The 72,089-nt window shown below is 41.7% G+C and overlaps 2 protein-coding genes across 5 annotated transcripts; both read right to left on the bottom strand.

Moving 5' to 3' along the window:
• Positions 1-21,326: 21,326 nt before the first annotated feature.
• Positions 21,327-35,243, bottom strand: LOC114677385 (uncharacterized). Its single transcript, XM_078001033.1, has 4 exons — positions 34,976-35,243; positions 24,038-24,226; positions 22,650-22,741; positions 21,327-21,590 (listed from the first exon to the last, which is right to left on the bottom strand). Exons 1-4 carry the CDS (start codon positions 35,241-35,243, stop codon positions 21,498-21,500), a joined length of 642 nt encoding a protein of 213 aa, XP_077857159.1. The 3' UTR covers positions 21,327-21,497.
• Positions 35,244-37,606: 2,363 nt separating this feature from the next.
• Positions 37,607-71,693, bottom strand: IYD (iodotyrosine deiodinase). Of its 4 annotated transcripts, none has more exons than XM_015137128.3 (6): positions 71,375-71,693; positions 52,436-52,627; positions 49,477-49,636; positions 47,713-47,869; positions 46,468-46,528; positions 37,607-44,156 (listed from the first exon to the last, which is right to left on the bottom strand). In XM_015137128.3, exons 1-5 carry the CDS (start codon positions 71,550-71,552, stop codon positions 46,472-46,474), a joined length of 744 nt encoding a protein of 247 aa, XP_014992614.2. In that variant the 5' UTR covers positions 71,553-71,693; the 3' UTR covers positions 37,607-44,156; positions 46,468-46,471. The 4 variants fall into 4 exon arrangements, with proteins under 4 accessions (XP_014992614.2, XP_001099028.2, XP_077855661.1 ...); XM_077999535.1 differs by lacking the exon at positions 46,468-46,528 and adding an exon at positions 46,383-46,467 and having other exon boundaries at positions 43,700-44,156; XM_001099028.5 differs by lacking the exon at positions 46,468-46,528.
• Positions 71,694-72,089: the final 396 nt, after the last annotated feature.

Raw genomic sequence — 72,089 nt, 5'->3', positions numbered from 1 at the left:
GAAGTCCCAGGCTTCACATTCTATGGGCAAGGCGGTAAGAAGGGAAAGTGGCTCTCGTCCCACCCTCTCCTCTTTTTACTGGGAAGCAAATTTCCTCATTATGCACATGGACCAGAACATGCTGTATTAATTTCCAGGGCTGCCTTAGCAAAGTACCAGAGACTGGATGGCTTAAACCACAGACATTGATGGTCTCACAGTTCTGGAGGCTGGAAGTTTGATATCAAGGTGTCAACAGGATCAGCTCCTTCTGAGGGCTCCGAGGGAAAGGTGTATTCCAGACTCTTTCCTGGGCTTGGAGATGGCATCTTCTCCCTGTGTCTTGTTACATGGTCTTCCCTTTAGATAGGTCTCTGTGTCAAAATTTCTCCTTTTATAAGGATACCGGTAATATTGGATTAGAATCCGCCTGAATGACCTCATTTTAACTCAATTGTCTCTGTAAAGACCCTATTTTTAATTAGGTCACATCCTAAGCTACTAGGGGTTAGGATTCCAACATTTTTTTTTTTTGAGGCTAGATGGGGGACACCATTCGACCCATAACACATGGCATAGGGAATTACTATGATTGGCTACCAATCACTAGCATAGGGAATTACTATGATTGGCTCAGATCAATCAGATTCATCCCCCGAGGCTGAAAGTGGGGGGGCAACTTTCCTGAGCAGTGACCGCCTGAACAAAACTGGTTTTCCATAGATGAAGGGGAAGGAGTATGGTTAGTGGGTGCCAGTTTAATCTAAATGGAGGCCCAGAGAGATGAAGTGACACATTTAAAGTCACATAACCAGCCCACGCTCCGTCTTGGACACCATGCTGAGACACATTGTGTCAGTATAGCAATTACCAGTGCTTGCTTTTCCTGGAAAATAAAATCTATCTTCTTTATCCTTTTCTCCTGACTTCTGTACCCAGGGAGTGGGGGAGAAAAAGATCCCAATTACGCCTTAACCAATTTTTCTCTTAACTCCTGGCCCAAAGTTTTTTTGCTTCACTTTATCCAGTTACCCCTGAGATGAGACTTCCCTAAAATCCTAAGTTTTGAGCAAGGAAAACCAGTATAACCTTAGAGTTTCTACCTGAAACATAAAGCTTGAAATGGTCATGTCCTTGATGTCTCATAACTGAGATGAGGTAATACACAAGAGATTAACAAGGACAAGTATTGACCAGACTGTAGTATCCTGTGGCTGGAATATCTTGTGGTGAGAATCACTAAAATAAGGTCATGCAATAGAGTTTTGCAAGGTGTTCTCAAAACCAAAATCTCATCATGGTGCTGGACACATGAACCAAAAAAAAAAAAAGAAAAAGAAAAAAAAAGAGTTTAAGCCTGAGAAAAACAAAAACCATTTCTCCAGGAACCATATCTTGAAACCCAAATTCCAGATGAATTTGAAGATTTCAAGGTTGGTCCTTAATACACTTCCCAATACTGTCTACTAGTTTTCCTCCTCAATTTCCCCTCCTTTGAATGCTGCTTTTTCACTCAGTACAGGAAGCACATACATATACAGTTCCCCAGGCTCAAGATGGATTCTCAGGAAAACCAAACAAGATAGAATCAGAGGGCTGGCACGATGGCTTATCCCTGTAATCCCAGCACTTTGAGAGGCTGAGGCAGGCAGATCACTTGAGATTGGGAGTTCGAGACTGGCCAACATGGTGAAACCCTGTCTCTACTAAAAGTACAAAAATTAGCTGGCTATGGTGGCACACACCTGTAATCCCAGATACTTGGGAGGCTAAGGCAGGAGAATCGCTTGAACTTGGGAGTGGGAGGTTCCAGTGAGCCAAGATTGTGCCACTGCACTCCAGCCTGTGCAACAGAGTGAGACTGTGTCTCAAAGAAAAAGAAAGAAAGAAAAAAAAAAGAAATGAGCAGAGAAATCATACACAATGTATTTATCTTTACAAGTAAAGTATAAGTACTTCACTAATGCAAGGACTTAAGGGTTTATTGAATTACCTCCTGCATGTGTGCACCTCCTAAAATAAATGGCATTTGGGTCCTAGACTATCCTTAAAAACCTTGTTTCATCTGTAATATTTCTGAAGTATAAAACTACATGTTGTGTACATATACAGTTGACAGTTGAACAATGGAGGGTTAGGGGCATCAACACCCCATGCAGGTCAGAAATTTGGGTCTAACTTTGACTCCCCCAAAACTTAACTACTGTTAATAGCCTATTGTTCACCAGGAGCCTTCCTGATAATATGGACAGTCCACTAACACATATTCTATATGTCATATGTATTATATGTTGCATCCATACAATTAAATATACTAGAGAAAATAACATGTTTTGAGAAAGTCATAAGAAAGAGAAAATATATTTACTGCTTATTAAGTGGAAATGGATTATCATAAAGGTCTTCACCCTTGTCTTCATGTTGAGTAGGCTAAGGAGGAGAAGGACGAGGAGGGGCTGGTCTTGCTGTCTCAGGGAGGCAGAGGTGGAAGCAGGAAGGGCAGGAGAGGCAGGCACTCAGTGTAACTTTATAGAAATACATCATAATTTCTGTCTGACTTTATTGCTTTTTTGTTTCCCTAAAAGTGTTTCTATGCTACAGTGCCAATTCTTCAACCGTTTGCTTCAGTTTCAGTGCCAGTATCGTGGAAGAGTCCATGTCATAAAACAAGTCAAACCAGTCTTGAATAATCAGAAGACGTCTCCCAGATTGTCTAATGTTTTCTGGCACTACTTCATCTGTCTTTCTCCTCATAGTCTGGCACTGGTTTGGAAGCACTCTTCTCCATCAAGTCATCTTCTGTTAATTCCTCTGGTGTGGTGTCTTTTAGTTCTTTAATTTCTCCAGGAACCATATCTTGAAACCCTTCACCCCCATCTTGTTTTCCATAATCTCTTTCATTATTTGCTTGATTGGCTTTGTTGTAAATCCTGCAAGGTTATGTACAATGTGTGGACACAGTTTTCTCCAACAGTAATTTCTTGTTTTGGGCTTGATGGCTTTCATGGTTTTGTTTTGTTTTGTTTTGTTTTTTTCTGTAACAATAATGGCATCTTCAATGGTGTAAACCTTTCAGACTTTCATAATGTTCTCTCTAATCAGGGATCTCTTCCATAGCGTTGACAACCCTTCCCATAGAGTACCATGTGTAATGAATTTTAAAGATCCTTATGACCACCTGATATTGAGGCTGAATGAGAGACTTTGTGCTTGGGGGAGGTAGACCACTTCAACGACTTCACCTTTAAATTTCTGGGGTTCTCGGTGGCCGGGGGCATGGTCTAATATCAAAAAAACTTTAAAAGAGTCCCTTACTGGCAAGGTACTTCCTGACTTCACGGACAAACCATCAATGAAACCAATCCAGAAAAAAGGGTTCTTTTTGTCCAGGCCTTCTTGTTGTACAACCAAAAGACTAGCAGCTGGTGTTTATCCTTTCCCTTCAAGGCTCAGAGGTTAACAGCTTTACAGATAAGGGCAGTCCTGTTCACGAACACAACTAAATTTGCACAGAACAGTACAGTTAGCTACCCCTGACTTAAATCCTGGTGCTTGCTTCTCTTTCTTACTAATAAATATCATTTGTGGCAATTTTCCCCCAGAATAGGCCACTTTCATCTGCATTGAAAAGTTATTCAGGCAAGTCCTTATTACTTCTTAATGGTGCCTGGGAACTCATCTGGTGCCTTTCATCAGTAGAAGCTGCTTCTCATGTTATCTTGACATTTTAAAAAGTCAACCCTCTTTCTAAAATTATCAAACCATCCTTTGCTGGCATTAAATTCTCCAACTTTACATTCTTCACCTTCCTTTGCTTTAAGGTGTCATATAGTGACTTAGCTTTTTCTCTAATCATATTAGAGTCTGTAGGTATCATTTCTTATAGCAATCCTGCAACCACATACACACAAGTTGCATTTTCAATACAAGATTTAAATAACTGTATTTCACAAAAAGTACAAGGTTTTTGTGCCTGCTGACAGCTGCAGTGATGGTTTCACAAATTTCCTTTTCTTTCTTTCTTTTTTTTTTTTTACAGTGGTCCTTACACCAGATTAATTTATCTTGAAATGGCAGGCAATTGCAGTGGCAGACATCAACCTATGGTATACATCAAGCAATTAAGCTTTTTTTTTTTTTTTTTTTTTTTTTTTTTTTTTTTTTGTAATGTCATGACTTTGCTTCTTGGGAGCACTTACAGCATCACTAGTGACACTTTCTACGAGTCCCATGACGTTATTCAAGGTTTATGGTATTGCATAAACACGATGAAAAATGCAAGAGAACTGTGAGAGATCACTTTTTACTGGTGTACACAACCTACTGGAGAGATGAACTGATCACACAGAGATAATTAGCATAATATGGTGTTTAAATGGATACTCACAACACTTGGGCTCACCTCAACAACAGGAAGTGGCTACACAATTATTGCAGTAGTGCTGTATGTACTATAGCTAATTGTATGCTCTACATTTTTTTTAATATAACTATTCTTTTCTTTAAAATGTTTATTTCAATAGTTTTGGGGGAACAGGTGGTTTCTGGTTACATGGAAAATTTCTTTAAAGGTGATTTCTGAGATTTTGGTGCACCCATTACCCCAGCAGTGTGCACTGAACCTAATGTATAGTATTTTATTTCTCACCCACCTCCCACCCTTCTCCCTGGCTCCCTAAAGTCCATTACATCATTCTTATGCTTTTGCATCCTCGTAGTTTAGCTCCCACTTATACATGAGAACATAGGATACTTATTCTTTCATTCCTGAGTTACTTCATTTAGAATAGTGGTCTCCAGCTCCATCCAACTCTCTGCAATGCCATTATTTTGTTCCTTTTTATAGCTGAGCAGTATTCCATGGTGTATGCATTTTCTTTATCTAGTCATTGGTTGATGGGCATTTAGGTTGGTTTCATATTTTTGCAGTTGTAAATTGTGCTGCTATAAACATTCATGTGCAAGTGTCTTTTTATGTAATGGCTTCTTTTCCTTTGGATAGATATCCAGTAGTGGGATTGCTGGATCAAATGGTAGTTCTACTTTAGTTCTTTAAGGAATTTCTATACTGTTTTCCATAGTGGTTGTACTAGTTTACATTCCCACTAGCAGTGTAAAAGTGTTCCTTTTCACCACATCTATGCCAACATCTGTTGTTTTTTGATTTTTCAAATTATGGCCATTATTGCAGGAGTAAGGTGGTAGGTACCTCACTGGTTTTAATTTGTACTTCTCTTACAGTGATGTTGGACGTTTTTTCATAGGTTTGTTGGCCATTTGTATATCTCATTTTGAGAATTCTCTATTCATGTCCTTTGCCCACTTTTTGATGGAGATATTTGGTTTTTTTCTTGTTCTTTCATTTGAGTTCCTTGTAGATTCTGGATGTTGGTTCTTTGTCTGATGCAGTTTGTGAATATTTTCTCCTGCTCTGTGGGTCGTCTGTTTACTCTGCTGCTGCTGCTGATTATTATTATTATTATTATTTGCTGTGCAGAAGCTTTTTAGTTTAATTAGGTCCCTTATTTATTTTTGGTTTTGTTCATTTGCTTTTGGTTTCTTGGTCATGGATTCTTTGCCTACGCCAATGTCTAGCAGGGTTTTTCTGACGTCTTCTAGAATTTTTATGGTTTCAGGTCTTAGATTTAAGTCTGACCCATCTTGAATTTATTTTCATATAAGGTGAGAGATGAAGATCCAGTTTTATTCTTCTACATGTGACTTGCCAATTGTCCCAGTACCATTTGTTGAATAGGGTGTCCTTTCCCCAACTTGATGTTTTTGTTTGCTTTGTCAAAGATCAGTTGACTGTAAGTATTTGGCTTTATTTCTAGGTTCTCTCCTCTGTTCCATTGGTCTACTTGCCTATTTTTATACCAGTACCATGCTGTTTTGGTAACTATAGCCTTGTAGTATAGCTTGAAATTGGGTAATGAGATACCTCCATTATTACAGTAGTGCTATATGTACTATAGTTAATTCTATGGTATATGTTTTTTTTTTACTATAATTATTCTTTTCTTTAAAATATTTATTTCAATAGTTTTGGGGAAAACTATTGAAATAAACATTTTAAAGAAATGTGGGGTTTTTTTGTTTGTTTTGTGTTTTTTGCTTAGTATTGCTTTGGCTATGTGGGCTGTTTTTTGGTTCCATATGAATTTTAGGATTGTTTTTTCTAGTTCTGTGAAGAATGATCATGGTATTTTGATGGGAATTGTGTTGACTCTGTAGATTGCTTTTGGCAGTATGGTCATCTTCATGATATTGATTTTACTCATTCATGAGCATGGGTTGTGTTTTCCTTTGTTTGTGTCATCTATGATTTCTTTTTTGCAGCTGTTGCAAAAGGGATTGGGGTCTTTTGATTCTCAGTTGGGTCGCTGTTGGTGTATAGCAGTGGTACTGATTTGTTTACATGGATTTTGTATCTTAAAACTTCACTGAATTCATTTATCAGATCTAGGAGTTTTTGGATGAGTCTTTAGGGTTTTCCAGGTATACAACCATATCATTGGCGATCAATGACAGTTTGACTTCCTCTTTTCCACTTTAGATGTCCTTTATTTCTTTCTTTTGTCTAATTGCTCTAGCTAGGACTATGCCATATGATTTAATACAGTATCTTTATGTTTGCTTACATTTTTTTGAATGTGAATGGTGCTGTAAGTGTGATCTGTGTGTGTGTACGTTCTGATAAATTTTAGCTTTCATAATAGATTTGTGTGTATTTTGCAGTAGTAAATAAAAAATTAGACTAGTATTTACGTATGTTTTGTACATTCGTGACATAACCTCACTTAACCTTTTTCTTGTTTTTTTTGTTGTTTGTTTTTTTGTTTGTTTTTTATATTTCTAGGCTCTGGGGTTTGTCTTTGAGTTCTTTCAAATTGTTTCAAACCTCCAAAATTTTTTCCAATATATTTATTGAAAAAAAGTCTGTGTATGAGTGGACCCACACAGTTCAAACCCACTTGTTCAGGGGACAACTGTACATGTGTGTGCATAGATATATTCAGTATGTGAGTATAGAAATATGTAAGAAGCAATGCACTATTTTCAATGACTTCTCTATGGAGAAATAAATATCAACCTAGACTGTCAGGAAGCTATGCTCCTTTCTTCCCTGCTCCCTTGCTTCCCCCATCACATCCTCCCAGCCACCAGCCTTGACAGTGACTGTACAGTTTGATTCTGTACTTCACCTCATCCTGTTAGGTGGTGGAAGGAGGGCTTCCCTCCCACCAAGCCCCTACTGTGGTCCCATGGAGAGCAGGTGCTCAGCAGCCCTGACAGAGTGAGTTGGGCCAGGCACCAGGTCCTGAGGAACTAGAGAGGGGCCAGGGAGAGGACAGATGGGCACTGTTCCTGGTTCCCTTCCCACTGCCTGCCATACCAGCCATGGTGTGTGGGCACCCAGACAAGTATCTCAGCAGCAGCAGCAGCAAAAAAACAGGGTTTCCACTCCCTCCCTGCCTCCTTCCTTCTCCTCCTCAGAGCAGAGACTTCCTGTGGTGCAGAAAGGGGGCCGTGGGGGAGGCCTCTCCTCCATTTCTCCCTCTTCATATGACCTCAAGAAGTAAGGATTGAGACTGCTGCTCCAAAAGAGGGAGGAGAGGAAGAATTTGGAGAGGGGAACAGAGAGGAATTATAGCCATAAAAAGGAAGAAAAAGAGGAAGGGAAGGAAAAGTCCCAGGGAAATGGAAGGCACCAAGGCCGGCTCCCATGGCCACAGCAGAGATAGCTGCCTGTGTGAGGCCCTGTCAGGCCACCTCCTCTTGTTCTTTGTCCTTCATCACATCCGGTCCTGCCCTCACCTCAGTGAGTAACAGGTGAAGGGGCAGCTGACTTTCCTATCCATGTGTTGTCATAGAGCCTGACTCACAAAACCTCAGAAGAAAGCCTGTAGCTCTCTTGGCCAGGGGCAGCGGCTCACGTCTGTAATTTCAGCACTTTGGGAGGCCAAGGTGGACGGATCACTTGAGGTCTGGAGTTTGAGACCAGACTGGCTAACATGGTGAAACTCCGTCTCTCCTAAAAATACAAAAATTAGTCAGGCATGGTGGCAAGCGCCTGTAATCTCAGCTGTGCAACTCCAGCCTGGGCTACAGAGCGAGACTCCATCTCAAAAAATCACACACACACACAAAAAAAAGAAAGTCAGCCTGTAGCTGTCTAGCACGTGCTGAGAGTTTTTATTTAGATGCAGACAAATGATGTTACACCTAATGACATCACACTTCCCCTCCATCATTGGTTTCATTGCCCCATTTTTCATTCCATCATCACCGGTATTTTTAATATGAAGATCTGTTTGAAGTTGCTTAAAAGGAGGATTGTCCTCAAAAGGGAGATGATATCATGAGTGCAAGTAACTGAAAATTTTTAAAGCAAAAAGAGAATATCTGTATTACATTGATATTGTCCACTTTCTTTTTTTTTCTTTTTCTTTTTCTTTTCTTTTCTTTCTTTCTGTTTTTTTTTTTTTTTTTTTTTTTTTTTTTTGAAACAGGGTCTCACTCTGTCACCCAGGCTGGAATGCAGTGGTGCGACTGTGGCTCACTGCAACCTCTGCCTCCCAGGTTCAAGCAATTCTCCTGCCTCAGCCTCCCAAGTAGTTGGGACTACAAGCACGCACCACCATGTTTGGCTAATTTTTATATTTTTACTAGAGATGGGGTTTCACCATATTGGCCAGGCTGGTCTCAAACTCCTGACCTTGTGATCTGCCCAACTCAGCCCCCCAAAGAGCTGGGATTACAGTTGTCCACTTTATTTCTTAAGCATATCTAGAGATGACATAAATTGATCTTTCAGCCTATGACCTCTCTTCTTTCATGCGATTTTATGAGGAAGGGAAAGCTAACAATCCTGCTCTTCTCTAAACATTTGGCAGAGGCAACACTTGCACCTTATGTTTGAACCACCTGAAAAGCCACAGAAACAAGTGGTCAATTTTAAGTGTTTTGAATTAGTGTAGAGTAGACCGGTGTATGCTGGAAACCTAGTGTATTTTACCTAGAATTTTTAATTTAAGCTGCTATTTCAATATCAGAGTTGTATAGCTTAATAGTTCATGCATGCTCACGGCTAGAAGTTCGGGCAGAGAAGTGCCCACAGATAACAGCTGAGAACTCTAGCCAGTCAGAGAGAGAGAGGTTCTTAAGTCTCTGAAACAGTGGTCCCCTAACCTTTTCAGCACCAGGGACCGGTTTCACGGAAGACAATATTTCCATGGATGAAGGCGGGGCGGGCAGGGGGATGGTTTGGGGATGAAACTGTTCCTCCTTACATCAATTAGATTCTCATCAGGAGCATGCAACCTAGATCCCTTGCATGTGCAGTTCACAATAGTATTCGTGCTCCTAGGAGAATCTAATGCTGCTGCCGATCTGACAGGAGGCGGAGCTCAGGTGGTAATGCTTGCCCCGGCCACTTACATCCTGCTGTGCGGCCTGGTTCCTAACAGGCCATGGACTGGTACCAGTCTGCAGCGGGGTGTCAGGGATGCCTGCTCTAAAAAACGGACGTGTTGGTAAATGAGGATAATGCCTTAGATAAATGAGGCCCTAAAGACCTAGGGTGGTTATTTAAGTCCCCTATCTCCTCCGACTCATTCATTCATTCGTTCGTTCATTCCATGCATACTACTCGAGTATCTATGTTTTAGGAGTTCTTAAAATTAGGCATGGGCTTTACCTGGGCCAGAACATATTTTGGTTCTTTTTTTTTTTAGACGGAGTCTCGCACTGTTGCCCAGGCTGGAGTGCAGTGGCACCATCTCGGCTCACTGTAATCTCTACCTCCCAGGTTCAAGCAATTCTCCTGCCTCAGGCTCCCGAGCAGCTGGGATTACAGGTTCCTGCTACAATGCCCAGCTAGTTTTTTGTATCTTTAGTAGCGACAGGGTTTCACCATGTTGGCCAGGCTGGTGTCGAACTCCTGACCTAGTGATCTGCCCACCTCGGCCTCCCAAAGTGCTGGGATTACAGGCGTGAGGCACCATGCCTGGCCCCCATATTTTGGTTCTTTTACTAGTAATAAGATGGAAATTTTAGGACAATGACACCCAAAGATTGTTTGTTTTTTTTTTTTTTTGAGACGGAGTCTCACTCTCTCGCCCAGGCTGGAGTACAGTGGCGCGATCCCGGCTCACTACAAGTTCTGCCTCCCGGGTTCATGCCATTCTGTCTCAGCCTCCCGAGTAGCTGAGACTACAAGTGCCCACCACCACGCCTGGCTAATTTTTTTGTATTTTTAGTAGAGAAACACGGGGTTTCACCGTGTTAGCCAGGATGGTCTCGATCTCCTGACCTCATGATCTGCCCACCTCGGCCTCCCAAAGTGCTGGGATTACAGGCATAAGCCACCGCACCTGGCCAACACACAAAGATTGAAAAACGGTTTTCATATTCTGTTTAAATCCCTTTCAAGGGCAATTAATGCCTGTACGACTTGGTGGTGTGGAGAAGACAGGGGTATGGTGAGGATGAGGGAGGGAATCAGGGGTTCTGGTTTTCCATATTCAATCTGAGATGCCTGTTAGACATCTGAGAGGTGATATCAAGCTGGCAGTTATCCAAGATCAAGGGAGAGGTCAGGACAGAAGTCGTAAGTGTGGAAACCATCAATGTACAAATAACATGGAACCCATGACAATGGCTGAAATTGCCTCGGGAAGGCTGAGGACTGAGTCCTGGAGCACAACAAAGAAGATTACAAAGGAGAGCCCAGTGAGATCAAAGGAAATTAATGCAAGTGTGGGGACCTGGAAGTCAAGTGTTTTAAGGAGAAGTGATCAACTGGTTAAATGCTACTAAGAGGGCAAGTAAGATGTGACTGAGAATTGTCCATGGGATATGGATGAAAATGGTCCAGGACATTGTCAAGGGTTGTGTCTATGGAGAGGTGTGGGTACAAACCTGACTGGGACAGGTTGAAGAACAAATGAGAGTAGAAGAACTGGAAACATCAAGTATGAAAAGTAGGGTGGATGCTGCCTCCAGGAGATGCTTCTCTTATGGGGAATTATCCTTTAATTTTCTCGTCTAAATCTGAGTGACTCTTTTCTCTGAAGAGCTTCCTCCTGTTCTGTCTGTACTGCAGCATAGATTAAGGCACTCTGAAATTCCTCTCTTTTTTGGTGGTTATCTTTGAGGTTGGATCCAAACCAAACAATAAATTCCTCCCTAGACAGAAATCTGGACACTGTGACACTCCCTGAACAAGGCTATTTGTTCATTCCCCTGCCTGGCTGCAGAGCTTGACGCTGGAGCCATTTCATCCTTCTTGTCACAGGGCCGAAGGCAAAATGGGGCTGGATTTCACACATATATATGTAGTGTTATAAACTTCCAGATTGTATTTTATGTGAATTTAAATATTTTCCTAAATTCCGTTGGAGGTAGACAGTTGAGTTAATTGCAATGCCTAAACAGAAAGTCAGTCTATAGATTTTATCTTCTAGAAATAGGGAACAAATCTGGTTGTGCATTCTACTTCAGAAGAGGACAATAGAGTCCTAAGGAGCCTGTGAATGCTGAGGGTGAGTAAGGGGTTTTTGAAGTGCTGTCTCTCCTGTGGATAAGGCAACAATCCCAAGTGAGATCCTCAGGTTTTGAGTGACAAGTCTCCCGGCCTCTGGCAGGAACCCCTGCAGAAGACAGACCACCTGGAGCTATCTCTGCCCCACACCTTCCTTTTCTTCTCCTTTCTTAAAAGAGACAGGGTCTCACTCTGTCACTCAGGCTGGAGTGCAGTGGCAAAATCATAGCTCACTGTAGTCTTCACTCCTGGGCTCAAGCAATCCTCCTGCCTCAGCCTCCTGAGTAGCTAGAACTACAGGTGCACACCACCATGTCCAGCTAATTTTAAATTTTTGTTCTTGTTGTTAAGACAGGGGTATCCCTGTATTGTCTAGGCTGGTCTCAAGCTCCTGGCCTCAAGTAATCCTACCATCTTGGCCTCCCAAAGTGCTGGGATTACAAGTGTGAGCCACTGTGCCCAGATGGTGCTTGTCCCCCACACTTTCTCTACAAACACAATTGTTAAAGATGCATAAATAAGATACTCTTCTGACTTTAGTGCTTTTGACCCTGTTAGTGTTACTGAGCAATGGGCTCACTGTCTAACACACACAGAAACCAATACCATGCAGCAGCTTATGAGAAAGAAAAAGCTTTATTGTGAATCAACTGGCAAGGACATAGGAGGCGATGCTCAAATCGTCTCCCCAGTGCAGGTGTGGGTCAAGCTTCTGTGGCCTTTCTAACTGGTCCCAGGTGATGTCAATGCAGCCCATCTGCCAGGCTGGTGGTGGTAACAATAAGAAGGTTACCACTTTTCCCATTGCACATGCCAGCGCAATTTTGGCTCTGCATTACCTGTAACAACTTAAGCAATGGCTAATCAGTCTCAGCTGGTCCCACAGTTACACTAGTATAAACCCAAGTACTATTTAGGAGTAAAATGAAAACTCAGCCAAAAGTAAATAAAGGCGTAAATAAACAAATAGTGCCAAAAAGGAAGGTGAGAGTCTCAAATCAAAGAAGACTAGTAGTTGGGGTTGGGGGGAATTGCCGTCAGAAATCATCCAGCCAAACTCCCTTATTCTGCAGGAGAGAAACTGAGGGCCAGGGCAGGAAGCCCTGAGCTCAGCCCTCCTTTGCCCCATGATCTGTCTTCCCCAGAAGGTAGCATCTAGCAGGGAAAAATGAGAAACCGGCCCAGAGAGATCTTGTGTAACCCCCTGACTGTCGTCTTTCCTTCTTTAATTTTTTTTTCAGTTGTGAAAGATATATTTTCTGAAGAACATATATAGCAGGTACGAGTAGTTTCCTCCTGCTTCTTGTTCTACATTTTTACTGTGAAAACAAAATCCTCAGCCTGGTGCAGCAGCTCACCCCTGTAAGTCCAGCACTTTGGAAGGCCAAGGCGGACGAATCACCTGAGGTCAGGAGTTCCAGACCAATCCGGCCAACATGGCGAAACCCCGTCACCAATAAAAGTACAAAAAATTAGCCAGGTGTAGTGGCATGTGCCTATAATCCCAGGCACTTAGGAGGCTGAGACAGGAGAATCTCTTGAACCTGGGGGGTAGAGGTTGCAGTGAGCTGAAATCACGCCACTTCACTCCAGCCTGGGAAAAAATAGCAAGACATTGTGGGGGGGGGGAAAAAATCCTCCAGGCTGCAAAGAATGAGGCTTTTGAATTTCTAGGCTAGGAAGTGCGTGCTGGTAAAATGAGATGAAGCAGCATGACATCATGCAAATATTAATGCCGACCCACCCGGCTGGCCTGTGTAGAACCACCACCTCTCAGCTTGGGCTGGCTTCTGGCCGCTCACATCACTGCTGGCAGTTCCTGTGCAGGCAGGGATCAGGCCCAGGGCTAGCTTGGCCCACCCAAGCCGAATGCCCCCCTTGCAGCCAGCTCAGCAGTGGAATAGGTCTTTTTGGCAAGCAGGGGTTTAACAACTAGAGGAACTGTGTCCGGGCATCAGAACCCACCAGAACCACATCCGCCAGCTCACTGCAGGCAACTTCTGCAGCTTCTATCATCCAGAGATGGGCATCACAGCCTGAGGCCTTCCTGTACTTCCTCCCACTGGTGGGAGGCCTGACTTACAAGTCCTTGTGGGGATTAACTTGTCCTCTTGCACATTGTAGAGTCTGCTCTTTTCATCTTGGGCTAACTCTCTATTGCAATGGCCTGGCCTAGGAGTGGAGGTAGGTGTGGGAATGTTTGCCCACTTAGGGCCTCAGCTTATTTTCTAGTTGGCTGCCCCTGGACCCTCCCTCTCCAGCTTCTACCCCCTACAAGAGTAGAGCTCCTTGGAGTTGTTTCTCTTTGTGGAGTGACTCCTTTGTAGCTTCCTTCCCCATTTCCAGGGCTGCTGCTTCCTTTTTAGGCCTGATCCCACATCCATGTTGACTTTCAGAATCTGAAAGGTTTGCCTTATCTACTGAATTTTGTCTTGTAGCTGAAATCACAGTTTGCCCCTCCTACTACCCTGTCGAATAACTTCAATGAGACAGTTTTCCAAAGAAGCACCTAAGCAGACCAAACTTTTGAGGATAATAGCAGACAGTAGTGAATAGATTCCTACTAAGGGAGAAAAGTAAGTGAAATTTTAAGAAATGTATGTATTTTCAAAACTCCACATACCAGTTTTTCTATACAAAGGTAATATAATTCCAAAGAGTGTTAAATTCTTCCGACATCAGCACATCTGCAAACACATGTGTGGTACTCAGGCAGGCATTGACAACTCTTCCCCCAGCATCTCACTGACAAGAATTGGTTTGAACCAATTAGACATGTGTGTTCTAGGGAAACCCACTCCTTTGCAAGCTTAAAGAAAAATTATAGACAGTTTAATCTTGTTCTACTTAGACAAGACAAATTCCTAGTAGGCGAATTAACTCTTTTAGTGTAAATTAGACACATTTTGAAAGTTGCTTTGGCTAGGCACAGTGGCTCACGCCTGTAATCCCAGCACTTTGGGAGACTGAGGTGGGTGGATCACCTAAGGTCAGGAGTTTGAGACCAGCCTAACCAATATGGTGAAACCCTGTCTCTACTAAAAATACAAAACTTCTTTGGGAGGCCAAGGCAGGTGGATCACAAGGTCAGGAGATCAAGACCATCCTGGCTAACACAGTGAAACCCTGTCTCTACTAAAAATACAAAAAATTAGCCGGGCGTGGTGGTGGGTGCCTGTAGTCCCAGCTACTCAGGAGGCTGAGGCAGGAGAATGGCGTGAACCCAGGAGGCGGAGCTTGCAGTGAGCCAAGATCGTGTCACTGCACTCCAGCTTGGGTGACAGAGCAAGACTCCATCTCAAAAAAAAAAAAAAAAAACTCAGCCAGGCATCATGGCATGTGCCTGTAGTCCCAGCTACTTTGGAGGCTGAGACAGGAGAATTGCTTGAACCTGGGAGGTGGAGGTTGCAGTGAGCCAAGATCACGCTACTGCACTCCAGCCTGGGTGACAGAGCAAGACTTCATCTCATAAAAAAAAAAAAAAAAAAAAAAAGTGCCTTGAACTTCCATGGACGCGTGGTCTGTGTAGTTGTGCGGGGCTCCAAACTTAGAAGGGTTTAATGCTCTGCTCTCATGAGTATAGAATTCTTAAATTTTGAACCGGGGTACCTGCATTTTTGTTTTACGCTCAGCCCCTCAAAGTAGGCAGCCGTTCCTGCTTTTAGGTGATGATTAAGAAAAGAAAGGTTCTAAGTGCACTTTCATAGCTTTTGCTCTCTGTCTAACCTCTTGTGAATTCACACTCGTGGCTAGAATCTACTTTGAGACTGGAACCCTCTTCCACAGTAAACTGAGCTTGTAAAACCTTGACCCTTTTAATTGTGGTGGGAAGGGTCATGGGAGTTGCTCTGTCTTAGTGGTTTTTCACGGCCAGTGGAAATATTATATTCCCTCCCACCTCCCCTAGTCTATTCAGAGCAGCCCACAGCCACGGGTTTATGGTCACCACTCCAGGCCTGCTTTTCACCTCTGTCCTCCCAGAAATAAAACAAACGGTGAGATTTTGCTCTTTTAGGGGAAATGACAAGTTCAGCAAACTTAAGACTGCATTTGTGGCCATGGTTTGAAAAGAAAGCCCCAAAAGTGAAGGAATATGAACATGGTGGGCAGTGGTCCAGCCCCAAGGACAGTTAATTTGAGACGTGGGGTGGCTGGGACCTGAGACGGCCACCAGCAAACTGACTCCAAGTAAGATGAATGTGCCTTCCCTGAATCACAGGAAGACATCCCACCTCCTCATGGAAGGCTGCCTGTTAAGGATGTGGGATTGTGCTTATGAATATTTAATCAGTACCTTTTAATGGTTTGGTTTTTATCATCTCTCCTATTTAAAAATAATTCTGACTTCATTCCTCCCCCCAAATATAAATAAAAGCAAAATAGTGCTGAGAGAGCATTTGCTATGGCTTCTAATCATTTTTCTCATTTTAATGCCCAAGACTCGGTGCTCCCTGGGTGTACTTGAGGTTAGAAAGATGCTCTAAAGTGCTCCATCCTTCCTCATTCCCTTCCCTCAGTTCCTGGCCTTTGCAGGGGTCGTGCCTCTTTTACTGGAAGATTGTCCGAGTGATTAATTACCAAATAAGAATAGAGTTAGCCATGGATCTTTAGTTCCCTCACCTCCTGCAAGACATTGAGTGTAATTATCCAGAGACTTCATTAAATGCATGATAGTTATGCTAGTTCTCCCTGAACAGAGACAAATGGTGAGAAATGATTAAACTGCTTGCCTAACTAATAACTCATGGGGACAATTTTATACAGCAAGTCACATAAGGAGTGACATAGCATGAATCAAGAATAACCTCTGGAATAAACTGCAAATAGTGGTAAGTACTGAAGAAAAGACAACATTTAACCACCTAAACCGTCCTGCAGTGACCTAGCCCTAATTTTACCTCAGTCGATCAGTAACAGCTGACATTTATATGGCACTTCACTAGTTATAAGTATCTTGTAGGTACATAATCATATTTTTAGGTTCATGATCTGAGAAAATCCAAAAGGGTAACTTCCCACTGGAAATCCTCATTGTGGACTTGGACAATAAAATAACGAAGATGAGACTTTATCACAGGAACTGAGTGACTGGAAGGGCCACGGGGACATGGCAGTAGCGCCTGGCACGGCAGCACCTACATATTCATCCTCTGCAAAACTGCCCAACACGCAGAGCTTCCTCACCCTTCCTGGCTTTTCTCTCTTCTACCTCTGGGCCTCTCTCCCCTCAGCCTGTTAAATGGCCAACTTGCCATCCCTCCCCTCCTCAGCTTTAGCATTCAGTTCTTATTGCTGCATCTCCCTGCTTTCCAGAGCTCCTCATTACACAGGAGCAACATCTAAGCAAGGCCCATCACTCCCCAGACCACGTGGCCCCTTTGGTTGCCTCGGCTTCACTGTCCAGCGTCCTCTACCTCACCCTCCTTGCTCTGAGAACACTGCTTACAGCAGGCAGCTCCATGCACAAACCACGGATGCGTTTTCTCACCTCGTACCTCTGCCCAGAGCACCTTCCTATCTGGAACAAAAGTCGGCACACTTTTGCTGTCAAGGGCCAGATAGTAAGTATTTGAGGTTTTGCAGGCCACACAGTCTCCATTGCAACAACTCAACACACAAAAGCAGCCACAAACAATTCAGAAACAAATGAGCATGGCAGTATTCCAACACACCTCAATTTATAGAAACTGGAGTTGGAATTTCATATTGTTGTCATGTGGTGTAAAATATTCTTGATTTTTTTTTTCAATTATTCAAAAATGTAAAAACTATTGTTAGCTTGTGGGCTGTATAAAAGCAGGCAGTGGGCTGGATGTGGCCCAGGGGATGTAGTTTGCCAGCCCCGGGCCTAGACTATTACTAGTCTTTCGCAGCCAGGTCACATGTCACTTTATTTGGTAAACTTCCCTGAGTGTTGAGCATTCTAAGCAAAAGGTCCCCTGTCTAGGCTCTGATGGTGTTACGGGATCTTTGGGGTGTTGCTTTTCTTGCTGGAAACCTGTGGCCGGTGGTGTCTTTGCCCGAGTTTTGCTTTGGGCCTGCTGGGCTTGTTCCGCCCACTTGGCCATGTAGGCTGTGCTCAGCTCATACTACCGGCCTGGATCCCACACCTCCCAGGGAGACTGTGAGTCAGGCATGGAGCGGCAAGGGCTGTGTGAGCAAGTGAGGGGTCCAGCCACTGTGCAGTCAGACACACTGGCTGTTGCTATGATGCGGGCAGCTCCAGGTGCCAGCATGGGTGCCAGCTCTCTGCAAGGCTGCAGCTGGACCAGGCACACCACAAGCAGCTTCCCCTGCTGGCACTGGGAATTGCAATGGTGCCCAGAAGCTTGGAGATACCAGGAACCAAAGAGAGAGTCACAGCCCTGGCTCGGGCAGCTCCCAGGTCTGGGCCCCCTGAAGGGCTACAGCTCTTCTCCCCTTCTCTTCACTTGCAACGTGGTGAGCAAGGGGCATGTTTCAACTCTGTTTGTGTTACAGTTCTTTTAGCCCTGCCATTTGATGGGTCCTGAGTTCTTGTCCTGCAACAAGGAAGAATGAGTTATGTAGAAAAGTGGAGGGTAAGCAAGACAAAGAGGAGTTTTGTTGAGCAATACAACAGCTTAGAAGGGACCTGCAGGGGTTAGGTCCTTTCTACAGCCAGGGCATCCCGATGAGTGTTCAGATGCTAGCACAGAGGAGACCCTGGAGTGAGAAGCTCCGCTCTGCAGGCAGGTCATCCCATCATCTCTGCAGCTGTCAGCAGAGAGGTGGCACTGAACTGGGTCATTCCTCTCTACATGCAGGTCATCCCATCATCTTCCCAGCTCTCAGCATACAGGAGGTCCTGGGTGGGTAGCTCCTCTTTGCAGCTGGTCATCCCAATGTCTGCTCAGCTTTGGCAGAGCCTGGGGCTTTTATAAGCCACAGAAGGGAAGAAGTGAGTGCCAACTGGCCCATGGCCATGGGTGGGCCTGGAAAATGAACCACATGTTCCCATTCCAGTCGGCAGGACTGGCAGCCCACCTCGCAGCCTTCAGGCCCTCCCTGATGTGAAGGTAGGACCCCTTCTGCCCAGGAACCTGTCTGCCTCCTGCTGATGTTTATGGTGCCCAGGCTGTAGGTGCCAAGCGGCACCTGTAGGCCAGCGCAGAGCTGTCCTCAGCGCCCCCTTGGCTTCACACCTATGCTCATTGGCACCCAAAGTCCAGAGAGGGCCAAGGTGGAAGGGGCCTGGTGTGTCAGCACTGCCCTAAGCGTGTGCACACCCAGCCAGGCTCTAACAGCACTGGACTCAGCCCTGACTTTGCTCCACGATCAGGGCAGGTGCTGACAACAGGGAGAAACTAGGCAGCAGGAGCAGGCACTTCTGAGCCTGTGAGGGCAGGGGTGGCCTTCCCAGGCCTCCAAGAGCACAGAAATGTCTAGGTCTGCAGTTTGCTTTGGGTGGCGGCAGCTGTGCCTGGGAGGGTGGGGTTCCTGCCTGCTCCTGGCCCCTCCAAGAGCAACGGGATGCCCGGGCCCACAGTCGTGGCTTGGGTGGCTGCAGCGGCACCCAGGGAGCTCCTGTCCCAACTTGAAAGGGGCGGGGCACCCGCTTGTCCCCAGTTCCCACTGGCTCCATGGAGTGTGCATACCTGGTTGCACCTCCCTTCTGCAACCAGCGTGATGGCAGTGGCTGCTCCAGAAGGCTGGCCCCTGCCATCAATGGCACCCAATTCATACTTTTCAGCTCTTTCCATTAGATACTGATAATCTGCTTACACTTCTGACTGTCTACCAGCAACTGAGGCCCTTATGGGCAGGGCTGGTGATGCAGGCCTGGCCTGCTTCTCCCAGCAGCCACTGAGTGGAATTGGGCACTCTGGGATGGTGTCTGAGCCATCTTCCCTGGTTCACCTGGGGACCTAGAGGACAACAGGTCACTGAGCATGAAAAAGGAGTGTGTGGGCCACAGTGGGGGCCAGACCCAGTTACCTGGTCTGGAGAGAAGGAGGCAGTCATTATGGAAAACATGTACCATGGTCTGAATGAGTGTGTCTCCCCAAAATTCATGTTGGAATCTAATCCCCGAGGTGATGGCGTTAGGAGATGGGGCCTTTGGGAGGATTAGAGGCCCCAGAGAGCTACCCTGCCCCTTCTACCATGCCGGGAACGGTGAGAAGTCACCGTCCATGAATTAGAAAGTAGGCCCTCACCAGACACAGAAGTTTCCAGCACTTTGATCTTGGACTTCCCAGCTTCTGGAACTGTGAGAAATAAATTTCTGTTGTTTATAAGCCATCCAATCTATGGCATTACAGCATAAGAGCCTGAAGGCATTAAGATGGCATAAAATGATGCTTGAAACATGAAAACTCCCAGAAGGAGAGTAGGTCCTCCAAGGGGGGAGGGGCATGTGAAGAGGAGGGCATTTCCCTGCTGTAGGTGTCTTCTAAGGCTTGGAGGCAGTTTCCTGCCTCAGAATAACCACCACTACCCCAAACTCATAGGCTCAGAATTTCCCACAGTGCCTGGGGATCTGCATTTTAAGTAGGTACACCAGGTGATTCTTCTATAAATCACAGCTTGAGAATGACCCTGCCCTGCTTGAGCTCAGACTATTTGGCGGTCTCTGAAGATTAATTCAGGCTGCATCAAAGTTAGGGACATTGGGGTAATTGCCTGTCCAGCACCCATATAGCTCTAGCAGGAAGCACAGATATCCCAAGGACTCCCAGGGGTCCAAGACAACACTGGCCACCATATGGGCATCCACAGAGCAGTAGAACACAGTGCATCCACGAAGGTGAGCTCAGCAATGGCGGGCAGGGCTGAAGCAACAGCAAGACATTGGTGGAGAACAAGATATGGGGAATGTGAGGAGTAGGGATGGCAGTGGGGTAGACACTAAGCCAGCAGATATAGGACAGGCCTAGCTCATTAATCAAGCCACCTGGAAAGGTCAGACACACAGACTGCAGTCAGCCTCTCTGGTTTGAGTCCTAGCTCCACTTCTTACTAGCTGGGTGGGTGACCTTGGACAGGTTATTTCATCTCTCTTTGCCTTAGTGCCTCATCAGTAAAATAGCAACAATAACAGTTCCTACCCATGGATTGTTGTAGGATAAAATGGGTTAACAAATGTGAATATATCAGAACAGTATCTGAGATGCAGCTGGCATCATGCTGCCATTGTTGTCATTGTTATTACCATCAAGAATCCACAGCCAGTAGGACCGAAAAAGCATTTATGCTACCAAATTAGTGTTTGGTAAACAGTTGTTCAACTGCACTGAACTATGCCAAGCTGCAACCTGGCTCTCTCCTTGCCTAGCGTGTACCAGGCTCCAAAACTAACTCTACCTTCCTCTTGGGGTCTCGACTCTTCACAGAGAAAAATGATTGACTTCAGGTAGGCTTAGGAACCAATATGGATGAAATGCAGCTTCTAGAATTGTACTACCCTGACTTTGCCATTTAGAGTATTGTCAAAGTGTTTAAACTCTGTAAGACTTCCTTTTCTTATCTGTAAACATGGCAATAACCTCCAGCATACGGTTTTTGTGAAAATTTAAATAAATGATATTCTTTTTAAGTTAATGATCTGTTCTTCTCAAAAAGAAAAGCAATCTAGCTAGGGTTATTTATATGGTAATGAACTTAATCTGGTTGAAGTGCCAGTATTTTTATAACATTGAAAAAAGCAGAAAGCAAATCTATTTAAATCATATATATTACATTTCTAATTGGTGGGATAAGATCACAGAGTCCCCTCTTTTGCCTTTTGTCTACTGTTAACCCACCACTCCAAAACGCACAACAGGAGAACAGATTGTCTGGATATACTGTGTTTATTTTAGCTGTTCCTATGGAATAAATTCCTTCTGAATTTAGTGGCTTAAAACAACGATAAACATTTATTTTCTTACATCATTTCTATGGATCAGGAAATTGGGAGCAGCTTAACTGAGTGGTTCTGGTTCAGGATGTCTCAAGAAGCTGTAGTCAAAAGTCATCTAGGGCTGCAGCCATCTGAAGGCCTAATTAGAGGTGGAAGATTTGATTCCAAGATGGTGCACTCACGTGGCTGGCAAGTCGGTGCTGGCTGTTGGAAGAAGACCTCATTTCCTCATCATGTGGCCCTCTCTGCAGGGCTTCTTGAGTGTTCTTACAATATGGCAACTGGCTTTCCCAAGAGCAAGTAATCCAAAAGAAAGCAAGGGAAGCTGCAATGACTTTAGTGACCAGTCTCAAAAATCACACTCTCTCATTTCACAGTGTCCTATTGGCTGCACAAGTCAGCCTTATTCAAAGTGGGAGGAGATGACACAGGGTGGAATATCAGCAACAGAATCATTGGGGGCCATCTTGTAGGCTGGCCACCACATTTACAAAGGACTTAAAGGCTGTTTTCTCAAGAACTAGATTAAATCAACTTTTAAAATATGCTGTTTTACTTTAAAACTCCCTTGGTCAAGACTTCACCAAGATTCTTGAGTTTAAACAAATGCTGGAAATAGGAAGTTAATTCCCAAGGCCATATTTTGCTTATTCTTGACTGGGTATGGTATGAGTGGGTGGATTCTTCTGGGGGAGTACATCAAGCAGTAAGACATGGCATTTCTCACCCTGAAACAAATAGTTTAGTGTCTTCTCAAACTTTGTATTGCTGGCACATGTGTGCTAAAAGAAAAACCTTAGACAAATTAAATTTAACACGGTTTAGTTGAACAAAGAATGATTTGCAAATTGGGCAGCCTCCCAAGCCAGAGTAGGCTCAGAGACTCCAACGCAGCCACCTGGTGGAAAAGTTATAGTAAGAAAAAGAAAAGTGATACACAGAAAACAGAAGTGAGGTATAGACACAGCTGGGTTGGTTATATCTTGGCATTTACCTTATTTGAACATGGTTTGAACAGTTGGCCCTCTTTGATTGGCCAAAACTCAATGATTGGCACAGACAAAGGTTACAGTCTGTTTATACCTCCATTTAATTTATAGTTCACCATGTAGGGAGAAACCTTTAGGCTAAATTTAAAATATGTAAGGAGGCAGCTTTAGGCTAAACTTGATTTAACATGTGTGTATGGTAGATATCAGAGTATTCTGCAACAATATCCATGTTCTCTTCTTCCTGAGATAGGTCCTTGGGACTAATTCTTACCAATGGGATGTAGGCAGAAATTATGTATGTCATCTTCAGACTGAGGCGGTTGAGTGGAATGCGATTTATCCATTCTCCCTCTCTTTTGTCACCTGTTGATAGGATGCAAAGCATTGGTAGAGGAAACCATGGCACTAGAAGATGATAGAGCAACCAGTTTGAAAGAGCCTGGATCCCTGAATTAATGTACGGAGCAGAGCTCTCTCTCTGCCTCCTGAGAGATCCATGTTGAATGATGATGAGAGTGAGAAATAAACCTTCATCGTACGAAGCCACTGAAATGGGTTTTTGTTACTGCAGCAAGTATTACTTGCTGTGACTAATGCCAAGTATAAATCATATTTAAATCTTTGCCATCCTGGGATTCAATTTAATTATTACAAAACTAAATTCATGTCTACTTTCATATTCATGTTTTCTCATAGAAGATACCATTTTTTAAATAATAAGAGTGCCAAGCCCCAGAACATAGCTGTAAGGTGAAAATGTATAATGTCATAACTTATTACATGACATCTGGGTCAAGAGAATAGAGGAGATGGTGGGGTTTAAAAATAAAAAGTAAATAAGGGTTATAAAAAATGCAATACTATATAAAAATTGATCCAATGTATTCAAAAATTAAAGACTCTCTATCTCTTAATAAATACCAAAGCACCACAAGATTCTTTATATACACCAAGGACTAGGCCAGTAGAAAAAACAAACAACTTTAACCTTATAATTCTAGAATGAAGGATCATCTCTAGAGTCCTCAGTAGGGCACTTATAAACAGTTCCTAAAATCTTCTCGGCACAATCAAGGGCTGTTTCTCGATCTCTTTGTATAAAAAACTAGATGGCATTCTTTTTTTGTAATTTAGACTCTATTAGTCTGTTCTCAGGCTGCTAATAAAGACATACCCAAGACTGGGTAATTTATAAAGGAAAGAAGTTTAATTGACTCACAATTCCACCTGGCTGGGGAGGCCTCACAATCATGGCAGAGGAAGAAGGGGAACCAAGCCACATTTTACGTGAAGGCAGGCAAGAGAGCGGGTGGAGGGGAACTGCCCTTCATAAAACCATCAGATCTCATGAGACTTACTCAGTATCACGAGAATAGCACGGAAAAGGCCCACCCTCCCAATTCAATTACCTCCTATGGGGTCCCTCCCACTACATGTGGGAATTATGGGAGCTACAATACAAGACGAGATTTGGGTGGAGACACAGCCAAACCATATCAGACTTTATTCATTTTGGTTCTTCCCTTGAAGAAACTGAGTCCCATAAGGAAATGGAGGAAAAGAAAACATGGCCAGCAGTGCCGACTCTCACCCCATTCACTTCCCGCCCTCAAGGGTGTGCTGCCCTTTCCTTAGCACCACCCAATCCAGGGCCATCACCATCGCAGAGGGGGCTCTTCGTGTTCCCTGAGTTCTCAAACTCAAGCGTTTCTTGGGGCAGCAGCGGGGGGCCTGCGCCATGGAACTCCCGGCTCCCATGAGGGCTTCGGAGCCTGCTGGCTCTTCCGGCTTTGAGCGTCCGCACGAGAAGCCCCCTGCTGGCCACATTCGTGGCGTGGGGACCCCGGGCTAAATAAATTTCATTTCTCTCTTCTCCCTCCTAAGTGTCTCCACTACTTTCCTTTGTTGGCTCTGGACTTGTTCCAAATGCAGCCCTACTAAACGTTCGGGGGGCCTGAGGGTTTCTGGCTTTAAGGGCTGCAGTGGGGCAGGGGGGTTAGAGGGGCCGGGGCTGTGCTGGAAGATGGCGTGTGTTAAGTGATCGTGGACACAGTGGTATTTACAGCCTCACTAACGTGCCTTGTCTTGCTTCCTTAGCCTCTGACTGTGAATAAAACAGTTCTATTTTTTTTTTTCAGACAAATGACAAAGCTGGGTGAAGAAAGTAATCATTTACTTTGTGTCTTGGAACATGACATTTCTTTTCTAACATCTTTCCGAAAGCTGGAGTTCCCTAATGCCCTGCTAAAGAAAATGAGTGACATCTTTCAGAGGGCGAGGAAATGTATGCGCTGTGAAACAATTTCCAGGACGTTGGAGATGAGTAATTTCTCTATCAGTATGTGTACAAAAGAAAAGGGACCCAGGGCGCTGATGTAACTGTACGAAAAATAAAGAAATGTGTGGCAAAGGAATAGTAAAAATACTTGAACTGAAAACAAAGAGAAGTAATCATTTTTTATAGTTTGGCTCTAGTTACTGAACAGTTGATTTAGATGACTAAGTCTAACACATCTGTATTTACATGATCTGGAAGACATAAATTACTAACACGTAGAAAAATTTTGGAGAGAGGAAGTAAACTACAGCTTAAGTATCTGATGAAGTTATCCAGCAAGACTCATTTTTTCTTCTCTGCTGAAGTCTTGATTACATCTAGCATGACTGTGCCATCTAGTGGTTTCACAGTCACTGCCTCAAGTTGGAGGATACAGTTCGCAAAATTGCTTTGAATATCCCGTGAACTCTTGGGTTGGTGCAAAGTTAATTGCTGTTTTTCCCATTAAAACAGCAATTTATTTTGCACAAATTTGGCCCAATAAGAAAGAGATTGAAAGAGTATTTCCACGGCACCCACACGCAGCTAATTCTGAATTACTTAAGCCAATCATGGCATGAAAGGTCATGAACTTCACACAAATGCCTAAATTCAAACCACTGATTTCATCATCTAAAAGCATCTACTCGGTGTCAAAATGTGTATTGTGGCTGTATATCAAAGACACCATCAGAGTCTGTGGGCTTTGTCACTGTCCCCAGATGTTTATCTGCATCTGCAGGTAGAGAGCTGCAGGCTTCTCTTTCCTTTGTTTACAAGGTGCTAAGACATAGTGAGAATATCTGTAGCAACTAATAAGGATAGAGAAGAACCTTCAAACTCAATAGTCATCCATCAAACAGCCAAAGGCTGATGTTCTTCACACAATAACGTTAACTTCCCCATATTTCTTGCTCTGAAACATTGGGGATCTTTGATCATTTTAGCTCCAAAGTTGGAGCCCAGCCACATCAGCTTGTGCTGTGTCTTCCTCTACCTGGAATTTCCTCCTCTCTCATCTGCATTCTGGAGGCCACCAGTGCCCACCTAAGGTTGTTCCCAGCTCGCAAATGTCCCCAGTTCTGTGCAATTCCCTGCTAAGCCACTCACGTTCTCAACTGCGGGTACCTCAACGCTAACCACAGTACAAGAGCCACAAGAAACTCGGGGAAGAAAAATAAGAAAACAACCTCCAGATCTCCAGGCAATAAATAGTGATAGTTTACGTTACAAGTTGTTTTGAATAACTGTACACTTCATGTAGATCTATAAAAACGTGAAGGTACAGAGTGGTAAAACAGCTAGGCTAAGAGGGGAGCAAGGTGGGGCCAGAACCCTCTATAAACTTTGGAAATGTTAGAAAAATGGATATGTGTCATAATTTTTAAAACATAACTCTACTTTTAAAACTAGAGTATTCCGAATCATTGACAGGATTTTAATTGAGATATAATTTACATAACATAAAATTCACCATTTAAAAGAGTACAGCTGAGTGATTTTTAGTATATTCACAAAGTTGTGTAACCATCACCTCAAACTGAGTTTAGGACGTTTTCATTCCTCCTAAAATAAACCCGTATCCACAGCAATCACTCCAGATGCCCCCTTCCTGCTCCAGCCCTTGGAAATCACAAACATACTCTCTATCTCTATGGATTTGCCTATTCTGGACATTTTACGCAAATGGAATCATACAATGTATGGCCTTGGGTGTCTGGCTTCTTTCACTCAGCATGTTTCCAAAGCTCATCCATCTTGTAGCATCACAGTTTCTTTCTTTTTATGGCTGAATGATATTCCGTTGTATGGGTATACCAAACTTTACACATTCATCAATTGATGGACATGTGTTTTTTCTACTTTTACTATTATGAATAATCCTGCTATGAACATTCTTACACAAGTTTTTGTACATGATTTTTTTCAGTTTTTGAACATGAATATTCTCAAAATACTCTTGGGTATATATATCTAGGAGTGGAATTTCTGGTTTACATGGCAATTCCATGATAAGAATTCTATGTGACAATTCTTTAATTCTGAAAAACTGTCCAGTTGTTTTAGGCAGCATCTGCACCATTTTACAATCCCACCAGCAATGCGTGAGGGCTCTAATTTCTCTATATTCTTGCCAACGCTTGTTATTTTCTGTACTTTAAAAATATATTACTATTATAGCCATCTTAGTAGATATAAAGTGGTCAATGGTTTTATTTTAAAGAGCAAATATTAATGCAAATACAGACTAGAAAACAAATCAATGCTCTTTGGAGATTGAAAAGACCTCATCATAATAAAGTCAATTACATACTTCTACCTCACTTAGCACAGAGGAGAATAATTACACAGCCTGTTCAGATACAGACTTTGCTACTAGGGCATTTGTAGGATGAGAGAGTGAGTCAGAACTGTCTTCGTTCATCCCACTGATGCAAGAAGGTTCTCTACAATTTATCTGACAGTTAATCATTTCATTCATTTCATCCAGTGGCAGGAAATTCTTTTCTTACCATTTTATTTACAATGTCTAGAATGCCGTTCTTGACATTTTCAGTTTGTCATCTTATAACTTCCTGTAAATTTTTAAACCGAGTGACAAATTTTAAAGTATACCAAGCCACCTACCATGTCCTCGGCCTCAATACTTCTTTCCACGAAGCCACCTTCACATATTAACCTTTTCTATAAAGCCATAGTTTCCATTCCTATACCATCTCTGATACTTTCCTCTAGATATTACAATGTGTCAATATCCTTCTAAGCAGCTATCCCTCAAATATGAACAAAATGTGCTCTGGCCAGTGGGGAATGCTATGAGACCTTTATTGGTTGTAGTACTATGTTTCTCTTAATAATACAGTGCAAGTCTGCAGGACTTTTTGCAACTATGTAAGATAGCTCAAATAGTGCTTCCACCAAATCTGCTAAAATCCTCAAGACTTTTTCAAATGACCTGCTGTTACCCTGCTGCTCTTGGGTAGTTGGTTTTTGAAGTGTATATTTCTCCATATTAAATCTCATTTTAAAAATTTTAGTCTATAATTCCAGCTTGTTATAATCTTTTGGATTCACCCCACCATGCCAGCTTTATGTCAGTTACAAATTAGAAAGATATTTTTATTGATGTTTGACCAATTCCTTATTATGAACCATGCAGAAAGCCTCCTCTCCACATGAGCATCTATTCTCGGATGCAGCATCATCCAGCAACAATGACAGAATAGCTGTTCACTTGTCTGCCTCACTATTAGATTGAAATCTCACTGTCCGTGTTAAATACTAGTCACTTAATAAATATTTGTTTAATTTAATTGAATAATTTCCCTTTCAAATGTCAGCCTAGAGCTTTGTTGATGTCCCTTGATAAAAATCCCACTCTTTAGCTATCTTAAGCCATGGAAACAAAACAAAACAAAACAAAACAAAAAACACCATTCAATGACACTTTCTGTACAGCTAACAATTCACTTCCTAATATATCCTCCTTCATCTTTCAAGTTCTCAAAAAAAAATCGCTTACATTTTTTCAGGCTTTTTTATGTGCCAGGATTTATGCTAAGCATTTTATGTAAATTAACTCATTTCATCCTTACATCAAACCTGTAAGTTCCATTTTTATTTTCATTCTAGGTATGAGAAAACTGAGGCACAGGGAATTTAAGTAAATCATCCAGGGTCACATGGTCAATTGCTTAGTAGAGTCAGAATCTGAACCCAAGTCAGTTCCAAGCCAGAGTTAGAAAGCCTTTTATGAAGTTGTGACCATCCTCTTGAAAAGGAGAAAAACTCCTATTTGTGATACCCTACTGACAGCATCCATTTTCTTAGCTACATTCCAAAGATTTCTGCCAGTAACCGATGCCTTTCATTTAAAAGTGATCCACAGGGGAGTGGTTGCCTCAGGAAGAGGAGGGAATGAATTGAAACTGAGGTAGGAGGTAAGACTTTACTCCAAACTGGATTGAAGACTGGCTGAAACAGGGAGGAGGTGAAAGCACCTCTCCATAAGACATGTATTACTCAGGGTTCTCTAGAGGGACAGAACTAATGGAATATATATATAGGAGTTTATTAAGTATTAACTCACATGATCTGTCTAGAGAGACAGAACTAATGGAATATATAGAGAGAGGGAGAGAGAGGGAGAGGAGTTTATTAAGTATTAACTCACAAGATCACAAGGTCCCACAATAGGCTGTCTACAGGCTGAGGGGCAAGGAGAGCCAATCCAAGTTCCAAAACTGAAGAACTTGGAATCCAGTGTTTGAGGTGAGGAAGCATCCAGCATGGGAGAAAGATGTAGGCTGGGAGGCTAGGCCAGTCTCTCTTTTCACATGTTTCTGTCTGCTTATGTTCTAGCCATGCTAGCCACTGATTAGGCTGTGCCTACCCAGATTGAGGGTGGGTCTGCCTTTCCCAGCTCACTGACTCAAATGTTAATCTCCTTTGGGAACACCCTCACAGACACACACAGGATCGACACTTTGTATCCTTCAATCCAATCAAGTTGATGCTCAGTATTAACCATCACACATGTCCACCAGTGCCATGTCAATTTATCATTGCTATGGCAACACCTGGAAGTTACCACTCCTTTCCATGGCAATGACCAGAAATTTACCACCCTTTTTCTAGAAATGTCTGAAAAACCTGCCCGTTAATTTGTATGTAATGAAAAGTGGGTATAAATATGACTGCAGAACTGCCCCTGCTACTCTGGGCACCCTGCCAATGGGGTGACTCTGCTCTGCAAGGAGCAGTCCCTCTGTTGCTGCTGTGCACGACCACTTCAATAGAAGTTGCTAACACCGCTGACTCATCTTTGAAGCTTTTCCTGGGCAAAGCCAAGAACCCTCCCAGGCTAAGCGCCAATTTGGGGGCTCACTTGCCCTGCATCAAAACCAAGAAGAAACTAATGAGGTATTACCCATTCACATGTAATGCCTTGTCACTTTTATTTTTAAAAGAATGCAAAATTACAAAATGTAAATATACATTTGTTCCAAGTGCTGGATTCCTATGTGTTGTTATGTTCTAGATACTTGCCTTCATTTTTCCAGTTACCAAAATCACATTTTTAAAAGCAAATCTGCAGATGTGTGGACATTTTGATGCATGTGAAATTGCTGATGTGACTGCCCTTTTGACATAGCTAGAGGAGGTAGGTCTCCGGATTTTTACATTTTATCACAACAAATTTAACATATGTCATCAAAATGCAATTGAAATCCCTTTAGAATGGTTATAATCTTCATAGTTTCTTCTAGAAGATCAATTTACCTTACAACACGAGGGAGAAAACACCCAGAACCCCTTCAGGTCCACTGATTCCCCTCAGTAGCTCCAACAATTAGTTTCTATTTAAAGAGCAAGGCCAGGGCATTAGGGAATGGCCTAATGACAAGATCTTAGTGTATGCAAATTTACTGCATATGGTGGCAGCAGGAGGAAATTAAACAGTTATTGACAGTGATTATTTCTAAGATACAAGATCATTATGGCTTTTTTTCATATACTTTTCAGACGTGATCCAAATTTTCCACAGGAAAAGAAATTATTTTAATATATCCTGCTTTATCTTTCAATGTTTTAATCCACTTTGAAGTTTATCACTGAATGCATTGACAGCCTTAAACGCTATTCAATTGGCAAGTACCCTTGAAAGTTTACTGTCCCCTGATTGCAGTGAGTGCATCTTAGCTTCTGTTTTTCTGTCTGTTGCCTACCTAGTACACAGTCAGCTTTTACATCTTTCTTTACTTTATTTACTTTTTAGAAAGAAAGTCTTACTAATATTGCTGAGGCGGGCTTGAAATGGCCTCAGGTGATCCTCCCATCTCAGTCTCAGGAGTAGCTGGGGCTACAGGTGTGAGCCATCATCCACTTGGGCTCACATCTTTCTTAATGTTGTTTCTTCCTGTTTTTTTCTGCTTCTCTTACCTTCTAAATTCCTGTTTCTATGTACTATATGCTGGGAAATTAAAATAAGTGTGCTTTTTAGAATTGATGGTAAAATAGAGTAAGCTAACTCTGAGCAAATGTTTGAAGAATGTTTTGTTGTGGAGGATTGTTCTGCATCTTTAGGATGGGGATTGTGACAGTTATTTTAAGGATATTAGAGGGAAAAATTAGGTGGCAGTTTGGAGCATCTGAACCAGAGGGCTGAGGTTTCTACAGATCCAAATATCTGTCAAGTGAGTCATTCTGATATTGATCTAAACTCTGCACACTATTTGTTTTACCCTCGGAGAGCCTACGAACAAACTATGTCCTGCTGCTGAAACTAGTGCCTTGAAAATCAAAACTAAGACATGTGAGCCGTCGTGAAAAAAAAAAAAAAGATTTTTTTTCCATTTCTATACTTTATTACATGATTAAAATCAATCTTCGGATCTTTTCAGTCCAACAATATATTTTTAGAACAAGTTCACAGAACAATTTGTGTCCCATGGTTAAGTCACTTGGATTCAACCTTACAGACTGATTTTTGAAGAGTGCTCTGTGTTACAAAGTACAACTAATATATTATAATTATAGTTGTTGGGTTCTTAAGACACATGTTATATGATTGCTTATATTAATATTGTCTCCCAAGAAGCCAGTGATCAGATGTATTTTGTTTTGAGACTGAAGATCATTGGGAAAAGCTCTTTTTTTTTTTTTGTATTTTCAGAGATTATTGAATTGTTTCAATTCCATTTTTACAGTGGCTATTTATTTCGCTTGCTGTCCATTGAATTAGAGAGAGTTGACACTGACTCCATTTTATAGAAACATACTTTGGGTTATTTTTTAAGAATAAGAATAGCTTGAATTGAATCTCCAGTATTTCTGTTCCCACTGTGACTATCACATCTAATACGTAAATGGTGCTTTATAGCTTCAAAATATACCTGATCTCATCTGGTTCTTAAATGAACAAAGCAGGCATGGCTGATGTTACCCAAAGAGGAGGAACATGAAGGTTTTCTTCTGACTCCTGTACAGGAGGCTTCCAACCACTCTGAGTGACTGACAGTATTAGTCTTTGAGATGGCTGGTTTTTCTCTCATTAAAGAATCTTGGCCAATATTGACCTAGCAGTTTTTATCTGTATTTGCTTCCTAATTTTTAGGTTTGATGAAGAAGTCTCACTTCAAGGCTACATTTTATGAATTAATGATTCCAAATGAGAAACAATGAGTAAGCGGGTATTACTCTAGAAATAGTGTTTACTATACTCTTCACTGTTCACTATATAAATACATAATTTACTATATAGAAGAAAGCCAGTGAGCTGTCAGAAGCTCTCCTTTCTAAACTTGACTTTGAAAAAGATAGGTCTGAAAATTGGCTAAATATTCCAGATTTCTTTTTGTGATCAATCATTGAAATATGGTTTATAAAAGGAAAATGGCATTTTTAAATCATATCTACTTATATGTAAGACTTGGAGAAGTTTTAATACCTCAACGTAATTTATCATTTTGAAGTGAGTCATTTTTCTCCATGGCTATGATCTATGGCTTCTTCTATGTCTGGAATGCCACATGTCATATTAAAATTAAGACTGCAGCTTTAAGTGATGAAGAACAAACACTGGAATATTCTTTAGAAAAGCCTTTCCACACTCAGGCTATTTTCAAGTGAGCCTATGTTTAGACAACTTAATGAAATGTGATCCTCTTAAATTAAGATTTATATATTTACACACAAGAGTGCCGGAAAAAGGGAAATAGCTTGTTAGAACTTGCCGTCCTTATTGTCTTTAACTCTCCTGCTTTTTGTTTTTTAAACAAGTTTTAATAGGGCCACCTGCCTTAAGTCTTTGTTGAAAGTTGACATATTTTTAAAAACAAGAGAGATTCATGCAATTAACAAATACTCATAGTACATCAAGGATGGACTTGGCCACTGAAATGCATATTTAGATATGAATGAAGTCTTAAAGAATTAAAGCTACCATCCATTAGCTTTGATTTTAATGTCCTGTATTAGTTTTAATTAGTGGACATCCTGTCTCTTTTAAGCTATATTTTCTCTCCAGCTCCTCCCCCACAATTTCCCGCTTCTAAGGTCACTGCCAGAGTTCACGCTGGCTCTGGTTGAGTTTCTGCCTCTAAGCTAGGAAACTCTGAGTTTTGCTTTCAACAAGGAAAAAAAAATCATGCATGGATGAAAACTGGCATAAGTTAAATCACTTAATTCCCTTATTCCTTAATTAAGGGAATTGCAGAAGTGTTCATTTAATTACATTTAAACACCTAACTGAAAATCAGAAGTCCCTTAACTTCTAAGTTCACCAAGAGTCTGTGATAAAAGTTTCACAAAGCCCCATTTCAATTTTATGAACTGAATCCTTGCTTGATACTTTGGGGGTCTCGTATATTTCATAGAACCATTTTTTGTTTCGATGGTTAATATATGTTGTTATGGGATCCCTAGCCCAATTTTCATTCTTTCAGAAATTAATAGTATAACTTTGAAAGGTAAAGAAGAGACCACACAGGAACCAGGGAAAAAAGCTACTTGAGAAACCAATTTGTAGTGTCATGGGCTTTGGAGGAGCTGGCCCAACCTGCCAACCAAATGATTGGGCCAAGGCACTCAAACCCCATCAAGCTCCCCTGGCCTGGTGCTGGGTGGCCACGTCACAAGCTGGCGGTGGCAGGGCCCTGATTCTGCAGGTGCAGCACGTTAACCTTGATTCGTGCTGGGGCAGCAGCTGAGCCTGGCAGTCTTTGAAATGACATTTTGAGACAAAAGTGAGGGGCTTATTTTTTCTTTCCTACTTTCTGCTTCTAGTTTAATTGAGTCCTTGCCAGATGACACTTGGCAGGATGTCAAGCCAGCACCTGACTCTTACTGGTAGAAATAGTGTGTGTTTGATTAAAAGCTAAAAATTGATGATATTTGATCCCTAAGTCCAAATACTGCCCCATGGAGGCATGCCAAAACAGGTTTTCTATTCTGAGGAGCCTGGAAGACAGCGGAGTACACAGGACCATTTAGGAATCTTTTCAAAGTCACAGCCCTCATATGTTTGCCAGGTGCTGTTCTAAGATCCCCAAATGTATTAACTTCATAATCCTTACACTGACCCCATGAAGTAGGGACTACTGTGATCACTTCCCCCTTTCTACAAGTGAGACGTACATCTCACTTGTAGATGTAGATCTTCAACAGAGGTGTTGAAACACTTGCCCAAGATCACCAGTCAGGAGTAGGGCCAAGTTGTCTGGCTCCAGGGCCCATGCTCCTACTCACTAACCACTGTGTCCCAATGTCCCACCGCACCTGCAGTGAGATGGGTTCATTTGTCTGCAGTTCACATGGGTGCTTTGAAATCAGGGAAGAAAAGGCATCATTCCTCATTGCTGTCAGGGCTACAAGGGCGCAATCTTTTTTACTTCTTTATTTTAAATGTGCTACTTTCTTTTTTAGAGATACTGGTGAGCTCTAGAAAAATGTTCCCTTCTCTTAAAAAAAAAAAAAGTTTTTCTTAAAACAAAAATAGAGAAAGAAAGAAGGAGGAAGGCAGAAAGAAGGAAAGGAGGGAGTGGGGTTAATTCAGTCAATGGGAAGCATTGGTGGGAGGAAGAGAAAACTCAGGGTAGACCTCCTCCACCTCTCAGCCTCAGGTGGCGTCGTTGGCTGTGGCTGCATTGCCTACCTGGCAAGCTCTGTATGGTTCCAGCTTCCTCCAGGTGCTCCCATCCCTCTAGTGCTGGGTAGGAGGGGTCAGGGCTAATCACTCTTGCCTCGCTATCCCCCCAGTGCAATCAAATCCTTGTTTTAAATTCCCCTTCTGGAAACAATTAGGATGGTATTTCTCTACCTGACTGGATCTTGTCTGAGTGGCCCTGTAGTCTCTTAGAGTACAGCAGCATAGGGTGCATTTATTCCTTCCAAGAGCAGAAGATGGGCTTAGAAATAGCCTTTCAATTCCTTTTCCAGTCCAGAATTTCACAAAATGTTTAGTCAGCTCAATGCTACCAGTCTGTGACCGAAACTATATTATGAACGCAGGGCGCCAAAGAGTAAAGAGGTCACACTAAGCGTAGCCCCTTCCTGCTGCCCCCGCTCCTCACACACCCCCCAACACTCCCCGTAATTACGTGGGTTGTGTTGCAACTGGTTCATCTAACTACTAAATCAGAGAGACCCAGGCACTCTTTTTTCCCAAGAGTTCTCCAGCAAAAAATGCAGAAAAGCTTTTGGAGTCTTGCAACCATCCAGTGGTGTCATTCAAATTGCAAGGATTCTCTGCAATGACAACCTTACCAGCCGATACCTACCATGGCCCCCAGCAGCCCCAGGACACAGAGTTGAGGTAGACTGGTCTCTGCTCTCTGAGAGCTGAGAGTCTAGCAGAAGGCTTGGCCCCAGGATGAGGGTGGCCAGCATCATAGGAAGGGAGCCCGGGATGCTCAGAGGAAAGAGATGAGCCCAGCCTTCCTCTTTCCCTACTGAAGTCTGATGGGAGAATCCTGCTTTGTCACTAAGAGAGTTTTGTGACCCTAGACAAGTCACAGCACCCCTCTCAGCCTGCATTTCTTCATCCATTCAACAAATATTCACATAGCAGCTACTGGCACCAGGAATAGAGAGGGGAGCATGATTGATAAGCTATCTTAGAATTTACGATTGCATTATGGAAGCTACTCAGTAAATGAGTTTTTAAAAATCATGGGGTGGGGGAAAACCTTTGAAGAACAATTTGGCAAGCTCTAGAAAAGCTGAAATTTGATTGCTCTTTGACCCAGTAAGTCTACTCTTAGGTATATATCCTGGAGAAATTCTTAAACATTCCCACAGGACAAAGAATGAATGTAAAAGAATTTAAATGACAACTCATAAGAAAATGAAAAATGTGCGATATGTTCATTCAATGGTGTAGAGCAGTGAAAATGAATGACCTAGAGCTGCACATATCACCATGGACTATCTCACAAGTATAACTTCAGAATGTTGCAGAAAAATATGTAAAGTATAATGCCATCTATGCAGAGTTAAAATTGACAAATATTAGATACTATTTAGTAGCAAGAGTATTTTTTATATGCATGGGCATTAATAAGACCAAATTTGATTAGTGCTTTCTTCTGTGGAGGGAGGAAGGAGGATGGAATTGGGGAGTAATACATAGGGGATATCAACTGTATTGATAATGTTTTGTATCTTAACCCAAGTTGTGGTTACAAAGTTTTTATTATAATATTCTTAGGATTTTGTCTATATATTTTAAATGTTGCCCTATAAAATTTTAAAATTTATTAAATAATGATAAGTGCTCTGAAGAAAATAAAAATCTGAAGTGATTGAGAGTGACTGGGGTTTGGTTGGGGGTTCTGGAGATTGGGTGGTCAAGGAAAGCTTCTCAGCAGAGGTACTGGGTTGAGCTGAATCATGACTGACATGAAGGGAGCAGCCATGACAGTATCTAGGGGAGGAGCATTGCAGGTGGAGAGAACATCTAATGCCAAGGGTCATGAATTGTAAAGGACCTAAGATTTTACCCTCCTTGCAAGATAGCAAGGTAGTCTGACTTAGTAGTGTGGATGCTGACAGAAGACACAAAACTACTGGGTCAGAGCAAGATATTTTATTATTCACAGCAACAGGCAGCACGCTCTTCCTTTCACACTGCTTTTCCTTGCTCCCCTCCCATGGTCAATGTTCAGAGATAAAGTCAGTATAACTTGCTCATGGATTTGGATGTGCAGAATAAGAGAATCACAGAAATTTAAGATGATGATACAGTTTGGCTGTGTCCTCATGCAAATCTCATCTTGAATTGTAGTTCCTATAATCCCCACATGTCATGGAAGAGAACTGATGGGGGATAATTGAATCATGGGGGCAGTTTCCCCCATGTTATTCTCATGAGAGTGAGTTCTCATGCAATCTGATGGCTTTATAAGGGGTTTCCCCATTCACTCAGCTGTCATTCTTCTGCTTCCTGTTGCCATGTGAAGAAGGACATGTTTGCTTTTCTTTCTGCCATGATTGTAAGTTTTCTGAGGCCTCCCCAGCCATGCTGAACTGTGAATCAATTAAACCTCTTTCCTTTATAAATTACCCAGTCTCAGGTATTCTTTATTAGCAGTGTGAGAATGGACTAATACAGATGATTTCTAGATTTGAGGCTCTACCTCAAAAAGTATGAATTGAGGGGCCAAGTAAGGGGTGGAAAGGACTCAAAAGTAGTACTCTGAGTATGAAAAGGTTGTGGTGCCTACTGACATCTAAGTGGAGGGACAGAGAAAGCAGCTGGGCCTAAGAGTTTGGAGCTTCAGGGCAAGGTCAAGGCTGGAGGTCTAGACCAGGGAGGCCCTGGCAGATGGAAGGTGCTAACAGCCCTGGGACTGATGAGCTCACTTGAGAACACTTGCCACGTTTACCATACTCGCCTGGTCAGCAGAATCACCTGGAACACACGTTAAAAACACAGGTTTCCATGTCCTTTTCAGATCTTGCATTCTAAAATTTTATGACTAGATAGAGATATCTTTCTGCACACATTCAATATGTACTGAGTGTTTATTGAGCACCTATTATGTTTCAAGCACTGTGCTTGTTGTGATTGGTGAAGCTTTAACAGCATCCTGTGGTTATGAAGAAAGGCCAAGAGAACCACTTAGACTTTGGCACTGACTTCATTGAACCAATAGACCAGCATCTAATATCTACCTCCAGACTTCTCACTAGGAAGGAAAAATAATCCCTTATTTGTTTAGGTTATAGTGAGGTTTTTTTGCTTGTATTAGTTTCTGTCAAAAGCATTCTGACCTGATATACACATTTTATTATTCTACATATAAAACTAGTAAACAAATAAAATAAAACAAATCTCTTTGGGGAAGGGAGCCTTTAATTCATGTTTGATTAACTCAAGCTGAATAAGCCAAACTCCCTTAAACCATCAGTCTCAGTTACAGGCTCTGTTTATTAAAATCTCTTAAACATTCTAAACTTCTTGTATAATTTATCATATTTGATTTTCTATTTTAGCACTTCAAATCATTGATATGACAAGATTATAGCCAATTAAGACAAAATATTCTCATATATTTAAGCATCTCTTGTAAATCTAATACATTACACCTATAGACATAGTAAATCTAGTCTAATACTGTAATGAGCTAAGTTAAATATTCTTATACTTTTCAACTTCAAATCACAAACTTAAAATCAATTTCATATTTCAAATTGGAATCATAAGCTTTTTAAATATTCAAATCACTTAAGGAGCATACACAAGATTATTCCTAAACTTAACACGAAAGTATCAATATTATGGATTTGAATTATTGCATTATTTCCATAATGAGTTCCACACATTCTCAGACTTGGAAAATCATTTACCTAACAAGGGAACAGATGTACTATTTACTGTTGTCAAGGACTTATGCCCGCAATATGGTGGACATCTCAGATGAGCAGAGGTTGCTTAGGATCTCAGGTCAGAAGACAGTACTCCAGTGCTGGAAGACAGTGCCCTGAGTGCTATGGTTACTATGGCAAGAGGAGGCTCCCAGTTTTCATCCTTCAGAGGGGTTTGATTTTTGAATCTCTATTCAAATTACCTCCTAAGTATTATTTTTATTTTTAATTATTAGAGTAGAAGGAAGTTGGCGACTCCACCTAGGTTAGCTAACAACTTCCTTTATGATCTCATTGGTTTTTGCGTTTACTTGGCACTCTGCAGGCATTGCTAACATATTTCCATCTCACTCTAATGAAATTTAAATGCTGTTGAATTTAATCCTGAACATTTGGCTCTGAGCCATGACTCTCAGGTCATGATAATAACATAAACCATTCCCCTGCCTCATGACTTTTTAGGAATTTCCCAAATGGGATTATAGCCTCTCACATTTCATTAGAACTACTGTATTTAGCTTGGCAGGTTTTTGGCTTCAGGGACTGTTCTCCCTCAAGCCTGCCCCTGGATGTCCTGGACGTCATTTGCTGAGGCCACCCAGGTAGGGAGCGGACCTGGCATCCGCCTTAGATGCGTCAGCCCATTCCCTGCAATCTCCTGCTGGAAGTTCCTTATCATTCCCACCTCCAGTTCTCTGCTATTCACCCTCTCTAAAAGTTAGATAAATGCAGCTTTTTTTGAGTGTCCAGCCTTTTTTGTGGGGTGAGTGGGGCAGGAGAAAGGAGGCACAGTGGCAGCAGAGCTAGAGCAACATTCCTTCTGGACCTCTCATTACTTGTATATATGTGTGAATTGAAAACATGATGTTACCGTTGTTTCCATTTCACACAAATTATAAGAGAGCACTCTGCTGATACCTAGCAAAACAACAATTATATTTCTCACGCCTCTCAGGCAAAATATCCACTGATAACTCTGTGTTTTTCTTCCACTTATCGATATTCCTAAAAGATGCTTACAAAATGTCTTTTCAAATATCACATCAGTTTGAATACTCTTTGGGAACTCCAATATTTAGAAAAACTAGCCTGGGTGTGGTGGTGTGCACCTGTACTCCCAGCTACCTGGGAGGCTAAGGTGGGAGGATCGCCTGAGTCCAGAAGTTGGAGGCTGCAGTGAGCTATAATCACATCACTGAATTCTAGCGTGGGTGACAGAGCAAGAATAAAGTAAATAGAAAAACCAATTGGTGGATCATCTTTGTAAGGTGAATCACCCCCAGTTTGTAAATTTGGCTTAAAACCCTACTTTGTTGGGGTTTGAACATGTGCAATAACTACCCCCAATTTCACGCATCAGAGAAGTCACTCTTCCTTTCATAGGGAGAAGAAAACAAAAAGAAGTGTCCTCCAGTACTTCTTGATGGAAGTTTCCATTTTGTGGGCAGAGGCAGGGATGTCTAGGAAGAAGTCAATCTTAGTTCCACTTTATGTATGTTTGTATCGATTTTCTTTGGCCCAAAGTGATACTCTATTTAAAGCTGTATTAGACAAATACCAACCGATCTTAGTGTTTCAGAAGAAAATCTTTATGCTTTTCACTGTCCTGTTCTGATTTCACCAATTTCTTCAACTTTCCTTCTCCCCTCCTTTTTTTGTTTGTTATATCCAGTTTTATTTTCTAAATTCAGAGTTAGGTGTTTTGGGGAAGAGACATCCAGCACCTACACACTTCTGGGCCCCCTTCCTTGCAGGTGCAGGGGGATAACACTGATGACATTGCTCCACCTCCTGTGAGGTCACATGACTAATTCTAGCCAAAGGGCTATGAGAGTGAGGAGGTCACTCCTGGGCCAGCGTAGGAAGGAATTGTTGGGGTGAGCTCTTCCAGTGTTTCCTCCCCCTGCTGCCTCTAGGAAGGAGGCAGCCATGCCCTGGAAGGTGCCTCCCCCTGGATTATTGGGTTACCCCATGCAAGTAATTGTCTCGGAGGGTTTCCAGGCCCACAGGGGACTTTGCCTGCCCAACAAATGAATTTTTATCATGTCAAGTCACAAGCATTGCATTTGTTGATTGCCAATGCCCCATGGTTCTCAAAATGTGGTACCCAATCACCAGCATCAGCAACACCTGGGAATACATTAGAAACGGAGCATTTGGGCACCACCCATTCCTGCTGAGTCACACACCCTGAGGGTGCAGCCCAGCAATCTGCGCTTTAACAGACCCCTACATGAGTGATGCCAGCAAATATGAGGACCATGGCTCTACCCTGTGCTGGCTAACACAGCTTTCAGTTAAAAATTCCCTCTCGGCAAAGTGGAGTCTTCAGGTGAGTCCTATCGGTAAAACACAAACCATTTTCAAGTTTCTTAAGCAAATATACTTCCTCGCAGTGATGCAATCATTCCATTATTTTTTCTGTTTTAAGGCCTCAAAACAGCAAGAGGATCTATAAGCCTGCCAGACCACTATTTCTAACTTTGAGCACAGTTGTCACATGACTACATTTATGAACACATAAAAGAAGGTTAGTAAGAGCTTGAGGCTGCAGAGAGAAGGAAGAAAATTATCTTTACTTTTCTAGACACCACTGATGGCTGGGGGGCTGTACTGATTTGCCCTGATCGTGATGCTGCAGCAGAAATTACTGTGGGGTGTGCTTGGGGCAGAAGAAGTGTCTGGTGTTTCCGGTCCCTAGAAGACCCCCATGCCAAGGGGCACACAGGCTGAAATGGATTTTACGTTCCTTCCCAGGGCTTCCTTCCTCTTCTTGATTACTCAGTCGGTTCCCTGCAAGCAATGTGAGCTTCTGGCCTTATTTCTCCTCTGATTCTCATTTTAATGCCTCAAACTATCCAACTAGGGGACATTCCAAAACAAGCCAATGAAATAAGCATAATATCTGCACCTTCAGTAAATTGTTTAACCTAATGATGGACTTAGAGGGCGTTTTTAGGCAAATTATTTATATGACTGAAAGAAATGCTTATTTACATGTATTCCCATTCAGATTTGACTGTGTTCAAACATAAATTTAAAATAAGAGTATAATGAGAACACTATCTGCTCCATCTAACATTTTACCATGTTAGTTCTCGCTCACACTCTCCGAACACACACATATACAGACACCTTCTTTTTTCCTGGAGTAAGTTGTCAATATTATGCTTCATCTCTCAGTACTTCAGCATGCATCACTCACATCACTAACAATATCACCTACCACTAGATCCACATTCAACATTCCCAGTTGTCTTTTATACCTATGAGATTTTTTTCCTAAAACAAAATCCAATTAAGGCTTATGTTTTGCCTTTGGTTGTTGGGTCTCTGGTTATCTGAAACAGAGCTCAGACTTTAACAGACATGCATATCACCTGGGGATCTTGTTAAAATGCAGATTTTGATTTTGGATGTCTAAGTGAGGCCTGAGAATCTTTGATTCTAACAAGCGCCCAGGTGGTCCCAATGATGCTATGGGCCCAGGCCCACCCTTTGAGTAGCAAGGACAGGACAGTGCCCCTCTTATTCTTCCCACAGTGACACTCACTCCTTAAAGAGTCCAGGCCTATTTCTTGTAAAATGACGCACATTTTGGTTATTCCACCATGCCATTAACTTCTTTATCCTCTGTATTTACTGTAAACTGAAAGTTAGGTGTAAGACTTGATTAGTTTCCATCGACATCTTTGGAAGGAATGCTTCATAATGCATCCCAACAGGAACACCTAATGTCAGTTATCCTACCATTAATGGTGTGCTAGGACTTTGTCACTTGGTTAAGATGATAACCAGACGTTTCCATTGTAATTTTTAAAATAAAAATGTAAAGAGTTCCTGCAAAGAGTGAGAACCACGGGGCAGTGGCAATCAACAACTCCGATGCTTCGGAAGTAAGTAACCTGGCTGCATATCAGATTGATAACTACACAGAGAAAAACATCCTTCAAGTTGGTCTCTGGTGGGGTAAGGCCGACTCCCTGCAGGCCCACTCCATCTGGCCTTGCAGCTGCCCCTGAGCCACAGGAGGGCTTCTCTGAAGAGGAGGGAGTCCCTCACTCACCCATGTTACCTTTGCTCACCTGAATCCCAAGCAGGGCTGCCTTGCAATGACAATGGTGTCTACCACAGTAAGGGCACCCACCATTTACGAATGTTAACCATGTACCAAGCAGCATGCCAAACCCTATAAAGTAGGTGCCATGGACGGAATGTTTGTGTCCCCGCAATTCATATGTTGAAACCCTAACCCCCAATGTGACGGTATTAGGAGGGGGGCCTTTGGGAGGTGATGAGGTCATGAAGGTGGGGCCTCATGATGGGATTAGTGCCCTTATAAAAGGCATGCCAGAGGCTCCAACCCTCTTTCTACCACATGAGGACACAATGAGAAGTCAGCAGCCTACAACCCAGATCGGGGTCCTCACCAGCACCTGACCATGCAGGCACTCTGACCTTGGACTTCCAGCCTCCAGAACTGTGAGAAACGAATTTCTGTTGTTTATAATCCACATACTCTATGGAAATTTTTTATAGAGAGAGTTTTCTCAAGGAAAATGAGGACAACAAGAAGAAAAGCACAGTGGAAGGGGATAAAGAGGTGAGTAGAGTTGCTTGATGAGAAATCATCCAAGCTGTAAGAGTTTGCCTCTGTATACTACACCCCTGGGAGGATGACAGAAGGTGATGGGTGAAGACTACATCTGGCATTCCCAACCTGGCACCTGTGACCCTATCAGGCTGTGCTATCATCTGGAGAAAATGGGTCAGTATGTTTCATGGGGTGGGGTAAAAGAGAAGGGAGACTGTGGGTGCTGTGTATGGTAAGTAGCACTCTTGAAGAAAAAGAAAGCAAGCCCTGATTTGTAGTGGTTGTGATGTAAATTCTCCCACCATGGGCAATTTCAAGCTATGAATGTTTAATAACTGTCTTGCAAGATTCTTGAGTATTTAGCAGCTTCTATGAATGCTACAAGTCAGATCTACCACACCACTAGGCAGTGCAACTGACCGTTTACATGCCAGCCAGGCCCGTGCGACCCAAGCGTACCCTGTCCTGTTCTGTGAAGGTGACATTTTAGTAACTTTGTTTTTGTTTTTTTGAGACAGGGCCTCACTCTGTTGCTCAGGCTGGAGTGCAGTGATGGCATCTCAGCATCTTGGCTCACTACAATCTCTACCTCCCAGGTTCAAGCAATTCTCTTGCTCAGCCTCCTGAGTAGCTGGGGTTACAAGTGCATGCCCAGCTAATTTTTTGTATTTTTGGTAGAGATGGAGTTTCACCATGTTGGCCGGGCTGGTCTCGAACTCTTGAGCTCAGGCAATCTGCCCACCTCAGCCTCCCAAAGTGCTAGGATTACAGGCATGAGTCACTGCACCTGGCCATGTTTCAGTAACTTTGATGGTTACTTATTCAAAACTAGCAGAGTGTCCCTGAAGTTCAGTTAAGAAAAAGTAGTTCTCAAAAGCATATCCTTTGTCTAAAAGGCACCGGAAGTCAGAGAGCAGGAGACCATTTGATTAATCTAAATTTAAATTCGAGTCATCGTGTAGCTGAATTATTGGGACTATGGCAAATTTCTGATTGTCTCCTCTACGTGAGTTTTTTAAAAATACAAGAAAAAAGCCAACAGTGATTTTCTAGAGTAACTTTTAAAATGTAAAAACCAGGGCATGTTCTTTGTGAAGTGTTCATGCATTTCCAAAGTGGATAAGAAACGGGACTTATGGGACTGGAAGCCCACAGAGTGTGGAGAGGCTTCTTGACACAGTGTGGCCACCAGAGAAGAGCAATGAGGGAACCTGACACCCGGAGAAAGAGCAGCCAAGAGACCCGAGAGGAGCAGGTGAGAGGCACAGGGAGAAGCAGGGGCGCCATCTCCCTGCCACTCCCTTGGGCGGCCCTGCCTACACCGTCACCATGATCTGGTCCAGAGGTTTGCGCTTGAGGTCAGGCACTGTGGCCTCCTTGCTGGGGTACCCCACGGGGAGCAGCATCAGCAGCTTTTCATGTGCAGGGCGGCCCAGGAGCACCCTCAGTCGAGGGCCGCAGTTGAGAGGAGTGGTAGTGACAGTCACCAGACCTGCATTCTGAAATAAGAGGACAAGAAAGCATTTTAAAGTCAGCAGGCAGAATGACTGCTCTCCCTTCTAACCTGGGGACCTTCTTGTCCCGTTTGTACCTGCTCTTCCTATAATTTCCCTGAAGTTGGGCAGCAAAGAGGCTGCCAGCTCAGGTAATGGTATCGTGAATCTCCCTGCCCCCATCAATCTCCCCATCCCCTCTCTTCTTTTAACCAAGCAGTGGGAAGCTTCTGGAAGAAGAAAAATACTATTATTTTTCATTGATGCTTAAGAAATAGGAATGGTTATTTTACAGAAAAATACTGTAGGAATACAACTGTAGTAAAGGAAAGGCAAAAACCACAGGGAGTTCCTTTTAGCTAAGTGATTGGTCTGTGTCCTGGTACAAGAACCAAATGATAAGAGCAGTCCACCAAAGCAGTGTACTAGCCCAAATGCGACATAATTTTCCTACTAAATATTCTTTTTTTTTTTTTTTTTTTTTTTTTTTTTTTTTTTTTGAGACAAGGTGTGGCTCTATCGCTCAGGCTGGAGTGCAGTGGCATGATCTCAGCTCACTGTAACTTCTGCCTCCCAGGCTCAAGCTATTCTCCCACCTCAGCCTCCTGAGTAGCTGGGACTACAGGCATGCACCACCATGCCTGGCTATATTTTGTATTTATTTGTAGAGATGGGGTTTTGCCATATTGCCCAGGTTTGTCTGAAACACCTGAGTTTAAGTGATCTGCCTGTCTCGGCCTCCCAAAGTGCTGGGATTACAAGTGTGAACCACAATACCTGGCCAATTTTCCTGCTAAATATTATTTCCTGAACTCCAGTGATCCGCCTGGAATCTATGATTTATTATCAATAACTCTAATATTGGCATTTGAACCATATATATATATGAACCCATATATACGTGAACCCATATGTGTGTGTATATATATCTATCTACACATGCACATATGCACATATATGAATCTAGAGTGACTTGATATAGTTTCTTGCTGAAGGTCTTTTATACAACATCATTATATACCTTGATTAACAAAGATTTCACAATACCTGAGAGACTGTTCTCAAGAATACATGCATCAGAAAACCTAACTGATTTCTTCTTTCTGTCATTAGCTCTACTTTATCATGGTGTTTCTTCTCCTTGATCATATCTTCACATAGTATTTGAACTTGGAATGGATAAATCTTAAACTTTTTTGAGAAAATAATTACACCTTAATTTGGTGTCATTTTATATTTTGGTCCTTTTCAAGACATAGCTTTTACTCCATACTTAATTTTGTATGTCTCTAGCAGTAGAAACCTGCAGATACACAGACCATATTAAACAATTCCTCTTACTAATATTATTAATGTTAAGTTGACTTCTATTATTATTTTATCTTTCACTCTCTCGATGTGAGTACTTTGGTCTTATTATAGGTCAGGATTTTTTAAACTGGAATCCTCAGACCCCCAAAGGGCCAAAGATTTAATTTGGCAGGTCCATGAACTTGAATTTGAAAAACAAAGTCTTTATATTCACTAACATCTAACTGAAATTTAGCAGTTTCTTCCTTTGTAAATGTAGGCAGCAAACCACAGTAGTGTTAGCAGTATCTATGACTTTATCACCAGTGAAATCCAGTTATTTTCATGTCATTTTACAGTTGTTATAGATATTTTAAAATATCATTACATTCATCACTACTTTAAAATTATAGAGCTACTACTAGCTCTTGGTATTTAATATATTAATAAAGGCTTGTATATTTTATTCTAAACGACAACCACCACGGCAAGTTCCTATAACTACAGAGCCAACCATGGAAGCAGAGCTTCCCCACCCAGTGAAATGCTGATGCCTGTTGATGGGGGACTCAGTGGCCAAGGGGTACCCCATCGACCTCTTTCCAAGCCTCCAGATAACAAACATCTAAGTAAAAGCAATGAGGAGCTTCCAGACACTTCCCCCTCACTGCCCCTTTCCAGCTTTTCCAATCAGATCACCACCTCTAAACCTGACCAGGAAGTTCTGGAAGCTGCCTCTATAAGACATGCATGGCGCGCTTATAGGACCCAGTCACCGTACTGGAGACGGGGGCTTCATGGAGACTTTTTTCCTCCATCACTAATCGTAACCTACTCTCGGGATTATGCCTTATGAAAGCTAGAGGGCAGCAAACTCAATGGCAAAGTGAAAAAGACTGCCCACTGCAGAGGCACCGGGGCAGCCTTGTGAGCTGAGCTTACTGCAGGCTTCGCTGCTTCTTCCAGGACCCTCGATCAGGTAGCGGTGCCCTGCAGTCTGACGCCGCGTGGTGATTCCATTATTTACCTGCTTACAGATTCAGGAAGGAAATCAATGCCAGCTCCTTCAGGATAATTTTTCCAATAACCTAAAACACATTTCAATGACTACATTTTGGGAGGTGCTATTCAACATACATACTTTTCTTTGAGATAGTGAAGAGGCTCTTTTTTTTTTTTTTTTTTGGAATCCATTGTCTCTTAAAAGTATGATTACTTGCTCTTGCTCTTATAATCTCGTTTTCTACGTTTATTTTATGGGTTTACCATCTCTCTCTATCCCCTACCCAGCCCCCAGTGTCTGCTAGAATATACAGTTCATCAGACAAACTATCCCCGGTTGCTCCCAGGAACTGCCACATAGAAGGAGCTCAGAGGCCGGCATGGTGGCTCACGCCTGTAATCCCAGTACTTCGGGAGCCTGAGAAGAGTGAATCACTGGAGCTCGAGAAGAATGAATCACTGGAGCTCAGGAGTAGAGACTAGCCTAGGCAATATGGCAAAACCCCATCTATACAAAAAAATGTAAAAATCAGCCGGGCATGGTGGTGAATGCCTGTAGTCCCAACTATTCAGGAGACTGAGGTGGGAGGATCACTTGAGCCCAGGAGGTCAAGGCTGCAGTGAGCTGTGATGGCGCCACTGCACTCCAGCCTGAGTGACAGAATGAGACCCTGTCTCAGAACAAAACAAAAAGGAGCTCAGAAAATATTTGTTGAGTGAATGCATTGTTGAGTGAGTGCATGAATAGTTTGAAAACAGTACAGCAATCCTGCTCCATTTCATGTTAGCACTGCTCTCGTTCCTATGCAGATGGAATTTTTGAAAAGCACGTGACCATCTTCCTAATGCCGTGCAATGCAAACTTCTTAGAAAGGGGGCTCTATGAAGAGCCCTTCTCATGGCTTTTTAGTCATTCCATCTTCTCTAAGAGCAACAGTAAACGTATCCAGGGAGTTAGCCTCTGTGACTTTTAGGCTCCAAAGTTCTTCATGTGTGTCTGCCAAAACCCTTGAAACTTCATGTTGTTACAGATGACGGCAAACACACCACCAATTTTTCTAACCTTGAAATGATGTGATAAGTGAATTCCCAACTTGTTGAACCATCGTACTCACCAATCCAGGTTTCCAGAGTCAGTTTTCACATCAGAGTTACCTCACTTAGGAATTCTACTTTAGATTAAAAAACAATTTCCAAATGTCCCTTAATTGAAAACTCAGCTGAAATGTTCTAATAAGGCCACCCTTTAACCTTTGATGTCTCAACATACCTGCAAGGCAGCTAGCAGGATGCCACAAGCAATGGAAACGCTGATCTCATTGTAGTAGTGGACTTTTTTCTTGCCATTTGCAGCAAAACCATGTACTTGTTTGAAAATGAGAATCAAAATAGGAGCAGTATCCAAGTACTCTTTAATCCAGTTGGTTCTGTGAAGAGAAAAGAGATTCAGGAGAATATTTGCCCATATTTTTTGCTCTCTTTTACTACCTTAGCTTCTTTATGATAAAAATAAAAACCTATTTACTCATCTTTTATATTTAAATTGAACAGCTGCAGAATTTTTGTTTTTGTCTCATTCCTCTTTTTCTGACCAGGATCATTCAATTTCATAAACATGTCTTAGTAAGTGCCTAGTATGGCAAGACATATGAAATGCTGAAAGATACAAGGGCAGGTCCTATTACCCACCATGCACTGGGTCAAAATTCAGCCAGGGAGAAGGCAAGGATGGCAGTGAGGTTTAGCCAAAATCACAAAATCACAGGTGGGCAGATGGTAATACTGTTCACCCAGTTATAGAAAAAAGGAAGGGAACTTCTGCGGGAGAGGGGTATCATTCATGTGAGGTATAAATGCAGAGCTAAATTTTTGTTTTCCAGCTCAGAATATCTCTTTCTTGATTTCATTACCCTGGCCCACACATTTTGGCAGAAGTTTTATTCTAGCACAGATAGTCAAAAAGGACAGAGAGTCATATAATCCCATATATTGGGATTTTACCTTAGGATATCTTATGTCATTCATTAGTAAGAGACAATCACCATTCATTTCATTTCTAGCCTGGTTATGCTTCCTTGTTCCAAAGCACACGAAACTCATTTGTGTATTTCTCCATGGTTCCTCTTATACCATGAACATCTGTATGTTACACTTTCAAAGCTACTTAACTGTACTTCAACCAGCTTAGTTACATTTGACTATTGTCATTTCTTTTCTCCCTACAAAGAGGGAAAATGGTAATGCTTTGGAAGAGCTGCACTGGAGCTGGACTCTCTTGGCCACTGGGCAAGCTACTTGGCCTCCCATGGAACTGTTACCTCCTCTGTAAAATGTACTCTTGTGTACCCAATCCCTATGGTTATTGCAAGGGTGAAAATAGTTAAAATACATAAAGTGGTTTTTAATAAAGCCAAGCATCAGAATTTTAAATCATGGAAATATCAACACAGAGGAGCCACTTGTAATCCACTCTCCTGACTCACTCGATGAACCAACACTCTCCATTCCCTCCATAGAGCACGTGAACTGTGACTTCAATGCCCAGAGCAGACCCCGAGGGCTGCATTTGTTGAGGGACCACAGTGAAACTACTTACACTGAATTCCCCTCCACTTTTTTCCTGGAGTTGAGGAAGCCAAAAAGTTACTAAGGCCTCACAGATAACTACACTTGTGCTAAACTTGTCCTAAAACTAAAACCTGCTTAGTAAAATGATCGGGAAGACCTGATCACTTTAGCAAAATGTAATTTGCTTCATGCAAGATCTTGAGAAGAATTTCGCCATTTTATGTTCCAGATGGGTGAAAAGTGAAGTAATTCCTCAATTATTTACTAAGCAAATAATTGAGTCAGAGCCTATTTACCAAACGCTCACATGGCGATACGGGAGTGAGCTCTCTCTTAACTTCCATAATTCCTCCCAGAGGCAGAATCAAGCTTGTCCACACTTACAACAAAGCCAGGACATGGTGGTGGTGGTGATTTTATTTTAAGAAGCCAAGGCAAACATCCCCAATTCCACCACTGTTTGTACCTCAGTTTCTTGAGATCTGTGACCCAGCGATGTCCCATCCTTTTCATGTAGTTGATCTCCTCTTCCTCCTCAATGATCTTTCGAATCTTGTGCTTCACATCTGGGTCCTTCACAACCACGAAGGTCCAGGGCTCTGTGTGGGCCCCACTCGGGGCTGTTCCTGTCACCCATTCCATTAAAATCAGAAATTAAAACTGCAGGAGAGTGTGAGGCTGCTAATTAAGGAGAGGCTTATCCCTGTAGTCCAAGCACTTTGGGAGGCTGGAGCTGGAGAATTAAAACATTTTTGCAGTTTTTTTTTTTTTGTTTTTTTTTGTTTTTTTTGTTTTTTAACTAGCAGAGTGTGCTGGTGTGTGCCTGTAGTCCCAACTGCTTGGGAGGCAGAGGTGGGAGGATTGCTTGAGCTCAGGAGGCAGTGAGTCATGATTGCACCACTGCACCCTAGCCTGGCAACAGAGTGACATCCTATCTCTTAAAAATTTTTTTTTCTAAGGATAAACATAATAATTCATACTTGGCTGGGCGCAGTGGCTCATGCCTGTAATCCCAGCACTTTGGGAGGCCGAGGTGGGTGGATCACCTGAGGTCAGGAGTTCAAAACCAGCCTGGCCAACATGGTGAAACCCTGTCTCTAGTAAAAATAGAAAAATTAGCCGGGTGTGGTGGTGGGCACCTGTAATCCCATCTACTTGGGAGGCTGAGACAGGAGAATTGTTTGAACCTGGGAGGCAGAGGTCGCCGTGAGCTAAGATCATCCCATTGTACTCCAGCCTGGGCAACAAGAGTGAAACTCTGTCTCAAAAAAAATAAAAATAAAAATAATTCATATTTGCTCAAAATGAAGTTAGATAATCTGGAAAACAAATGCCTGGCAGGGAACCCTGTCATGCTGCTGCCAAGTTCGTTTTGTTCAGCATCAGGCCAGCTGATCAATGATCAAGCTCTGCAGTTCCAGGGTTGTGGGAACTCCACCTCTGCTTCTCTAATTATGTGGGAGAAAATGTCCCCAAGTAACTGCACCATGACACTAAGGAAAGAAACTCAGAGGGGAAATTTTGACAGCCAGAGTTCTCCAGACTGTTGTTTCTTTTGGTATTCTTGAAAAAAAAAATAATAAAGTTGTGAAGGTTATTGAAGAAGGCAAAATGTATACAGTAAGATGGTTTTTAAAACACTCCTCCAAAGGCAACTTAGTTATACAGTGTTTGGTCCCTATATCAAAGCTATTAGTGTGGCACTGTGAGGTTTATCCTTGGGGATGCACGACAGTTGGGGAAATTCTTTTTTTTTTTTTTTTAATGGAGTCTCAGTCTGTCACCAGGCTGGAGTGCAGTGTCACTTATCTTGGCTCAGTGCAGCTTCCGCCTCCCGGGTTCAAGCGATTCTCCTGCCTCAGCCTCCCGAGTAGCTGGGACTACAGGTGCCCGCCACCACATGCAGTAGAGACGGGGTTTCACCATTTTGGCCAGGATGGTTTTGATCTCTTGACCTCGTGATCCGCCTGCCTCGGCCTCCCAAAGTGCTGGGATTATAGGCGTGAGCCACCAGGCCCGGCCCAGTTGGAGAACTCTCAGACATGGGTGCTCAATACGCACAACCATGTGTCATTCTACTCCCAGGGAGACTTCAGGAACTCTCAGCCCACACCTTGATCAGTTCCAGTGTCCCAGGGCAAAGCTTCACAGTGCATCACCTTTGTCCAAGGAGCCTCAGTTCCCTGTGGGATTCCGGTGAGAGTAGGGGCCAGCTTCTGATCTGGGTGTCGTCCCTCGGCCCTAGAGATGGCCCACTGTTCCCGGGGGGAGACCACAGTGACTCACAGGTGAGATATTTCAGAAGCAACTCTTCCTTCCTTCCCAATGGATAGCTTAATCCACCGATGGAGGGAGGAAGGGCTGCAGACTCTTGGTGGGGTTCTTGCTTGCCACACACCACTCCCAACACTAGAAGTCACAACTGGCTTGGGAAATGTAAGTCAAAAGCTAAACATGAGGCCCCAATTTCTGCACAGAGTGATTCCAGTTAACTTTGTACCCATTTTATTTGTTTACTAAATATTTGTATCTCTAAACATAAGAAATAAAGTTTTCCCTAATGTTTTTAGTTGTGTCAAATTCACCTTCGCAGCATATGTGTACATACACATATACAAATACAGGTACAGGTAAAGGTGAAATTTAGTAACTGCTGTTAGTTAGACTAAGGACTCAACAATCTAATGTGTTTGTATTCCTAACCGAAGTAAAGTATTTTATTCTTGCTTCCTTTCACGTTGGACAATAGATTAACAATGAGCACGTGAAAATTTTTGCAAATAAACTTAAATGTGGTTTATGTAAGAATAAGACTCCAATCACAGGAGATTCTCAAGTAGTGAGATTTCTCTTATTTCTCCTCCCCATTTTCTGTAGCTCTTACTTTTTTTTTCCTCAGTGGAAATATTAATTTACATTAAAATGGGTCTTTTCTTTCTTTGATTTACTTTGCAAATTTACGTAAGTAAATTTTGCTAGTTAATGAGAATACTGGACTATAGCATCACAGTGTATAATATAAGAAATTTGCTTCCAAAGAAAACAAATATAACTGAGTATGCGAGTGTATGTGTGTCTGGTGTGTTTTAAGGGGAGGGAAAGAAAGAAGCTGTATCTCCTCCAATATATTAATCTAATGATGTGATCAGAAATCTTGGTTTTTAATTAAAAGATCATGAACTGAATAATTGCAGAAGTTTTGAATTATTGTCACATCTGCTTCCAAGAAGCTTGTAATAGTCAAAATGTGGAAAGTAGAAGTCATTGTGTTTCTGGCAGTCACTCAGCACTTGGGTAAGACTTTATAGATAAACATATCACTCTAGGCTTTATTCACTGTGTTTAAACTTTGACATTTTTCCATTGTTGGAGTCACACCAGTAAAGTGGCTAACATTTCCAAAGACCCCATCTGCAAGTACAGACCTGCCGTTCTGATGACATTATCAATGACTTCCATCGGAACTTGCTCATTACTTATGAACCTGACTGACCGTCTCCTGTTGAGAAGTTCATAAAATTCCTGAGACCTCTTAACCATTTCCTTCTCAGGATAGTGGGTATGAGAGAAGGGGATGTGTTCAACACTTTCTTCTGATTCTTGCCATTCATCAGCATCTGCAAATAAGAACAAGAAAGGTAACAAACTAAATGATCTCTTGGTCATAAGGTGACCACTGGGGAGAAGAAGATAAAGTTCTCAAATGTGTAAGATTATGAACTAAAAAAAATACAATAAAATAAAAAAGAATAGATTTACAGAATCCTTACCACTGATCTTGGCTATCCTTAAAACTCCAGCTGGGTGCAATGGCTCACACGTGTATTCCCAGCTGCTCTGGAGACTGAAGTGAGAGGGTCGCTTAAGCCCAGGAGTTCAAGGCTGCAGTGAGCTATCATCACACCACTGCACTCTAACCTGGGCAATGGAAAGACACCCAGTCTCTTTAAAAAAAAAAAGAAAAAGAAAAGAAAGAAAGAAAAAGAAAAGTCCGGGCGTGGTGGCTTATGCCTGTAATCCCAGCATTTTGGGACGCCAAGGTGGGCGGATCACTTGAGGTTGGGCGTTCAAGGCCAACCTGGTCAACATGGTGAAACCCCGTCTCTACTAAAAATACAAAACTTAGCCAGGTGTTGTGGTGCACACCTGTAATCCCAGCTACTTGGGAGGCTGAGGCACGAGAATCGCTTGGACCCGGGAGGTGGAGGTTGCAGTGAGCCAAGATTGCGCCACTGTACTCCAGCCTGGGTGACAGAGTGAGACTCCATCTCAAAAAATAAAATAAATAAATAAATAAGAAAAAGAAAAAGAAAAAGAAAAAAAGAAAAAAGAAAAAAGAAGCAAAAACTCCAGACTAATTATAAATCAAGAAAAGAAAAATTTTACCTACAAAAAGATGAGGAATTCAAATTTCTGTTAATGATGGACTAGATTATTTGAAACAATCTCCCATCAGCTGAAAACCACTCAGATCTCTAAATAAAGTATTTTTCTTTGTTTAGAAAAATAAGTCTTTTTTGAAATAATTGAGCCTACAACATAGCAAGAAATTTGCAGGCCAAAGTGAAGAGAAAATTTGAACTCATACAGGTAAATAAGCGCAGAAGGTACATTTTTTTCCCCTACTGTATTTGCCAATCCCCACACATTTGAATTCCATTTTTATATCTGCAGGGATCAAGGGTGACAGATATCAAAGCCCAGGCCCGCACAGAATGTGAAGTCTAATAAGCTAGGACCCCAAAACTACATCCATAGGGGAAGTATGAATCATAAATAAATTATTCCTCAAGGGTTTATATCAGTTTGATGAGTCTTGCTTCAAACTTGAACTTGGAATAAACTTGTCCTGTCTGAAAGTACCCCGGTTGTCTAGCAGAAGCAAATGCCAATATACAAATAATTTTAAGTATAATCATCAGCAACCCACCAAATGCAATCAAGCACATAAAGAAGAAAACATCTTGGACAAGAAACAGCAGAATCCATTTTTTTAAAAAATAAAGTCAGATGCCCCAAAACTCCATATACTGGAATTATCAGACCCAGAAGATAAAACAACTATGATTACTATATTTAGAGAAAAAAGACAAACTTATATAAATCTGTATGTAGGGTACACGAAAGAATAAAAGAAAAAAATAAAAAGAAAAAACAAAAACAACAGCAAAAATAAAGAATAAAAGTTAATATAAACAATCTGAAAAAATAGAGAACTTCTGGAATTGGAAAATAATAGAATTAAGAACTTAAATGGATGGTTAACTAGCAGGTTAGACTAACTACAGAAAAATTAATGAACTGAGAGATATGTCAGAAGAAAACACTTAGAATGGGGCAGGGAGAGGCAAAAAGATAGAAAATATAGAAGAAAGGGCAAGAAAAAATAGAGCAGAGTGAAGAGTGAGAATGTCTAATATATATATGATCATTTTATTCAAAGAGAATGTGGTGGAGGCAATATTTGAAAAGATAGCATCTGAGATTTTCACAGAACTCATGAAAAATACCAGATCTACAGATTCAAGAGGGCTGGGGCTGGTAAGTTTTTTTTTTGTTTTTTGTTTTTGTTTTTGTTTTTGTTTTACAAGAACATTTTTCTTTCTCTTCTTTTAAAATTAGAAATGGGGTTTTGCTATGTTGCCAGGCTGGACTCAAACTCCTGGCCTCAAGGGATCCTCCAGCCTCAGCCTCCTGAGTAGCTGGGAGTACAGGTGTGCACTATTGCACCTGACTATTTTTAATGACATTAAACACAGCTGCTACAAGGGGGAAAATGTGATTAAAAAGAAGGCACCAAACTTCAGTTTCATAATTGATCCTGACAACAACGAAAGTAAATCAGGGGCTACATTAGATGCAAAACTACAAGTTATTTCAGGCTTCTCGCCTACAGGTAAGCTATGTAAATGGCATACTTTTACTCTGAGGCCTAGTAAATTCAAAGAGTTATTTTTAAAAAACTATACATTTTACAATAAAATATAAAGATATTGAAAGCAATCAGAGGAAAAAAAAAGTTACCTCGGGAAGAACACAGAAATAACTGAATTTTTAACCAAGGCAAGAATAACTACATTGAATAGAAATGAACTAAATGTTCCTGATAAAGGCCAATGATTATTTTAAGTCCAAGTATGTTGTTTATAAGTGACACACCTAAAACATAAGCATATAGAAAGGTTGAAAGTCGTACCATGCATCACATAACTATATTAGTTGAAAAAAATTAAGGCAAAAAGCATTGTTGATAATAAAAAGGGTCAGTTTATAATAACACAGTTTAATTTGCTGGGAAAACATAATTTTAAATATGTATGCAATTACATTACACGACCTCAAGACAGACTTTTAAGAAGAAATGTAAAAATCCACAACACAGTGAAAGATCTTAACACATCTCTCTCAGTAATGATAGAATAAGCAGAAGAAAAAATCAGTAAGGATACAGAAAATTTTAACAAGGTAATTGACAAAGATGACCAAAGAGACTTATACAGGACACTGCACCAAACAACTACAGAACACACATTCTTTTTAAGCAGACTTATTGGACCAGAAAATAACTCTCAACGTATTTTAATGGCCCAATAGATAATGATCTCTAACTGTAATGCAACTAAACTAGTAACAAAAAGATAAGTTAAAAAAACAAACAAAATACCTTAATGAAAATTAGAAAATATTTCAAAATTAAAATATGACATTATTATGTATTGAAAAATCTATGCAATAACATTAAAATATTATATTTAGAGGGAGATTCCAAGCCTCACATACATACATTAGATAGGAACAAACCCTAAAAATTAATGAATTAAAGATCAATTTCAAGAAGTTAGAAAAAATACCCAAATAAAACCAAAGATGTAGAAAGAAGCAAATATTAAATATGACATATTAAGGAAAACAACAGCAAACATCCAATAGGGAGAAACATCAAAACCAAAGCTGGTTCTCTGTAGAAACTGATTAAATTGGCAATCCTCTGGCAAGATTGATCAAGAAAAAGGGAAAGCATAAATAACAAATTTCAGGAATGAAAAAGGAGGCATCACTATAGATGTTACTGTCATTTAACAAACAGTATAAGAATATTTATTATACCAATATATTTTAGAAAATTTATATAAAATAGACCAATTTCTTCAAAATATAACCTGCCAAAACTAACTTCAAAATAGAAAAACTGAAAAGTCTGTTGACTATTAAATAAGCTGAATTAGTAAGCAAAGATTTCCCTAAAAGAGAAAGCAACTTTACATTCAGAGAGCTTCATGAAGGAGTTCTACCAAACTTTCACAGAGATAACACTGCTAAATTCTCAAACCCTTCCCAACATTAGAAAAAGAGTAAACACCCTCCAACTCATTTTATGGAATGACCACAACCTTGATACCAAACCTAAGTAGGGCATTAAGAGAACAAAAAACTACAGGCTCAATTTCCTCACAAACACGGTACAAAAATCCTAAACAAAATATGAATAACAGAATTCAGCAATGTATTGAAAAAATACATCTTAAGCAAGTTGGAGTTATCCCAAGAATAAGAGGTTAATTTAACATTAGAAAAACAATCTTTTTTTTTTTGGCCACATTAAAAAGCTGAAGAACATAAACCACAAAAATCATTACAATGCAGAAAAGATGTTTGATAAAACTTGACATTTATCTCTTAGTAAATTTGGAGAAAGGAACTTTCTTAATCTCATAGTCTAATTATGGGGGGGAAATCCCCACCACATCCAACTATGGTAATGATGAATCGTCTAACTATGAGGGGAAAATCCCCACCACATCCAGCTATGGTAATGATGAATCTTTGAAACCCTTCCATCAGAGATTGAGAACAATAGGATGTTGAATGTTCTCACCACAATTCTAAATATGAAAGATTAATTTTTAAAGCTTTTAGAAGAGAATATAAGAGAATGTCTTCACGACCTTGGAGTGGAGAAGGATTTCTTAAACAAGACACAAAAAGATTAAACCTAAGAAAAGAACTGTTACATTTAACTACATAAAATGTCTCATTACATCTGCCTGCTTCTGCCACTTCTTCTGTTTTCCCCATTACCCTCCTGTTCAGAGAGTTCTGCAAGCTCATTATCAGTAGTTCAAGATCTTAGAGAAGATAAAAGTGCAACAGAAGGGTCAATCACTGAAGCTAAAAATGATAAAACTTAGGAGAAACAAAATAGCCCACAGAAGATAAGAAGGATGATGTGTCTAGTGCACTAAAAGCTTCTTCACCAAGGGCAGACCCAGTTATCTTATTTTAGAAGATTTTCCAATAAATAACATTGTGAAATTCAAGATAGTTTCTACAAACAAGGGTTCTGAAGACCGTATTGTCAAATTCCCAGATACTACATTTCAATATTCTCAAAATTGTTTGTTATATATCCAAAATTTCACAGCTCTTCTGAATATTGTTTCTTCATTTCACTTAAGCTCATGAAAAGACATACTTCTGAACTACAAAGATTTCAACAGAAAAAAAATTCTAAGATGCTGTCTTCAAACACTTAAAATTATTGAGGGGAAAATGTTTGGATGGCAAAAAAAAAAAATAGATATTCCTTGCTTATCTTAGGCTGGTCTTGGGCTTCCAGTTGTTGTTGAGTTTTATCAATTCCTAGAACCTAGGAGGCAAAATATACCAAAATGAGGCCAGTACAGAAAGTAAACCTCAGTATTTCACATCAGAATGAATTGCTGTGAGTTGGAATTTTTTCAGTGAAATTTGAATCACATAAAGAAAGCTTCACTGAGAAGGCTACCCACAGAGCAAACACTGAAATGTTGGGATCTAATGAGTAGATGGTTCTTTTACATAATAATTCAGTCTTTAATAAGCCTGCCCTAGTATTTTTCAGCCTGATGGGAATGGGTGCAGAGAAGCAATATCACCACAGAAAGCAACTCCTACTCAGATAAGAACAGACCATCAGTCTGCCATCATATTGCTGAAAATGATCAGCACTCACTTTCCTAAAGTAACAAATTTAAGGGCTTTTAAACCATTAAAATGTATGTGTGTGCATGTGTTTGTGTTCTACCGGAATCATTATTGTACTACCTAAACTGTGTCTTTAGGAAACTGAATATAATGTTGTTATACATCTTCCTCATTGACAACCTCCCGAAAACCCAATTATATGTGCTTGATATGATGTGTATCCCATGCCTTGAGCTGTGTGATGGAAGACAATAACTTGTTACTTTTTTCTTTTAGTAGATACAAATACACTTTGAGGGTTTTTTTTGGGGGAGGGTTTTATAAAATATTATTATTATTATTTTAGAGATATGGTCTCATTATGTTGTGCGGGCCTCAAACTGCTGGACTCAAGCAATCCTCACACCTCAGCCTCCCAAAGTGCTGGGATTACAGGCATGAGCCACTGCACCCAACCATAAATCCATTTTGATCTCATTGATTAGCTGATGCAGCTGTGGTTATAGTTGTTGCAATTGTGGTTGTGGCATCTATTAAAGGATTTCCACTTTTAGTAGTGGTTAATTAGAGAATTTTGATGGATGCTGTAAGCTAGAAAAACAAAAACAAACTGAAATTCTTTGTAAAATATATTTTAAAACATTTTCTCATACGCATTGGAATGCTCATCTGTTACCGTAGGAAATGACAGTCAAAGTCTAGCTGAAGGTTAGTACCACAGAGGTAGACCCGTGTTCAAACGCCCAGAGTATTATATATTTTCCAATTACCAAGAAACAGCTGTGAGGTTGATCTGAGATAAAGGATGATGACAAAAGTCAAAATCCCAGGTCCACCCACGGCTGGGAGTTTGACAGCCCCTACACTTTAAGCTGGGACCCTAAAGGTCTGCAGTCTCACAGTAAGGGGGAATTTAAAATAAACCAGCGCTGATATGTGCTTGCAGCCTAAGACAACATCATCTGAGTGATCCAGGGAACCACAGGCTTTCACCTTAGGTTAAAGTCATCCCAGAGTATTAGTGTCACACCATGTAAGCGCAAAAGTGAATTTTCCCTGGAAATAAGTACCAATATCCTAGACCTCACAAAGTTTTTATAAGTAATTTTCCAAAAGAATGACTAGCAAACAATGAAAAATAACAGTGTATTTAAGAAAACACAAAGTCATGAATAAGAACCATTAAAAAACTATGGGCATCAGAAACAGACCAACAATGACTTATGATACTGGAGTTATCAGCCACAGGTCATGAAACAACTATGCTCACTATGTCCAAAGAAGTACAAGACACATGACTTTGGTAGAAAAAAGGTGACAGCAAATTTGAAAAAAGAACTAAAAAGATCCTCTAGAAACAAAAATGAAAACAAACTAAATTAAACATTTAATTAATAGGTTTAACATCAAAGTAGGCATAGCTGAAGAGGAAATGAATCAATAGAAAGATAGTTTCTTCTTACCTATCCAAAATGTAGCATGGAAAGAGAAAGATAGAAAACATAGGTGAGAATGTAAAAGACATCAGAGGATACAGTGAGAAGGTCTAACCATTTAACTGGAGTCCTGAAAGGAGAAGAGAGAGAGGGAATGAGCCAGAGGCAATATCTGAAAAGGCAATGGCCGAAATTTTTCCAAAATTGTTGAAAAATACAAATCCGAGATTTTAGAACTCAGTATTGTCTAGTAAAATTGGATAGAGGGGTACCCTACATGTCTCTACTTAGGTTCTCCAAGAAGTTGACTCTGAGACTGAGTCTAGTGTGTGGAACGTTTATAGGAAGTATCTGGGATTAAAACCTATGGAAGGGAGAGGAAAGAAACAGATTGGGCAGAAGAAGCCAAGCTGCAATGCAAGTTGAGAGATGGCCTCAACCACAGCAAGGGCTATTTTGAAACTAAAAGTACCCATCAGAGTTGTCTCAGATTAGGCCATAATGGCTGGGTCTTTATACAACCACTGCAATCAATCATCAGATGTGGGCCATCCTCGGAGAGATGGGATCTCAGGAGAGATAGCTGTCTACAGCAGAGGCCATCCCTGGAAGAGGCCAACAGTACCCCCAGCAGTAGAGGCAGCAAATCCTTCCTCAAGGGGGTATCTGTGTGGTACATCATCAGGCCCTTCACACCATGACTCTGCAATTCCATGCATGCACCAGAAAAATCCATGTGCATATGTACAAAACTAGTATTAAAATGTTTACAGAAATAGTTTATAATAGTCCTAAACTAGAAATAGACCAAATGTTCATCAACAGTAGAATAAATTGTGATATAGTCATATAATAGAATACTATACAATAGTGAAAATAAATGAGCCTCAGTTACATGTCCAACCTGCTTAGCATTATATTTGACTCTTACAAATATAAAACAGCAAGTCAAAATAATATAAACAGTATAATTTTAATGTTTAGGAATGTTTAGTTGTCTTTTTTTTTAAACATAAAAGCTGAAATCATAGAGTTTATTAAAAACATAAACAAATCTTTATAATCTTGAGGTTAGCAAATATTTCTTTTATTATTATTGTTATTATTGTACTTTAAGTTCTAGGGTACATGTGCATAACGTGCAGGTTTGTTACATATGTATACTTGTGCCATGTTGCTGTGCTGCACCCATCAACTCGTCAGCACCCAACAACTCGTCATTTACATGAGGTATAACTCCCAATGCAATCCCTCCCCCCTCCCCCTCCCCATAATAGGCCCCGGTGTGTGATGTCCCCCTTCCCGAGTCCAAGTGATCTCATTGTTCAGTTCCCACCTATGAGTGAGAACATGCGGTGTTTGGTTTTCTGTTCTTGTGATAGTTTGCTAAGAATGATGGTTTCCAGCTGCATCCATGTCCCTACAAAGGACACAAACTCATCCTTTTTTATGGCTGCAGGAATGTTTAGTTGTCTAAGAGTGATGCAACTAAGAAGAAAAGCAAATAAATAATTTCCATAACATTCAAAATAGTAGTTACTCCTGCTGGGGAGAGAAAAGGTTGTGACTAGGGAATGACATATGGGTGTTTATGAAATGTTGGATGTGTATATTTCTTATCCTAAGTGATAATTGTGTAAGGTTTTGCTTAATAACTATTTGTTAAGCTGTTCATCTGTGTTTTATATACTTCTTCAGTAAGTACATTTCACAATTAAGAGTTTTTTCAATGAGAAGAAGGACGTAGAGATTAATTACCAGAGGAATCAAGAATAGGTCAACTGTCCAGAACTTTTAAACAAAACTTCTATAAAAGCACAAAAGATGCTTACATTTTATCAATGCAGCAAAAGTTCAAGTTCAGCAAAAGTAGGTAAAGTCTAGATACAGTGGAAACTTAGATCCTTAGAGATGAATTTCTTGCCATGTTACCATTTTTCTAAGTACAATAGCAAAACCAATATTTTTAAATTCCTGTTTCATATTGAAAATGTCAATGCTTTCAAGAAAGATTTAGAGTTTAAAACAATGAGTAAGAACTTAAAAGTGTAAACAAAACTGGCCATAGGTACTTTTGCCTTCTGAGCAAAGTAGTGTCATTTGTGGAAAATAAATTGCTCACTTCCCCTAGCCAAGCTGATGAGGAAAGAAGATAGTGTAAAATTGTAAACCTCTGATGATTTTCCTGTACTGCCACATCCCTGGATTCCATGGACCACGCTTTTTCAGAGCACAGGCATGAGTCTTAGAGGGAGAGGAGCTGAGCATGACCAAGTGAGGGGAACAGAGTTCAGGGAGTGGAGCCCAAAGGGAGACCTACAACAGTGGTTCAAAAGACCTTTAGAAGAAAGAAGGGCTCCCTCACATGCTAACATGCCGTGTGAGAAGTTGGGAAGTGAGGGACCAAAGAAACAAAGAGAAACAAAGGTTGATTTCCACAGATAAATTGGTGTGAGGTGGAAGAAGAAAACACATAGAGGAAATCAGGAGTCCATGGGGCATGAACCTCAGAGCCAGAGGTGACTCCATGGACCCAGGTTCTGTGGGGACTCTCAAATCCTTGAGAGGGAATTGGCCTCCTCAAAGCACATAGGATTGAGGATTCAGCCTTTTTAAAATCTTATTTTTAGTTTATTTATTTTTTCTAAATAGGATGAGCTCAGCTGACCCCTAGGTTATGTAAGTATTACACATTAGCTAAAAGAACAAAGCATGAAAAAGCAATGCAAGTCCTAAAGTTGATCTGTTTTAAATTAGTGGAACTGAACAACTTTCTTTTTTTAGACATCTGCTCAGGAAATGCCAATAGCAATGATTTTGCAATGGTTGTTGTTGTGGTAGTGGTAGTGGTAGTTGTGGTGTTTTAGGGAGAGAAGGGTGGTACCGTGGAATAAAAGTCTCTGGTGCATATGATTAGTTGGGAAAAACAAGTTTTCAGGTTATAATTATACATTTGCAAAACATACTATGTATAATGCAAATTACATTTAGTAAAGCTCTCAAAATCTTCCTGGAAGATGGAAATATACAATTCATTCAACAAGGTTTTTATTGAGACTTTGATATATATTAGTGAACAAGATAGATGTGACTTTTATACCATAGGGGTGAAGAGGGAAAGCTCCCCCTTCACTCTCTGAAGGTTCACTGAAAACAAATTGACAAAAGACAGATTAATAGGAGAAAAAGCCATACAAAATTATTCTAACATGCATAGCATGGGACAATAGCAAGAGAATGATCACTCAATAACCTAGTGGGGTCCAAATGCTTATACACCCTTCTTTATAGAGGAAGAGGAGATGGGAGGTGTAGGAGTAATGCATTTCAGGGGGAATGAATGGACCCGATGATCAGATGATGTATATTCAATAATTCTCTTTGGGAATTGAATGGGACCTGAGAACAAACAATGGTTTATGACAAAGTTTGTCTGGGAAACTTAGGGAGGAAGCTTCTTTTTATATTTCTCTAGCAGGGACAGTTAGGGCCTGTTTAGAACAAAGTAGGTGTGATGGGGGAGTGGTAATAAACATCTATCAGCTTTCTAACAGTCAGTCCTAATGAAATGCCAATGTCATCAATGTCACAGTGACAAGCCTGAACTTTATCAAGGTGTGAATAAAGACTTTCAACACCAATGATACTTTCGACACCGTTTAAGATGAAGTCTGGCAGCCTCTGTAGTTAATAAGTGGCATATAAGCAAATGCATTAAATGCTTCCTTAACTGTTTGAAAGGTAAGTTACTAACTCTTAAGACCCATTCAGCACTTGTAAAAACTAAAAGTGGTCTAAATGCATGACTTGGCAGTTTCTGCAGCTTCTAGAGTCCAAGGCAGACGCTCTTAATTAGCAGAAGGAAGCAAACTGTTGCCTCATTATCGGTGCCAGCCATTTGATCAGGGAATGGTCAAACAAATGGTCCTCATCACCTCCTGATGGGATTGTCCTGAGTGCACTCTCGGAAAAGTGTACAGCCGGACTGCCATTCCTGGAGCCTTTCACAGGGCAGAAGGTCTATACTATGGCTGGCGAATGAGACCAGCAGGGCCAGGCTAGGAGCTCAGTGAGCTTCCACTTCTCCCCTTCCCTTGAACTCCTGACTGCTCCTGAGGAATGTGGCCCTCACCCAGAGGCAAGAGAGCAGGATGTGTAAACTCCTTTGCTTCCCTGCCTTCACTCTAGAGCAGTCAAGCCACCAGGGATTCAAGCTCTAAGGTCCACATAGTGCAAAGCAAATGTGTACTATTATGGCCTGCTTTTTGAATGTAAATCTTGTGCTGCCACACTTGGGGCTTGCTATTGATACCAACAGTAACTTGCCTTGTGTCATTTCACTGGGGGTCTGCAAACAATTCCCTAAAATACTGACACTTGGCATTTGATCTGGTGAACTAAAGAAGCACCTCCAGGTCTCCCTCTGACCTGCCTGGTCTCTGGTCTCTCTGATCCTTTTTCCTGAAGCACTGAGAGAGACTCTTTCTGGAATTTCCCAATCTGACTAAGGACATTTCTTTCCAAAAGAAATGTAATTGGGATGGGCCCAGTGGCTCATGCCTATAATCCCAGCACTTTGGGAGGCTGAAGTAGGAGGATTACTTGAGCCCAGGAGTTCGAGACCAGCCTGGGCAACATAGAGAGACCTCGTCTTTACAAAAAGTCTAAAAATTGGGCATGATGGTGTGTGCCCATAGTCCTAGCTACTCAAGAGGCTAAGGTGGGAGGATACCTTTGAGACCAGGAGTTTGAGGCTTCAGTAAGCTATGATCATGCCACTGCACTCCAGCCTGGACAACAAAGCACTACCGCATGTATTAAGAAAAGGAACAAAGAAGATGAAGAAATGTAATTGTCTTAAGACCCCCTGCCTAGGAATCCAGGCAGACAGAGATAACCTGGGGGACTTTACCTGCATAATGAGAAGACTTTTGTTCACAGTGAAGTTCCACCCTCGCCTTCCCACTACTTCTCATAAGCTTGAGGAACTTCATCCCAAAGTATTATTCTTTGGACCCATTCATTTCCCCTGAAAATCATTTACTCCTATGCACCCCCACCATCCCCTCATCCCCTATGGAGAAGGATATATAAGCATCTGGACCCCACTGGGTTATTGGGTAACCATTCTCCTGGGATTTCCCAGTGCTTATACATGTTAAACAAATTTGTATGTCTTTTCTTCTATTAATCTGTCTCTTGTCAGTTCATTTTCAGTGAACCTTCAGAGGGCAGAGGAGAAATTTCTTTTCATATTTCACTAGCAGGAACAGTTTTGGCCCAAACTGTATACTTTTAATTAGAAGGAAGCAGATATGAAGAGGGAGTGCTAATACACACGATCAGCTTTCTAGCAATCAACCCCTTGGTCCCTACAATCACTTTAATGCCAAGGAATCCTTTAATTGTGCCATCATTAGGTTTAGCCAGCCAAGTAATTCTAGGTCACTTCTATCTTTTCACATTTAACATGGAGGTGTTTTTCTGGTTGTGTCTCCAAATGCATTGCTTTAGTGTTTTTACAGTTCTACTACACAGTCTTTGCAAATGGGCCACTATTTTCTAATTAAGAAACCAAGGACAATTTGTGTCACATCATCCTTGTTCCCTTCTTGCAATTTTGGGAGACTTGAGGAGTAATGTTACTAAGGAAGAGGGTGATGTAGATTTTGAAGGTGAGGATGGGAGTCACTTCAGGGCTCAGCACCTGCCCCAACAATGCCTCTTTCCCAGCTGCTTCATCATTGCTCTGCTCTCTACCTGGGCTTCTCAGTCATCCCGCTTCCTGTGAGGCCATCCTCATAGGGCTAACAAGAATTGTAGACAGAAGTACAGTTATAATCAACATTCATCAGGCTGCTTTGACCCACTTCCTTGTTCTGAAAGTCTCATAGCACTAGTAGATACTGACCTTTTGCATCCCCACTGTTCCTATACATAGAATTTCTGACATTAGAATCACAAGGCTTTTGTTTGAGATAGATAAGATCTCTCTATCAGGATCATAAGGCTTTTGTTTTAAAATTACTTAAAATGTTTTTCAAATCATGAATTCCAGTAATAGCTGATGCCAACCAGTTTGAAGACTCCCATGATGAAGTGGAATCAGCATGAGAATACAGATCCTTCATCTCCCTGTCCCATGACTTCACCCTGCACTCTGACCAATCAATGACCGCCACACTTTGACCCACTCCAAAATCCTAAAAAATCCTAGCTCCAAATTCCTCAGGGAAATGGATTTAAGGTTTCCTCCTGCCTCCTCATTCAGTAGCCTTATGATTAAACCTCTTTCTCTGTTGCAACCTGGTGTCTCAATGTATTGACTTGCTGTGTGCATCGAGCAACAGAACTATTAAGGTGACACCTGGCTGCTGTATAGATGGATTATTTCATTAGTAGCACTGAGGTGGGTGGGGATTGAGAAAGCTGAAGGGTGCCCAGACAGAGAAACCTTGAATAGGGCAATGCTATCCTAAAGTCAATGGGGTTCAGAAAATATTACCCCAAAGCATGCCAACTTCAGAGGAAGAAGAGCTTTCTTTCCTCAAGTAGGTCATAAAACCCAGGAAGAAATTTTCTGATCCTCCCCTGAGGCAGGTCATATGTCCCCCATGTAAGAGGTGCCCATCCAGAGGAAAGAGCATCCTCATCTCTGAAGACGTTAGGGACACAGAGAAAAATCTGAACGTATAGATACTGCAAAGTGATATGTTTTGGCTGTGTCCCCACCCAAATCTCATCTTGAATTGTAGCTCCCATAATTCCCATGTGTTGTGGGAGGGACCTAGTGGGAGAGAATTGAATCATGGGTGCAGTTTCCCCCACACTGTTCTTGTGATAGTGAATAAGTCTCAGGAGATCTGATGGTTTTATAAGGGGAAGCCCCTTTTGCTTGATTCTCATTCCCTCTTTGCCTGCCACCATGTAAGCCAAGCTTTTCACCTTCTACCATGATTGTGAGGCATCTCTAGCCACATAGAACTGTGAGTCCATTAAATCTTTTTCTTTATAAATTACTGAGTCTCAGGTATGTCTTTATCAGCAGTCTGAAAACAGACTAATACACTAAGTTTCCCTAGTTTATTGCCATTAGATCACATTAGACCATAGCCCCTCTGTCCTCTTGTGTATCTCCACGACTGTTCACTTTTCACCAAACCTAGCGTGAAAACACACAGGTTTAACTGTTCCTTTGGGTCTTCATTTCCCTATGAAGCCTCCTGTATCACATGAAACTTATGCTAAATAAACATTTACACTTTCTGTTAATCCGTCTTTTGTTACAAGGGCCTCAGCCATGAACCTAGATTGGGTAGAGAAAAAGGTATTTTTATCCTTGTCTCCAAAGCAATGGAGCGAAGTTGACAGGATTTGTTCTTCTGAGTCCCTTTATCTCTTTCGGTACCCCAATGTCCTTTGCTGACCTTAACTTTCCCCTAGTAGGAACCCACCCAGACTTGATCTCAAGAACAATATCTTCATTCAAGTCCTTTTCCTTTCCTACTCTTCTCTTATCTAAACCTGACTGTCTCTTGTTCTAAAAGCTTAAGGTCTTACAGGAGTCTAGCAAACCAACCTCTTAAATTAGTCATGTCAAAGTATTAATGTCTGGGTGTGTCCAAGACAAAGCTGATTGTGTTGCTTCCCATAGTAAAAGACAACTATGCTGATCAAGCATGACTCTCTGAGCAGAGTAGAATGCTGACTTAGTATAGAATTTTTGGCAGTGGTGTGCTGGTAAGCCAACTTTTTGCAGGGTGGAAGAGAGAAAGCACTGATTTATAGCACTTGCCAGTATCCACGATGTAAATAATCACACCATGGCCTGACTTCAAGCCACTAATGATTTAACAAAAAAACTCCTAAATATTTAACAATTGGTCCTTGCTAATCCCCAGAGACTAGCCCTAGTATGCTACTTGATTGGGAAGCATGAAGTTCAGGAACTGGTGGACTTTCAGGGGTGCGAGTGACACATCATTTGTAGGATCAGTGTCTTTTGGTTGAGACTCTTGACACTCAGAGGAGCTGGCCCTGGGAATGAGTCCACCCCTGGTTGGCTGACTTTCAGAAGCATGAGGCTGACACTGATTGGTTAGCTTACCAAGTTTATTCTGAAATGAGTTGTCATTGATCCACTGCTCAGGCTTGGAACCAGTTCTGAAAGCTACTTGTTATTATGGGCACATAACAATCTGTTTCTCAAGTTTGTAGGAACATTTTTGTTCTCAAGTGTTACCCACACTGGATAAAAAAATTAACTCAGGCCTTTCTTAGAAAAGACTGGACAAGATGGGTCACTTATTATTCAGTTAGTGACTTCAATTAGAATAATAGCTTTTGGATGGCAAATGAAGCTAAGTACAGAAGAATCCCTCACTAACATTAAAACAGATTCATCTTGATGAGATGTGTTTCTTTTTTCTTCTTTTCCCATTTCTATGAACTTCTATGATTCTGGGCCTAACTAGAGGATTTGTGGGTAGGATTTTCAATTCATTTTAGTGGGACAATCTGAGATTTATTTCTTTGAGATAAACTTCAGCAACTCTTCTTTCTTGGATCCTAACTTTGTAGACAAACAAGGTATTAACAGGACACCAAGCTTGGCTCGTTTGCAGAGGAAGACTATACTTTACATCTAATAAGCATGGACACACAATGTTCCCTCACCACCCCCCAACCCACCCACCCACACACATGTCTAATAAGCATGGACATACAATGTTCCCTCACCACCCCCCAACCCACCCACACACAATATCTAATAAGCATGGACACACAGTGTTCCCTCACCACTCACCCAACCCACCCACATACAATATCTAATAAGCATGGGCACACCATGTTCCTTCACCACTCCCCACCCCCCCAACACACATACATATGTCTAATAAGCATGGACACACAATGTTCCATCTCCATCCCCCCACCCCACCCCTACACACAGGTGCCAATTCCCTGACCTGTGAACATGGAGTAGGAATTATTTGTGAATCAGAGCTGCAGGAGGTTAGATTGGTACCCATATTTTCCTTAACTCATGCTAAAATGTCCTACAATACTTATTTTACCATTTAGTGTCTTGTTAATATTAAAAATGGCTTGAATCTAGTATCTATTTCCAGTCAACAACACCATCTCCATGTTTCTTAAGTAAAGGAGTCCGTTCTCTTCTCCAGTTATCTCCTTCTCAATCCCTTCTGGACCTAGAGTAAGATCCCCCCGTAGATAATGTCCACCACCCTGTGACTGAGACTTGGGGGCTGAGAAGCCTGGGTTTAAGCATTGGTTCTCACAGGCCACCTGTGTGACCTTAGCATGCACCACTTATGTAAACAACATAAGAGATGAGGAGTAAATCATTTCATCTTCATGACAATACAATGAAGTAGGCACTATTAGAATCCCCATACAAAAGATCTGTGGATGCCACACTCAGGGCATTCTTTGCCCCAGCTGCTAAGGAGGACACTAAGGCTGTCCCTTTCATTCCTCTGCATAAAGATAAGAGAAGGATGAGGATGGAAGGGAACAGAGAATGAAGAGACAAAGCACTTTGCAAAAGTAAGTGATCAGGCAGAGAGCCAGAGAATAGCCCTCCAGTTCTGCTCAATGTTCCCAGCCTCCAGGCCCAGCCCCAGGACCTGACCCTCAATAGCCTGCCTAAGCTCTCTTGTGTCCTCAGACCTCTTGGGTCTTCAAATCCAGTGGCCTTTCCTCAATGCACACTCTTTCTGGTCTCTCATTTAATGTTTGTCCCTGCTGGTTATCTCCTGCCTCCTCCATTCTAGGTCTTTCTCCCAGGGGAGAGGCAGCCCATCAAACAGCTACAGCCAGACTGCTTGGGTCCTGTCTCTGCAATCACCTTCCTGGGCTTACCCTATTGGAGCCTCAGTTTCCTTATCTATAATATGGGGATTCTAATAGCGTCTACCTATTAGAATCGTTGTACTGTCATGAAGATGAAACGATTTACTACACATAAAATGTGACTCTGATTGCATACAGTAAGTGCTATTAATATATAAGGGCTTGTTACTGTTATGATCCCAGAGCTCCCTTTCCCACAGCTTCTCCCTTTCTCTAGTACATTTCTCTTCCATAGTTCCTCTTAACTGCACGTGTCCCCCAAGTTCTATCCTCACCCTTCTCTCTAGCAATGGTCTCTTTGTGGATTCATTAGCTGCCCAGGTTCCAAGTATCTTCCCCATACTGGTGACTCTCCAGTCAGTATCTGTGGCCTGGGCCCCTAACCTAGACTGCTCTCTCTCTCCCTTTTCTGCTCAGGTGTGTCACTGTCATCTGAAATAAAACATGTCCTTGATGGAACTCAACATCTTCCCCTTTAAGCTGGATCCTCATTCCCTCACCCACTTATAATAGCTTCCAGCTTCCAAGTCTCCCTCTCTCTACCTTTTCCCAATACCCAGTTTATTAGCAAACCCTGTTGCTCTTCCATTAACTTCACTCTGATCCACCCCTTCCACTGCATTCCCACTGTCCCCACCATCCGGGCCATCCTTACCAGCACAAACCATTACCCAGCTTCACAGCAGATGTCCCCTGGATTAAAAGTGCTTCTCTGCTGGGTAGAACTGATGTTCTGAGTGGAAGAGCTTTCAATGTAGGAGAGCAAGAGGCAGCCCTGCTGAGGGGCTAGACTCCTGTGCGGTGCATTCAGGCTCCTAGCACTGAGGGCCAGCTGGACACCCTGTGCCCCAGAACTGAGATTAGGACACACACTCACGCACACATACTCTCACAAACACACGCATACACACACACACTCATGCATGCTCACACACATTAATGCACGCACACATATACATGCACACGCACACTCACACTCATCCACACTCTCATGTACACACACTCACACATGCACATTAATGAACACTCACATGCACACTCACACACACGCACACACACATACACTCTTATGCACACACACACACACTACATGCACACATACATGCACATTCATGAACACACACACACTCACACACACTCACATGTCCAGATAGACTCTGTTTGGGGATAGGGGCATCATTAGCCCAGCTGAAGATCACAGAGCCTCTTCCAAATCAAACCCATCCCAGACAAAGCTTCTCAAACACTGATGGCTCAAGCCTCTTCCACAGTCTCTCTCTTCATACCTGCCTCCTTCATCACCTCTTCTTCTCAGGGTGGCCGTAACCCTCCCACCCTCAATTCTCTACTTCCATTCTTACCCCTTCCCTCCGCCCTCGATTCTCCACTTCCTCTCTTACCCCCACCCCAGGCCTCCCGGTGCTCCTGCTTCTTCTGCCCCTTGTTGCCTGACAGGCCTCCCAGCACTTGCTATTTGTACCCTATTCATCCTCCCAACCCAGTTTGTCCTTTCCCTGACTGCACTGTCAAACTCCCAGGCCTGCTCTAAACACCTTAGAATCAGTTCCACCGGGTCTGTCTCTTTGTTACTCTCTCTGATTCTCGTGTATCACCTTGGCAGCTGAATTGGACATTCAGTGTGTTGAGGACAAAGGCCACCCCAGTCCTTCATTTCCAGGGCCTGGCACAGGGAAAGGTGGCAGCCTCCTAGGTGATGACACTTGGTAGATTTCAAAGTTCCTGATCAAAACCTGGCCACTTAGACCCTGCCCACTGCCAGCCTGGGATGAATCCCTGCAGAAAGATTTTAACAACCAGAATGGAATTGGAGCCAGGGAAAACTTTAGCCTCTCAACAGCGTTTTCACTGAGTATCCAAAATAAAAAAGGGTTGGTCCCAGCAGGTGACAAGCTCATCACTGGAGATAGATGATCTGTCTGTGCCAGGCACTGATTCATTAGCAGAATAGAGGTTGATGCTAAAGCTGGCCTATGTGTGTTTATTCCTCTCCATAAGCCCTGCCATTGACTCGCACTCATCATCAACACATACGACAGCGAAGCTAAGCAGCATAGCTGGTATATTTACCTTCTTCTGCTTGGTGCAGGTCACTGCTGTCTTTTAAGTCTTCATCCACCCAGGGGCGAGCCTCAGCCATGGCTCTAGGCTCCCCCTTCTTTTTCTCCATGTGTCTATCAGCATTTTTAAAGATCCACACAACCAAAATGCAGAGAATGGCTACCAAAATGGGAGTCAGGAAAAACATGGCCTGGAGTCTGATGCCACAAGCATGCACACTTCCTACACCGGTTTTAAAACACAGAGACAGGAGTGGAGAATGTCAGGAGATGGAAGGAATGCAGAGAGAGGTGTGCCAGGGAAGGAACAAAGTGCAGAACTCTTCAACTCTATGAGGACTTTGCAAAGGAGCAAAGATCACAGTCACATGTGTGGGGTGTTGTGGCTTTGGTCATGCACCAGTGCATTCCCTTTTTAAAAGTATGTACTCTATCAATATATTCTTAGAAAACAATTGCCAGAATCTGAATAAGAACTTTCATGTGCTAGATCTAGCTAGATCATCTGAAGAACTTTTTTTTTTTTTTAAATAGATTTCTGCACACCAACTCAGATCTGCTGGAAGAAAATGTTCAGGAAAGAGGTTTGGCACCATGCATTTTAAATGGCATGTTTGTGAAAACAGCTCTATGGTTTTGAATTTTTTTTTTATGATACCTGAGTCAATATATAGAGTAAAGAGAATATCATGTTTTGCATCAGAGAAAGACTTTGATCCAGGAAG

The sequence above is a fragment of the Macaca mulatta genome, chromosome 4, assembly GCF_049350105.2.
Source record: "Macaca mulatta isolate MMU2019108-1 chromosome 4, T2T-MMU8v2.0, whole genome shotgun sequence".
NCBI classification, from domain to species: Eukaryota; Metazoa; Chordata; class Mammalia; order Primates; family Cercopithecidae; genus Macaca; species Macaca mulatta.
The sequence above is the reverse complement of the archived record's forward strand: the minus strand, read 5'-3'. Positions and strand labels throughout refer to the sequence as shown.

Excerpts from the sequence above, each read along its gene's own strand:
- IYD (XM_001099028.5), bottom strand. The coding sequence starts at position 71,552 with ATGTTTTTCCTGACTCCCATTTTGGTAGCCATTCTCTGCATTTTGGTT. Across the intron at positions 52,628-71,374 it reads CCTGCACCAAGCAGAAGAAG|ATGCTGATGAATGGCAAGAA; the intron begins GTAAATATACCA and ends TCTTATTTGCAG. Across the intron at positions 47,870-49,476 it reads ACAGATCTCAAGAAACTGAG|AACCAACTGGATTAAAGAGT; the intron begins GTACAAACAGTG and ends TTCTCTTCACAG.
- LOC114677385 (XM_078001033.1), bottom strand. The coding sequence starts at position 35,243 with ATGGATGAAGAAATGCAGGCTGAGAGGGGTGCTGTGACTTGTCTAGGG. Across the intron at positions 24,227-34,975 it reads TGGGGCTGCTGGGGGCCATG|CCCGGGGTCCCCACGCCACG; the intron begins GTAGGTATCGGC and ends AAATTTATTTAG. Across the intron at positions 22,742-24,037 it reads GAAGAGCCCCCTCTGCGATG|GTGACAAAAGAGAGGGAGAA; the intron begins GTGATGGCCCTG and ends TCCTATCAACAG.